Source organism: Nicotiana tomentosiformis, chromosome 2 (genome assembly GCF_000390325.3).
Source record: "Nicotiana tomentosiformis chromosome 2, ASM39032v3, whole genome shotgun sequence".
Taxonomy (NCBI): domain Eukaryota; kingdom Viridiplantae; phylum Streptophyta; class Magnoliopsida; order Solanales; family Solanaceae; genus Nicotiana; species Nicotiana tomentosiformis.
The window spans coordinates 183,201,876-183,273,964 of record NC_090813.1 but is presented as its reverse complement, the minus strand read 5'-3'; the positions used below and the strand labels follow the sequence as shown (position 1 = coordinate 183,273,964).

The 72,089-nt window shown below is 38.2% G+C and overlaps 3 protein-coding genes across 5 annotated transcripts; 2 read left to right on the top strand and 1 right to left on the bottom strand.

The window, feature by feature from the left end:
- The first annotated feature begins 29,939 nt into the window (after nt 1-29,939).
- Nucleotides 29,940-32,474, top strand: LOC104087379 (chaperone protein dnaJ 49). Its single transcript, XM_009591817.4, has 2 exons — nt 29,940-31,243; nt 32,069-32,474. The coding sequence occupies exon 1, from the start codon at nt 30,174-30,176 to the stop codon at nt 31,227-31,229; it is 1,056 nt and encodes a 351-aa protein (XP_009590112.1). The 5' UTR covers nt 29,940-30,173; the 3' UTR covers nt 31,230-31,243; nt 32,069-32,474.
- An 8,488-nt stretch (nt 32,475-40,962) lies between these two features.
- On the top strand, nt 40,963-48,431 carry LOC104087378 (LRR repeats and ubiquitin-like domain-containing protein At2g30105). The gene is made up of 11 exons (XM_009591814.4): nt 40,963-41,254; nt 41,494-41,588; nt 42,701-42,859; nt 43,962-44,072; nt 44,168-44,268; nt 46,487-46,624; nt 46,821-46,869; nt 47,029-47,094; nt 47,650-47,769; nt 47,841-47,960; nt 48,230-48,431. The coding sequence occupies exons 1-10, from the start codon at nt 41,056-41,058 to the stop codon at nt 47,949-47,951; spliced, it is 1,149 nt and encodes a 382-aa protein (XP_009590109.1). The 5' UTR covers nt 40,963-41,055; the 3' UTR covers nt 47,952-47,960; nt 48,230-48,431.
- Nucleotides 48,432-49,020: 589 nt separating this feature from the next.
- On the bottom strand, nt 49,021-58,024 carry LOC104087377 (ubiquitin-activating enzyme E1 1-like). 3 transcript variants are annotated; one of them, XM_009591813.4, is made up of 7 exons: nt 57,814-58,024; nt 56,276-56,655; nt 55,332-55,549; nt 51,467-52,261; nt 50,457-51,325; nt 49,927-50,359; nt 49,021-49,788 (listed from the first exon to the last, which is right to left on the bottom strand). In XM_009591813.4, the coding sequence occupies exons 2-7, from the start codon at nt 56,640-56,642 to the stop codon at nt 49,192-49,194; spliced, it is 3,279 nt and encodes a 1,092-aa protein (XP_009590108.1). In that variant the 5' UTR covers nt 56,643-56,655; nt 57,814-58,024; the 3' UTR covers nt 49,021-49,191. The 3 variants fall into 3 exon arrangements, with proteins under 3 accessions (XP_009590108.1, XP_009590107.1, XP_009590106.2); XM_009591812.4 differs by having other exon boundaries at nt 56,276-56,658; nt 57,814-57,980; XM_009591811.4 differs by lacking the exon at nt 57,814-58,024 and having other exon boundaries at nt 56,276-56,848.
- Between the last annotated feature and the right edge of the window lie 14,065 nt (nt 58,025-72,089).

The following is a 72,089-nucleotide window of genomic DNA, read 5'->3' as shown; positions in this document are numbered from 1 at the left end:
TGATGTGATTTGAAGGTTCGACTAAGTTCATATGATATTTTAGGATCTATTGGTATATTCGGACAGGACCCCAGGGGGCCCGGGCGTGATTCAGATTGAATCCGGAATAAATTTTGGATTTGTGCAAGTGGTGAAGCTCCGAGCTTCTGGTGTCATCGCACCTGCGGTGGGGTTGGTCGCAGTGCGGACTCGCAAAAGTGAGCAATTGGCCACAGGAGCGAAGCTGGCTTGGCCCAGATGGGATCGCAGGAGCAAGGAGAGAGCCACAGAAGTTGAAATTCTGGCCATAAGTGGAATCCGCACTTGCGATGGTTTTTCCGCAGGTGCGACATCGCATGTGCGACTGAGAGCCCGCAGATGCGAAATCGCTGGGCAGAAAAGGGCTAAGTTCGAGGGTTTAATTTCATTATCCATTTTTGGACCTATAGAGGTCGGATTGAGGCCATGAATCTATTGTTGTTTTCATCATTTAATTAGTGTTTTTAGTTGGTAATTTTGGGGGGAAATTGAGAAAACTTCTTAGGCTAAAAATTGGGGATTTGAAAGGCGATTTGAGGTCGGATTTGAGTAATTCTTGTATGGTTGGACTCGATATCGAATGGGTGTTCGATTTTTATAATTTTGGCCGGGTTCCGAGACGTGGGCCCGGGGGATTATTTGGAACGATTTTTCAATTCTTTGCTAAATTCCTAATTTCATTATATAAATTAGTTTCCTATAGTTATATTTATACTATGAAATTATTTTGGGTAGATTCGAGCCGATCGGAGTTGGAAAATTGAGGGAAAGGCCTTCTTATCGATTGATTGGGTGAGATTTGAGATAAGTGACTTGTCTAACCTTGTGTGAGGGAAATTTTCTTAGGATTTGGTATTGTTGTGAAAGTTTGTGATATATGAGGGCTGTGTGCGCAAGGTGACGAGTGCGTACACAGGCTAAAGGTTGAAATTCCAATTTTATTTAAGTAGTTTACATTCTATGCCTTAACTGAGTTACTTTATCATGTATAGTCATCATGTTTAGCTTAATTTCACATGCCTACTTGTCTTATCTCTTATTTGCAACTTGTACTATACGTTTAGTTGAATTACCTGCTTTCTTAATTTCATGTTCCTTGTTTAACTGTGGGATTCTTTTCTTGAAATTGCTATTCTTTAAATATCGTTGTTTCAGTTGTTTTGTTTGGTTTCTGTGATTTATTGTTGAGATGACTGTTTGGTTGTTGCACGAGGTTTCTGCTGTGCGGTTGTTATTGTTTGCACGAGGTTTCTGTCGTACCGTTGTGATTATCGATACGCATGCGGTGGTATAAGGTCTGGGTGTTAAAACGCATGTGGTGAGATACGATGGGCTTGATACGTGTGGCTAGTAAGAGAACTACTAGAAGTCATGCGGTGTGATAAGGTTGGCTAAAACGCGGGATGCGATTTCGAGAAAATATTTTCCTAAACAAACTATAAAGGCTCTCGCGATGATATAGGGAAAGATTGTGAGATATTTACTTTTGGGACTACGAGGCAGTACCTCGGGAGTGTCCCTGTTATATTCCTCTATTTGTTGTATTGTTGTTATTGTTGTTGTTCCTTAACTTGTAAGATTTGCCTTTCTTTTCATGTTGTACTTGTCTTCCTTGTTTTTGTGTTTTTACTTTCGGTAAATTCTCATTGTTTCACTTCTCTGTCATTTCATTATATTATTATATCTTCTGCATTGTTTCTTATTATTTCCAGTAGGGCATGCCCTGACCTCATCACTTCCCTACCGACGTTAGGCGTGGCACTTACTGGGTACCGTTGTGGTGTTCTCATACTACGCTTCTGCACATCTTTTGTGCAGATCCAAGTACTACCTACCAAATCAGGTACTAGTGAGCTGGTCCGTACATGGAGACTTCAAGGTACATATGCCAGTATCCGCAGACCTTGGAGTCCCCCTCTATCTTTATTATGTTGTTTCCTTATCTTCATTAGCCTCTGATGTATAAGTATATTTAGTGTTTCTCTTTAGATCTTGTGACTCATATCTACCGGGTTTTGGGAGTTGTTATACTGGAATTGTAGTTTTTGTTTATTACAGATGTTCATGTTTTGAAATTTGGCTTAATATTTTAGTTATTCCGCATACTTGATTTGGCTTACCTAGTTTTAGAGAGTAGGTGTCGTCACGATATCCAACGTAAGGAATTTGGGGTCGTGACAAGTTGGTATCAGAGCACTAGGTTCAAAGGTGTTATAAGTCACAAGCAGGTTTAGTAGAGTCTCACGAATCGGTACGGAGACGTATGTTCTTATCTTTGGGAGGCTATGGAACTGTTAGGAAACGCTTCACTTCTTTGATTCCTTATCGTGCGGAATTGTTGACTTCGGATTCTAAATTTTGTTTTTCTATTCTCGCACAGATGGTGAGGACAAGTACAATTGGATCAGATGACCAGACACCCGCGCCTCGTGCTAGAACTGCGAGAGACGGGGGTATGGGGTCAGGGTAGAGGTCGAGGACATCCACGTGGTGCAGCCAGAGCACCCTCCCGAGATGCTACAGAGGATCCACTTGTAGCTCCAGTTGGAGGGTAGGCACCTGAGACGCTTGTTACTGCACCAGCCCTCCAGGGGACTCTCGCCCAATTTCTGACCATGTTCAGCGCTTTGGCTCAGGTAGGGTTGATACCACTTACTCCTGCCACATCTTAGGCCGGGGGAGGAGCACAGACTCTCGCCGCCTGTATCCCAGAGTAGTGGGTCTAGGTCAACTAGGTTCCGGAGGTCATACCAATACAGTCGGTAGCCCTAGTTCAGCCTGAGGTTAGGGCATCAGTTTCTGAGGAAGAGGAGCTCAGGATCGAGAGGTACAAGAAGCACCACCCTCCTACTTTCCATGGCTAGGCGTCATCGGATGCTAGGGTTTTCTTGAGGAGTGCCACCGTATCCTCCGTACTATGGGTGTTGAAGAGTCTAGTGGGATTTCTTTCATTATGTTCTAGCTTAGAGGAGTGGTCTATCAGTGGTGGTGAGCATATGAGTTGGGTAGTCCTGCCGAGGAAGATTCACTCACTTGAACTCAGTTCTCAGATATGTTTTTGAGGGAGTATGTTCCCAGAGTCTCAGAGATGTATGGCGCACAGAGTTTGAGCAATTGCGCCAGGGTTCTATGACCATGTCAGAGTATGCAGTCCGGTTCAGTGATTTGGCTAGGCATGCAACAGCCTTGGTTGATACTGTTCGAGAGAGGGTTCGTTGATTTATCGAGGGGCTCAACCCCAACATCAGATTTAGCATGGCCCAAGAGTTGGAGATGGACATCGCATACCAGCAGATAGTGAGGATTGCTAGGAGATTAGAGGGTATGTTGACTCGAGATAGAGAGGAGAGGGAGGCCAATAGGTCTCGAGAGTCTGGAACATACAGTGATACCCGTGCCCCAGTTGCAGCTCGTCATGGTAGGAGCTATGTGAGTCTACAAAATTCAGCACTTCCAGCTTCCAATGGTGTTCCGACCACTCCTAGGCCTCAGTCTCTCTATTATGCACTGCCATTGTCTAGTGCATCTCCTGCACGGGGTGCTTTCAGCGGTCAGTCCAGTCGATCAGGCTCGAGCCAGCCACAATAGCCATGTCCTTCGAGAACTTGTTTTGAGTGTGGTGACACGCGTCATGTGGTGAGGGATTGTCCCAGACTCAGGAGGGGTGCACCTCCATAGATTACTCACGCACCGCGTACTCCACCGGGTCCTCAGGCTATGGTTACAGCACCAGCTACCACCCCACCTGCATAGCCAGCTTGAGGTGGAGGTCGAGCAGGTAGAGGTCGCCCTAGAGGAGGAGGCCAGGCCAGATATTATGCCATTCCTATTAGGACGGAGGCAGTTGCATCCGACTCTATCATCACAGGTATTGTTCCGATTTGTCATAGATATGCATTAGTCTTATTTGATCCAGGCTCCACGTATTCCTATGTGTTATCTTATTTTGCTCCTTATTTGGGTGTATCCCGTGATTCCTTGAGTTCTCCTGTCTATGTGTCTACACCCGTGGGAGATTCTGTTATTGTGGACAGTATGTATCGGTCATGTTTGGTTATTCTTAGTGGTTTTGAGACCAGAGCCGACTTATTGTTGCTCAGTATGGTGGATTTCGATGATATTTTGGGCATGGACTGGTTGTCGCCCTATCACGCTATCCCTGATTGTCATGCCAAGACGATGACGTTGGCTAGTAGGGTTGTTTCATATCTTAAGTCTGGTTGAGAAGGGGTGTGATGCGTATCTGGCATATGTGAGGGATGTTCGTGTTGATACTCCTATCGTCGAGTCAGTTCCGTTAGTGAAGGATTATCCAGATGTATTCCCGGTGGATCTTCCAGGCATGCCGCCCGACAGAGATATCGACTTTGGTATTGATTTGGTACCGGGCACTCAGCCCATTTCTATACCACCCTATCGTATGGCCCCAGCAAAGTTGAAAGAGTTAAAGGAACCACGCGTACAAGTCATAATACCTTAAGTGAAGCTGCTTAGTGTCTCAAACCGCCGAATGATGTGCTAAAGCTCAAAATGGCCGGTCGGGTCATTACATTCTCTCCCACTTAAACATATGTTCGTCCTCGAACGTGCTAAGAACTGCTCTGGAGTTGTCTGAATTCACCTTTTAACACCTCGCGCGCCTACCTGTGCTACCACAACCCAGCTGAGCACATTAGCTCAAGCAATTCTGAAGATCCTCCCCTTTATTTAGGCAAATAAGCCTTAGAGCCAAATTCCAACATCCGAAATTCACTACTAGGACTGCTTCCAACGTACGAACACCATTTCAATCATTACATGATGTACCAATACATAATTGTATATCCTTACTGAATTCTTATCATGTACCGCGTAACTCATTTGCCCAAAGCAATCATTCCAAAGCATAACAGCTAAAATTTCCATTGACCGGAGCCCGTAGTGTTCCTCACGACCAATCAAACCTTGCTTTAACTCTCGCAATACTGCCACGACAGAGAAGATGCGTAGAACGTATAGTCACCTGCCAAACACAATTCATGGAGTCTCTCCTCCTGACAAGAACCATTGCCTGATTATGAACCAAATAACGATATTGCTCTTTAATATGCCTCATATAAATCCGTTCGCATTGATCCCAGGTCCAAAAATCTCGTCTCACCCAGTACAAGCTGCTCAGGCAATAAGCCGCCTCAGACGCTGCCAAAAGTCTCATATGATGCTACAATGTGCCAACAAGCTACCAACTCGAATGTGATACATAAGGAAACGAACTCTAGAAAGATCAACTCAACCCACATAACTAATTTAAACAACCGAAAAGATGTTATGAATCTTCCTCAGGAAACGAGAAGCAAAACGAACAATAATAGCTATGGAAACTATACCCAACATCATATTGTTGCGGCGTGCAACCCGATCCACACATGATACCGTTGCGGCATGCAACCTGATACAACTATGATACTCGCGGGGGCGTACCACCCGATCTAAACAACATATCCGTGGCGGCGTGCCACCCGATCCAACCATAAGCATGCCAAGTGCATAATACAAATCCTAGGGAGAAGGGTAGAATCATAGGCTATAAAACTCAAGCACAACTAAGGTGCGATATATGATCTGCATCTCGAGAGCAATCCTGCTCACATAATACCACAAACTATACAGGATCTCAATACGAGTGCGAATAATCAAACCGTCTCACAAACCACATGGCACAATAGAGTATTACATGAAATAGCTGATGACATAAATAACATCCAAGGCCGGAAGGTTCCTCCATAAACAACGCTAAGCTGAAATGAACACATACGGTTTGATATAGATCCCACACTCACATTTAAATCCACCCACGGAAGGGCTTCATTCGGCCCAGTGTTTCGCCTTGGGGTGCTCCAGTCTTATTTGGAAAGAAGAAGGATAGTTCTATGCGAATGTGTATTTATTATTGCCAATTGAACAAGGTTACAGTGAAGAACATGTATCCATTGCCACGTATTGATGACCTATTTGATCAGATTCAGGGTGCTAGAGTGTTCTCTAAGATCGACTTGCGTTCAGGCTATCATCAGTTAAAGATTCGGGAGCCAGATATCTCGAAGACTGCTTTCAGGACTCGGTATGGTCATTACGAGTTCCTTGTGATGTCTTTTGAGCAGACCAACGCCCTAGCAGTATTCATGCACTTGATGAACATTGTATTTCAGCCCTATCTTGACTCTTTCGTCATTGTGTTTATTGACGACATTCTGGTGTACTCCCGGAGTCGGGAGGATCATGAGAAGCACATGAGGACTGTGCTTCAGACCTTGAGAGAAATGAAGTTATATGCAACATTTTCGAATTCACACTTCTGGCTAGATTCAGTGGCATTTTTGGGTCATGTAGTATCGAGTGAGGGGATCAAGGTAGATCCGAAGAAGATTGAAGCAGCACAGAGTTGGCCTGGACCGTCCTCAGCTATGGAGATCCGGATTTTTCTTGGATTGGCAGGGTATTACCGTCAATTTGTAGAGGATTTCTCATCTATTGCAGCACATATGACCAGATTGACCCAGAAGGGTGCTCCATTCAGGTGGACCGAGGTATGGCTGTCCAACGGGACGGGATGGGACGGGACGGGATGGGACGGAATGACATTTAGCCGAGACGGTGGCGGAACGGGACAAAACGGGACGGGACAAACGGGACGAAACGGTAGTCCCATCCCATCCCGCTAACAAACGGGATGGGACGGATGGTAGGCCCATCCCGTCCCGCTAACAAACGGGACGAGACGGGACGGAACGGGACGGGATGGGACGGGACGGGTTCGCGTGCCTTAAGTGTCGTTTTAAAAAAAAAAATTATTTAAGCATTGAGTTTGGAAACCGTTATTCTTTTGACAATTACTAAGTTTTTAAAGTCTGCAACAACTAGTTTTTTGAGTTATTTTATTGCAAAAGACTTGTAATGAAATATTCTAGCAATTATAAATTTATAATAAAGTTATAATTTATTTAATATAATTTTAAGCCACTAAGTAACTAAGTAAGAGTGTAAGACAATTCATAAAAACAATTCAACGCTTAGAGCCTTTTATTTTATTAATAGAACTTTCAAATCTCACATACAAATATAATTCTTTTGAAGAGCACCTAATCTATGGCTCTACGCAGCCACCTTCTAGGAAGGGTTCTATTTGAACTAGGCCTCTTAGTAGCCAATTACAAATTATCATACTAATATTTGTAAGCCCATATATAACTCCGTTGTAAGTTGTAACTTATCTATAATTTCTCTCGGACATTGTTCTTGAATTGGCAATATTGATTGATGTTCCATGAGTTCCATGCCGTCATAGCTCCCGGTGCTAAGTATCTCATTGTATTCTTCTTCTTCCCTAGTTTCACCACTTGGTGTTTCCATAGATTTATATTTATCAAACATTGATCTAACATAAGAATATATGTTAGCTTGACAGTCTTCGAGAGATGGTTGTTCATTTTGTTGAAATGTTAAATTCTCATAAATTTTACGAACAAGTCCATTTGCACCTCTTAATTTTAAAGATGGGTTAAGTATAGTAGAAATTAAATAAACTTGGGGAATAGGGAAAAAATACTTTTTAAATTTTGCAATCATTTCATTAATGGTCGATGCATAAGTTGGATTAATTTTGCAATAATTTCATTAAGCTAGTTGTTGTAGTTGTGTTAGCACTTAGCAGAAGCATTATCTAAGGTGATAGTTAAAACTTTATCAATGAGTCCATAAAAATAAACAATTTATAGAACAGTAGTTGCAATATATGCTCCATTGTATCTTGAATCAACAAATTTATAACCAATAATATGTTTTTATATGTTCTAGTGATGATCAACCCAATGACATGTAATAGTTAAATAATCACAACCATTAGGACTATGACCTATATCAAATGTGATAGGCACTATACAATCTAAGTGAAACAATACACAACGAATATACTGAAGATATTCGGTTTGAAATTTAAAAACATCATTTCTAACAGTGGTCTTAGGAAAACCTTCAAAAGCAGGATTATAAGTTTTTTGTATATAATGCACAAAAAATAGGACGCGGGACAGGCGGGACGGGACAGGATGGGACGAGATAGGACGGGACAGGCAGGACAGGCGAGACGGGACGGGACGAGACGGGATGAAATGGGACGGGACAAACGGGATGAAATGGCCATCCCGTCCCATCCCGTGTCCCGTTTAACTTGGGCCCATCCCGTTTAGAATTAAGCGGGACGGGACGGGACGGTACGGGATAGGATGGGATGGGACGCACGACGGGACCGGGACGGGACGTCCCATCCCGTTGGACAGCCTTAGACCGAGGAGTGTGAGGATAGCTTTCAAAACCTCAAGACTGCTTTGACGACAACCCAGTGTTGGTATTGCCTACTGGTTCGGGGTCCTATACAGTATATTGTGATGCGTCACGCATTGGTCTCGGCACAGTGTTGATGAAGGACGATAGGGAGATTGCCTACGTGTCTAGGAAACTGAAGGTGCATGAGAAGAACTATCTTGTCCACGATCTTGAGTTAGCAGCTATTGTTCATGCCTTGAAGATCTAACGGCACTATTTGTATGGAGTCTTTTGTGAGGTCTACACCGATCACCGGAGTCTAGAACATATGTTTAAACAGAACGATCTTAACTTGCGGCAGCGGAGATGGTTAGAGTTACTTAAGTACTTGTAATGCCCCAAAAAATTTCACCCAAAACTCGGGGGTTCGGACCTTTTGGGTTAAACAGTGCGTTGGGGAGTTGAAGAAATTTTTTGGAAGTGTAGGGCCTTTTTAGGGTCCATTCTGCGGTCACAGAACTGGTCTGCGAACCGCAGATCTTCCGCAGACTAAAGCAGAAATCTAGGCAAATTTTCGGACCATTATGCGGTCCAGTATGTGGCTGCATAATCATTTCGTGGGCCACACAACCCATCGCAGATCCAACATGAAAATTTCCAGAGGGGAGTTCTGCGGTGCATTATGCGACCGCAGACTGGTCGTAGAGTGAGGCATGCGTGCCCAGTTCCGGAGGGCCAGTATGTGGTCCATTTTACGAACCACAAAAGTGTCATGTGGTCGCATATACGACCACAGATCTGTGTCAGGGCTTCATTTTTCTAATTTTTTTTTACCCAACCCTATTTTGATTAAAAGCCCTTGGGGATCGTTTGGAAGGCAAAAACCTGTCATTTTAGAGAGAAGAGGGGAGTGTTCTATAGAGAGAAAAGTAAGCCCCAAGTTCTTTGTTCATCAATATCTTGTCCAAGATTTGAAATTTAACAAGAAATCTCACAAGATTTTCATCCAAGAGGTAAGGTTCTAACTCTAGTCTTCAATTTCGAGTTTAGGTAGAAGATGGGTAATTGGGAGTATGATTCTTGGGTATGAGAGTTGTTATTTATGCATGCATGTAGCTATGAGGATGGTGAGGAGGTAATTGAACTAGTATGATTAAACTCTTGGTATTGAAGTAGTTGTGGAGTGAATAAAATCTTGTGGAAAAACCTTGTAATTAAATTTACACACCTAGTGTTTGATAAAATGCTCAAATGAGCTGAAACCATGAATATCTTCCTAATTTGTGTTCTATTTTGCTATGTCTCTAAATAGATCGAAGTTGCTTGGATTTTCGAAATTGTGTAGTGAATTAAGGAAAGCTCAAAGCGAGGTATGAAGGCTAAACTCTTTTTCTGGTATTGGAATTCTCGTGTTCTTACAAAATTCCATCGTGTGAAGTTCGAATATGGAGCGCTATTGATGTGGGGTATTCAAACTAGTAGAATTGATTTTTGATTGGCATAACATGTCAGAACCCTTATGTGTTAGTGATTCTCTATTTTTAACTTAATTATATTATACCCCTTTGGGGAAGAAGATCTTGTATGAAATCAATGTGATTAAACCATTATTTCTCATATGATGAAACCTTATGAACCTACTCTTGCTAAGGCCAAAGGTGCCAAATGGTTGATTTGAAAGGAAAATCTTTTGTACCAACTATTATCATTTTAGAAATCTGAAGTGTGGCATTTTGAATACACATCCACCCGCATATATTGGGGTGAGGCGACAGAGCCTCTTTGTGTAGATTTTATGGTATTGTGAATACACCTCCACCCACATACATTGGGGTTAGGAGGCAAGGCCGCTTTATGTAGAGTTTCTGGTATTATAATTATACCTTCACCCGCATACACTGGAGTGAGGCGGCAGGGTCGCTTTGTGTAAGGTAGTTGTAGAGGATCCCCGACTTAAGAATTTATAAATGTTATTGAAAGTTCTTAATAAATTTGATATGGTTTTAACATCTAACTAAGCCTTTTATTGTTACCATGATTCATCATATTCATGTTGTATTTCCAAGTCCTTACATAGGCGTTTGGTTTTCATACTAGTACTATTCGACATGTACTAATCCCTATTTCCGATGGCGCTGCATCTTTAATGGATGCAGGTGGTTCCATAGCGGTGGGCATTGACCAATGATAGCGGTACACTCTCTTCCAAGTTGAATTGGTGAGCCCCACTTTATTTTGGGGTTGTGCATCTTTTGTTGTATGTGTATTATGTTTTGAGGTATAGTCAGAGCCTTGTTATCGGCACTATCATTGTACTCTTTTATATCTATCATAGGCTCCGTCGACATGGTGTGGTTTGTGTATTGGTATTGGGAAGGTCAAGATAGTAATGTCGTATATGTATTACATATTCCACTTTAACTATGAAAGTGTATGTATTTTTAGACTTTATAAATAAAGTAACAAATGTTGATGGAGTTAGTGTTGTTCATGAACCGTCTTGGTGTTAATTAATGAAGTTAACCTTCTTTTTATTTGTGGGTGAGTTGGGTAGAAGAAAATCTAGTAGGCTTGCTCAGACGAGTTATCTCGGTTGAGCGTCGGTCATGCTCCCCGAGGTCGGGGCATGATAGGATTATGACATTACCATTCTCTATCATCCCGGGAAGGCCAATGTGGTGGCCGATGCTTTGAATCGCAAGGCAGAGAGTTTGGGAAGCTTAGTATATCTACCGGTAGCAGAGAGGCCTCTAACCTTGGATATTCAGGCCTTGGCCAACCAGTTTGTTAGATTGGATATTTCTGAGCCGAGATGAGTTTTGGCTTGTGTGGTTTCTCAGTCTTCTTTTTTTGATCGTATCAGAGAGCGCCAGTATAATGACCCCTATCTGCTTGTCCTCAAGGACACGGTTCAACATGGTGATGCCAAAGAGGTCACTATTGGGGATGACGGTGTATTACGAATGCATGGTAGGCTATGTGTGCCCAATGTAGATGGTTTACATGAGTTGATTCTCCAGGAGGCTCAAAGTTCGCGGTACTCTATTCATCTGGGTGACGTGAAGATATATCAGGACTTGAGGCAACACGATTGGTGGAGGCAGATGAAGAAGGACATAATGGAGTATGTAGCTCAGTGCCTAAATTGTCAGTAGGTTAAGTATGAGCGTCATCGGCCAGGCGCACTGCTTCAGAAGCTAGAGATTCTGGAGTGGAAATGGGAGCGGAGCATTATAAATTTCGTTGTCGGGATCCCATGGACTCAGAGGAAGTTCGATGCAGTTTGGGTGATTGTAGATAGATTGACCAAGTCATCTCATTTCATTCCAATGGTTACAACTTACTCTTCGGAGCAGCTGGATCAGGTTTACATTCGCGATATTTTCAAGGTTCACGGCGTGCCGGTATCAATCATCTCCGACTGGGGCACACAATTTACATCGCGGTTTTGGAGAGCCGAACATCATGAGTTGGGTACTCGGGTGGAGTTGAGTACAACATTTCACCTCCAGACGGTTGAACAGTCCGAATGCACTATTCAGATATTGGAGGATATGATTCATGCGTGTGTGATGGATTTTGAGGGTTCTTCAGATCAGTTCTTGCCACTTCCAGAGTTTGCCTATAACAACAGTTATCAGTCGAGCATTCAAATGGCCCCGTATGAGGCTTTGTATGGTAGGCGGTGCCGGTCCCCGGTGGGTTGGTTTGAGCCGGGTGAGGCTAGGCTATTGGGTACAGACTTGGTTCAGGGTGCCTTGGAAAAGGTTAAATTAATTTAGGGTCGACGTCATGCAACCCAGTCTAGATAGAAGAGTTATACAGATCAGAAGGTTCGCGACTTTGCATTCATGGTTGAGGAGCGGGTCTTGCTTCGGGTTTTGCCCATGAAGGGCGTTATGAGTTTCGGAAAGAAGGGCAAGTTGAGCCCTAGGTATATCGGGCCTTTTGAGATTCTTGAGAGGGTTGGAGAAGTGGCTTACAGACTTGCACTACCACCTAGTCTCTCTGCAGTTCATCCAGTGTTCCATGTTTTCATGCTCCGGAAGTATCACGGTGATCCGTCTCATGTGTTAGACTTCAGATCAGTCCAGTTGGACAAGGATCTATCTTATGTTGAGGGACCAATGGCCATTTTGGACAGGCAGGTTCTAAAGTTGAGGTCAAAGAACATCGCTTCAGTGAAGGTTCAGTGGAGGGGTCATCCAGTCGAGGAAGCGACTTGGAAGACCGAGCATGATATGCGCAACCGTTATCCTCATGATATGCGCAACTGACCGAGAGTATTAGAGGGTAAGGATGTAATGACCCGGACTTTCTAAAAATTTGAGAGTATTAGACCCGATCCCCTATTTATTTTTTCCTGTATCTCATTTTATGGCTACTTGACTTGGTGAGGTGCTTGGCATCGGGTTCGGGAGAGTTTCAGAGTGAAAATATGACACATAGTCCCTAAATTGGAAGTTTAAGTCGTAGGAGTCGACCGTAGTTTGATTTGTGTGAAGACGACTCCGGAATAGAGTTTTGACTATTCCAATATCTCTCTGTATGGTGATTTTGGTGTTAGAAGCGTGTCCGAATGATAATTTGGAGGTCCGTTGGTCACTTCGGCAATAATTGACGAAAGTTGGAGAGTTGGATAATTTTTGGAAAGTTTGTCCGGGAGTGAAATTTTTTATATCAGGGTCGGATTCCGATTTCGGAAGTTGGAGTAGGTCCGTAATGTCAATTTTGACTTGTGTGCAAAATTTGAGGTCAATCGGACTTGATTTGATAGATTTCGGCATCAAATGTAGAAGTTTGAAGTTCTAAAGTTCATTAGGCTTGAATTGATGCGCAATTCGTGTTTTTAGCGTTGTTTGATGTGATTTGAAGGGCCGATTAAACTTGTATAATGTTTTAGAACTTTTTGGTATATTCGAACGGGGTGAATCCGGAACAAATTTTGGATTTGTGCAAGTGTTGAAGCTCCCAGCTTCTAGTGTCATCGCACCTGCGGTGAGGTTGGCCGCAAGTGCGGACTCGCAAAAGCAAGAATTTGGCCGGAGGAGCTAAGTTGGCTTGGCCCAGATAGGATCGCAGGTGCAAGGAGAGAGTCGCATCTGCCCGTCCGCAGATACGGAGGTGTGATCGCAGAAGCGGATGAGGCTGGCCTGGGCTATGGTCGCAGAAGCGGAAGGTTCTCCGCAGAAGCGGGCTCGCAGGTCCGAGCCTTGGTCCACATAAGAGGAAATCCTGGCCATAAGTGGAATCCGCACTTGCGATGGTTTTTCCGCAGGTGCGACTGAGAGCACGCAGATGCGAAATCGCTGGGCAGAAAAGGGCTAAGTTCGAGGGTTTGATTTCATTATCCATTTTTGGACTTAGAGAGCTCGGATTGAGGCCAAATTTTGAGGAATTTTCAGAGGAAATAGTTGGGTAAGTATTCTTGACTCGTTTTTTGATAAATTTCCATGAATCTATTGTTGTTTTCATCATTTAATTAGTGTTTTTAGCTGGAAATTGGGGGAAAATTGAGAAAACTTCTTAGGCTAAAAATTGGGAATTTGAAAGGCGATTTGAGGTCGGATTTGAGTAATTCTTGTATGGTTGGACTCGATATCGATTGAGTGTTAGATTTTTATAATTTTGGTCGGGTTCCGAGACATGGGCCCGGAGGATTTTTGGAACGATTTTTCAATTCTTTGCTAAAGTCATAATTTCATTATATAAATTAGTTTTCTATAGTTATATTTATAGTATTAAATTATTCTGGCTAGATTTGAGCCGATCGGAGTTGAAAAATCGAGAGAAAGGCCTTCTTATCGATTGATTGGGCAAGGTTTGAGGTAAGTGACTTGTCTAACCTTGTGTGGGAAAAATTCCCTTAGGATTTGGTATTGTTGTGACAATTTGTGAAATGCGAGAGCCGTGTACGCGAGGTGATGAGTGCGTACACAGGCTAAATATTAAAATTCTGGTTTTATTTAAGTAGTTTCCATTCTATGCCTTAACTGAGTTACTTTAGCATGTATAGTAATCATGTTTAGCCTAATTTCACCTGCATACTTGTATTATCTCTTATTTGCAACTTGTACTATATGTTTAGTTGAATTACCTGCTTTCTTGATTCCATGTTCCTTGTTTAACTCTGGGATTCTTTACTTGAAATTGCTATTCTTGAAATATCGATGTTTCAGTTGTTATGTTTGGTTTCCGTGATTTATTGTTGAGATGACTGTTTGGTTTTTGCACGAGATTTTTGTCGTGCGGTTGTTATTGTTTGCATGAAGTTTCTGTCGTGTCGTTGTGATTATTGATACGCATTCGGTAGTATAAGATCTGGGTGTTGAAATACATGCGGTGAGATAAGATGGGCTTGATACGCGTGGCTAGTAGGGGAACTACTAGAAGTCATGCGGTGTGATAAGGTTGGCTAAAACGCGGAATGCTATTTCGGAAAAATAATTTTCAAAACAAACTATAAAGGCTCCCGCAGTGATATAAGGAAAGATTGTGAGATATTTACTTTTGGGACTACGAGGCGGTACCTCGGGAGTGCCCTTGTGGATTTCCTCTATTTGTTGTATTGTTGTTGTTGTTGTTGTTGTTGTTGTTGTTGCTCCTTAACTTGTAAGATTTGCCTTTCCTTTCGTGTTGTACTTGTCTTCCTTGTTTCCGTGTTTTTACTTTCGGTAAATTCTCATTGTTTCACTTCTCTGTCATTTTATTATATTATTATATTTTCTGCCTTGTTTCTTGTTATTTCCAGTAAGGCCTGCCCTGCCCTCGTTAGTACTCTACCGAGGTTAGGCGTGACACTTATTGGGTATCGTTGTGGTGTACTCATACTACGCTTATGCATATCTTTTGTGCAGATCCAGGTACTGCCTACCAGACCAGGTACCAGTGAGCTAGTCCGTACGTGGAGATTTCAAGGTACATATGCCAACGTCCGCAGATCTCGGAGTCCCCCTCTATCTTTATTATGTTATTTCCTTATCTTCATTAGACTCTGATGTATATGGATATTTAATATTTCTCTTTAGAGCTTGTGACTCATATCTATCGAGTTTTGGGAGTTGTTATACTGGAATTGTAGTTTTTGTTTATTATAGATGTTAATGTTTTGAGATTTGGCTTAATATTTCAGTTATTCTGCATACTTGATTCTGCTTACCTAGTCTTAGAGATTATTTTGATCCATCCAAAATCCCCTCAACTCGCTGATTTGATACCCCTATCCAAAGTAATCCCTCATGAGCTCCCTCTTTTTTCAAATGGCCAAGTTCTAGGTCTGAAATTCATCATTACTCAAACTTATCCTAACAAATGCCTTTGCGCGATTGAGGTCGTTGTCATGGTAATTTGTCTACTGGCGCTATTATAGCCCACTACCAGCTTAGTGTAAATGCGCTCCCTTCAACATTATCGTCAACCCTTAGCACGAAAGCCCTATGTGAATCCCTCAATTGTATGACTGTGAGCAGGGGTGGGCATAAAATCCGAAAAATTAAATTTCGAACCGAACCGAACTGAATTAATTCAGTATTTCGGTATCGGTTTATTCGATATTTCGGTATAATTTGGTATTAATTTTTTGGTATAATTCTGTATTAATTTTTTGGTATTTCGATACGGTTTTCGGTATTGAGGTTTCGATACTTCGATATACCGAAATACCGAAAACTTTAAGTAAGGCTAGGTAGTAAAACTAAACCCAAATAAAACTAAGCCCAAGTCCAACCCTTAAGCCCTATCATTTTCATTGAAAGTTGATCCTGGAATTATTAGTCGGCTATCCTTGATGGACTTCTCTTCACTCTATCAGATTGGAGTGTAAAGATTCAATGATCTGCTTACACAACAAATCGAAGAACTTGGCTACAGTACTCTACGAACAAAATCAAAATTTATTAGCAAATCATTCACCATTTGAAGGTATTATTTCTTAACTGTTATTAGTAATAAAGGTATCGAAATCGTACCGAAACTATACCTAACCAAACAAGAAAATACCGAACCGTACTGAAATACTTTGATACGGTATTTGATATGCGCAATTGATATACCGAATACCGAAGTATCGAACCGTAATTCTTAAATACCGTACCGAAATATCGAATGCCCACCCCTAACTGCGAGTAGTGCTTCACAATCGCGGTGACACCAAATTTCAGATTTTCAGCTTTAGATTTTTAAGTTCCAACTTATCTGAAGTCATCCCCAACCACGTGGGTCAATATCTAAACCATCCCTACAAGTCACAAATAGTATAAACTACATATAAACATGCCCGTAATGCAAATTGGAATAGAAATAAATAAGGGGTTGAATTGTTACAAACGTTTTTTGCTTTATTCAAAATATAAACAATATCATTTTCTAATTGTTAAAGATTGAGGAAATTAACAGAAACTTACTTTCAACAAGCATATCTTGCTTGACAAAGATCACTAGTCCAATATGAAATACATTTTCAATTCAAGTTATCTTTCAAAATCATGAATTTTAATATAATTTCACTTTCAAAATTTTGGTCTAGTGATAAAAGCGTGGCACGTAATGTATAAATAAGCACGCGTCATGCGATCTAATTCTGTCACATATAAAGGGAAAAAAATGAAAAAATGGTCCCTTAAGAATCTTCTGGGCAGTTTTGCTCCTTTATGTTTGCCAAACATTAACATATTTCGTCTCGTTTAGACGTTTAACAAATACCGTCGGTTAGATATAAAGAGAATTATGAAAAAAAGTTTTAATGGGAACTTACATTTGGAGTTGTACTTATGTTATTCTTTTTGTCTATTTTTAGTGTTTGATGTATTTCTTTCTAATGAATTTTCTATTGTTTTGATCTGTTTTTTGTTGTCTAATGTGATTTTTGGTGCTACAATTTTGGTGATTTGATAAGACTTTCCTGATGTTACTAGTTATCTTTTCACAATTCTATTTAAATCTAACATGCAAAGTTTATTAAATACTAGTTTTAGGATACGCGCGATGCGCGCGACCTTCTATCGATGCGCATAAAATTATAAAAATGTAAGCCCTTGAAAATAAAATATTTTAAACGTATAAGCTCTTGAAAATGACAAATATTGAGCCTATTTAATTAAAAAAGAAGAGCGGATAGCCTAGCTAAGCATAAAAAAAACAACCAAGATAATTTTGAAAGTTTAGTGTTTTATTATGTATGCATACAGTCGAAATAGATTTCGGCCTTAGCACGGCCGATCGAGTTCGAATGGTGATCTATTGAAGTAAGATCCCGAAGGAGGAACGAACTAACCTCGAACCCGGGGAGGCCGATCCGTGTCGAGTTCAATATCATTATCGAGCTCGAATCAAAATCGAATCATGATGCAGAGTAGATCTATCGTTCCGATAATCCAGAGACCAACCAACTTTGACGTCAAATCAATTCGAGGGCTCGAGCCAGGATCGGGCTCGAACCAAGGTCACGAGTTCGAGCCGAGATCAAGCTCAAACCAAAATCAAGGGTTCTAAGCACGATCGAGCTCGCAGACAAAAGCCGTTGCAATCCCACTAGAGAGAATCTTGGCAGAAATTATGGAAAAGCTGACTTATTATGGGTCTCCCACTGAATTTTTATTTTATTATGCTTAGAGCCAAATCCCTCCACTATAAAAGGGCTTGGTTACCATTCCTGTAAAATAAGTTTTTTCAAGGCTTACATTGTAATAAAAGGGCTATATTCTTCTACAATAAAGAACTGTTCTTTCAGATTTCTTAGATTGATTCTATTTGTTGAATCCTGAGATTCATTGTTCCTGATAACCTTATCTATTTTAGCATTCTCCCCAATCTATATTTACACTTTTATTTATCCTTGCATTTTGTGTTAAGTTACGCCATATATCCTCGGAACTGCGTATAAATTCAACTCTATCTATTTTTCGGATAAACAGTTTGGCGCCCAACGTGGGGCCGAGGATAATAGTGGTCATTTGATACAAATCTGAAAAAAACACGCCATTGTGCTTTGCACTTATTTCCGAAAACACCTTGAATTTCGGATCAGCTACGAATAACCACCAATCAAATGGCTTCACCGATCGATTACGAAGACGGCTTTCAAGATGAAACCAACAACTTGGCACCCGAGGCTCGAATCGAAGTACCCGAAATTCGAGCTGGAATACCATTGGATGTCAATTCACAAATAGCTTTGGAGGAGTACCAGCGTTCCGAATCGGAAAGAAGCATTCAGGGCGGTACTCGATCCGTAGCCCGAGACACCCAAAATGCGGGAGAAATCGGGGTCAGCTTACGTATGATCTTCGAGATGCTATAAGCCAAACAAGTAGCGATAGCTCAGCTACAGATCCAAACTCGTGCACAAAGCATGCCGGATTCCAATCCACTTCGAGAAGTCACCCCCAGAACAGAGCCAGCCATAGTGAAATCTAACGAGCAAGAATCGGGGACTACTCCCGGAATTACTAAAATGCTCGAGGAACTCACAAAACGAGTCGAAGCCAACGACAAGAGGGTGGAAACGTACAATGCCAGGGTCGATCAAATCCGGGGGCTCCACCAGTGATAAAGGGGCTTGATTCGAAAAAATTCATACAAAAGCATTTTCCGTCGAGTGCGGCACCGAATCCAATCCCTAAAAAATTCCGTATATCCGAAATTACCAAATATAACGGTACGACCGATCCTAACGAACATGTCACCTCTTACACATGTGCTATAAAAGGCAACGATTTGGAGGACGATGAGATCGAATCCGTGTTGTTGAAAAAGTTCGGGAAGACCCTCTCGAAGGGAGCGATGATCTGGTACCACAATTTACCGCCGAATTCCATCGATTCTTTTGCCATATTAGCAGATTCGTTCGTAAAAGCACATGCTGGTGCCATAAAGGTTACAACAAGGAAATCAGACCTCTTCAAACTAAAGCAAAGGCAGGATGAAATGCTGAGGGAATTCGTATCCCAATTTTAAATGGAACGCATGGAATTACCCTCGGTCACGGACGATTGGGCCGTACAAGCTTTCACCCAAGGGTTGAACGAGCTAAGTTCGACAGCATCACATCGGCTGAAACAAAATTTGATCGAGTATCCAACGATAACTTGGGCAAACGTACACAACCGATATCAATCAAAAATTAGGGTCGAGGATGATCAGTTTGGAGCTCCGTACGGACCGGTTCATCAGAACAGGACAGTTACTAAAAACCAAAAGGAGATCGACAGAGAACGAAGGTCGAACAGAGACCGATATCGACCATACGTCGCATATCGGGTGAACAACGGTTCAGCACGCAATGCAGTTCGTAACAATCGAAGGATTGATCGAGGACAAAGTTCTCGGGCTTATGAGTAAGAGCGGCTTCGATAAATATGCCGATCCTATAGAAGCACCTGGATTATCGGAATATAACTTCAGCGTTGGTACATCTGCTCTCGTGTCAGCCATCGGACGCATCAAAGACACCAAATGGCCTCGACCCATGCAGACCGATCCTGCCCGAAGAAATCCCAATCAAACGTGCGAATACCATGGTACCCATGGCCACAGAACGGAAGATTGCAAGCAACTAAGAGAGGAAATAGCTCGTTTGTTTAACAAAGGGCACCTTCGGGAATTCTTGAGTGATAGGGCGAAGAACCATTTTAAAAGCAGGGATTTCAGCAAGCAAAACGAGCAAGAAGAACCGCAACACGTCATCCACATGATCATCGGCGACATCGATACCCCTCAGGGACCAGTACTTAAACACACTAAAACATCGATAGTAAGGGAAAAATGATCTCGGACTCAAGATTACACGCCTATGGGGACTTTGTCCTTTGATGATGAAGATGCAGAGGGGGTCATCCAACCTCATAACAATGTACTGGTAATATCCGTACTCATGAATAAAACTAAAATTAAGCGTATGTTAATCGATCCAGGTAGCTCGGCCAACATCATCCGATTGAAGGCAGTAGAGCAGCTCGGCCTACAGGATCAGATCATACCCGCAACTCTGGTCCTGAACGGGTTCAACATGGAATGCGAAACCACCAAGGGTGAGATAATCCTACCTATAAACATGGCTGGGACCATCCAGGAAACAAAGTTTCACGTGATTGAAGGCGATATGAGATATAACGCCCTTTTCGTAAGGCCATGGATCCACAACATGAGAGTTGTGCCTTCGACCCTACACCAGGCCCTCAAATTCCCGATATCGGGAGGTGTCAAAACGTTGTGCGGAGAACAGCCAGCCGTAAAGGAAATATTCACCGTCGACGAAGCTAAACCAATGTCCTCACTTTCACCGATAAAAGGATCGGGCCCGAAAGGAGAGCGGGACACCAAATAGCAATCACAGACATCGGCTTCGACCCAGCCAGACAACCAAAAAATCGAAGAGGATGATGATCAAAGGGTCCCTCGATCTTTCGTGATTCCCGATGACTCCGACGCCACCAAATCAACAATCGAGGAGCTAGAGCAAGTCATATTGATCGAGCATTGGCCCGAGCGAAAGGTATACTTGGGAACGGGGTTGAGCCCCAAACTCAGGAAGAAACTCATTCAATTTCTTATCGATAACATCGATTGTTTTGCATGGTCCCATTTAGATATAACATGGATCTCATCGGACATAACGACGCATCGGCTAAGTTTGGACCTCAGGTTCAGACCGGTGAAGCAAAAGAGAAGACCCCAGTCAGAGAGAAAGCACGCATTCATAAAGGACGAGGTAACCAAGCTTCTCAAAATAGGGTCCATTCGGGAGGTAAAATATCCCGAATGGCTAGCCAACATAGTTGTAGTCCCTAAAAAAGGGAACAAACTTAGAATGTGTGTGGACTATAAGGATTTGAACAAAGCATGCCCCAAAGATTCCTTTCCGCTGCCTAACATCGATTGCATGATTGATGCCACGACCGGCCACGAGACCCTCACTTTTCTCGATGCCTATTTCGAGTATAATCAAATCCAGATGAACCCGGAGGACCAGGAAAAGACTTCGTTTGTCACCAAATATGGAACGTATTGTTATAATGTGATGCCCTTCGGGATAAAAAATGTAGGGGCTACTTACCAACGCCTAGTATATAAAATGTTCGAAGAACAAATAGGAAAATCAATGGAAGTTTATATTGATGATATGTTAGTTAAATCCCTGCATGCAGAGGACCATTTGACCCATTTGCAGGAAACGTTCGAGATTTTAAGGAAATACAACATGAAGCTCAACCCCGAGAAATGTGCTTTCGAGGTCGGTTCGGGCAAGTTCCTCGGCTTCATGGTATCACATCGGGGAATAGAGATTAACCCCGATAAAATCAAGGTCATCGAAGACATCGTCGTTGTGGATAGCGTGAAGGCCGTACAAAGGCTAACAGGTCGGATTGCAGCCTTAAGCTGGTTCATCTTAAGATCATCTGACCGAAGTCATAAATTTTTCTCTCTACTCAAAAAAAGAATGATTTTGCTTGGACCCCGGAGTGCCAACAAGCATTAGAGGAACTAAAGCAATATCTATCAAGCCCACCACTTCTTCACACTCCAAAAACAGACGAAAAACTTTTTTTGTACTTGGCAGTATCGGAAGTCGCCGTAAGCGGTGTCCTAGTTCGGGAAGAGCAAGGTACACAATTCCCCGTTTATTATACGAGTCAAACCTTAGGAGAAGCGGAAACTAGATATCCGCTCTTAAAAATATTGGCGCTTGCACTGATAAGCGCCTCAAGAAAGTTAAGGTCGTACTTTCAATATCATCCCATATGTGTGTTAACCACTTACCCGCTTCGTAATATTTTGCACAAACCCGAGTTATTAGGACGACTGGCCAAATGGGTCGTCGAACTCAGTGGGTACGATATCGAATATCAACCCCGCACGGCCAATAAGTCTCAAATTTTAGCAGACTTCGTGGCCGATTTTACGCCAACACTCGTACCCGAAGTAGAAAAAGAACTGTTGAAATCAGGTACATCATCGGGGGTATGGATCCTTTTTACGGACGGGGCTTCGAACGTAAAAGGGTTCGGGCCGGGCATAGTTTTGAAACCACCCACGGGTAGCACTATTAGGCAATCTATTAAAACTGTCAGGTTGACTAACAACGAGGCCGAGTATGAAGCCATGATTGCAGGTCTCGAGCTAGCTAGAAACTTAGGAGCAGAAGTCATTGAAGCCAATTGCGACTCCTTGCTGGTGGTGAGTCAAGTAAACAAAACCTTCGAAGTTCGAGAAGGTAGAATGCAAAGGTATTTAGATAAACTGCTTGTCAGTTTGCACCATTTCAAACAATGGACTTTACGGCATGTACCATGGGAACAGAATAATGAGGCCGATGCGCTTGCGAATTTGGGGTCGTCGGTCGAGGTAGATGATTCGGGGAACGTTGTTCAACTTTCGAGATCAATAATCGAAGAAGGTCACGCCGAAATAAATTCTACAAGCTTAACCTAGGATTGGAGAAATAAGTATATTGAATACTTGGAGAGCGGAAAACTCCCATCGGACCCTAAGGATTCCAGAACCCTACGGACTAAAGCTGCCCGATTCACATTGGTTCCGGACGGAACGATGTACCGAAGAACGTTTGATGGACCGTTGGCAGTGTGCTTGGGTCCGGGAGATACCGATTATATCCTACGGGAAGTGCAGGAGGGTACTTGCGGGAATCACTCTGGAGCTGATACGTTAGTTCGAAAAATAATCAGAGCAGGGTATTATTGGGTCGATATGGGCAAAGATGCGAAGGAATTTGTTCGTAAATGTGACAAATGTCAAAGGTTCGCACCGATGATCCACCAACCCGGAGAACAACTCCACTCGGTCCTATCCCAATGGCCATTCATAAAATGGGGAATGGATATCGTCGGCCCTCTGCCATCGACCCCGGGTAAAGCCAAATTTATTTTATTTATAACTGACTATTTTTCTAAATGGGTTGAAGCACAGGCGTTCGAGAAAATTAGAGAGAAAGAAGTTATAGACTTTATTTGGGATCATATCATATGCCGATTCGGGATTCCTGCCGAAATAGTGTGTGACAATGGAAAATAATTCGTTGGCAGCAAAGTAACAAGATTCCTCGAAGACCACAAGATAAGAAGGATACTATCGACGCCATACCACCCCAGTGGGAATGTGCAGGCCAAATCAACAAACCAAACAATCATTCAAAACTTAAAGAAGAGGTTGGACGACGCTAAAGGGAGATGGAGAGAAATCCTGCCCGAAGTCCTTTGGGCATATCGGACAACGTCAAAATCCAGTACGGGGGCGACCCCATTCTCCTTAGTATATGGGTCCGAAGCATTGATACCAGTCGAAGTGGGTGAACCCAGTGCCAGATTTTGATTCGCGAATGAAGAATCAAATAACGAGGCTATGAATGCAAGCCTCGAACTATCAGACGAAAGACGAGAAACTTCTCTCGTCCAATTGGCCGCCAAAAAGCAGCGAATCGAAAGATATTATAATCGAAGAACCAAGCTGCCATTTCAAGCTTGGGGACTTAGTGTTGAGAAAAATTACCATTAGTAGCCAAAATTCGAACGAAGGCAAACTAGGACCGAATTGGGAAGAACCATATCAGGTGCTCAAGAACATCGGAAAGGGATCGTACATGCTCGGCATTATAAACGGCAAACAGCTATCAAGCAGCTGGAATATATCACATCTAAAACGGTACTACTGCTAAGGTACAACCTTTCCATATCCATTTATATCTCAAAATTGACCCCTGCAGAAGTTCGAATAAGGGCTAAGACGGGTCTCTCGCTTGGAAGCATGCGTTGCACTCTTTTTCCCTTAGACCGATTTTATCCCAAATGGGTTTTTCAGCAAGGTTTTTAATGAGGCAACCATTGATCGTGCAGCATTTACAACAATATCTAAGGTCTCGCAAGAAAGTTATTTCACAACAACAGGGTTCCAATAGGAAAAATTGTAAGAGCCAAATGGTCGAAACGAACCATGCTCATATAGATTGGCCCGAACCCAGGCGTGTAATAACGTGCGAAGAAAGTTCTCTTCTTTATCGACGTCTTATATCCAAGGAAAATTCCTCTATTTTGAGATTTATTATGCAATCAGAATTAAGATAAACTCGACGACTAAGCCTACGGGCTATTTTTATTTCGAGTTCGAGCAAACACTCACTCGATCATTACGCCTACGGGCTAGATTACTTTGAGTTCGAATCATTCACTTGACTAAGCCTACGGGCTATTTTTGTTTCGAGTTCGAGCAAACACTCACTCGACCATTAAGCCTACGGGCTATATTGCTTCGAGTTCGAATCATTCACTCGACTAAGCCTACGGGCTATTTTTATTTCGAGTTCGAGCAAACACTCACTCGACCACTAAGCCTACGGGCTACATTACTTCGAGTTCGAATCATTCACTCGACTAAGCCTACGGGCTATTTTTATTTCGAGTTCGAGCAAACACTTACTCGATCATTACGCCTACGGGCTACATTACTTCGAGTCCGAATCATTCACTCGACTAAGCCTACGGGCTATTTTTATTTCGAGTTCGAGCAAACACTCACTCGACCATTAAGCCTACGGGCTACATTACTTCGAGTTCGAATCATTCACTCGACTAAGCCTACGGGCTATTTTTATTTCGAGTTCGAGCAAATACTCACTTGACCATTGCGCCTACGGGATACATTACTTCGAGTTCGAGCTGACACTCACTCGACCATTGTGCCTACGGGCTATATTTCTTCAAGATCGAATCCTTGACAACTAATAAGCCTAAAAGGGCTACATTGCCCCAAGTTTTGAGTAAGCGCTTGCTCGGTTACAGAAGCTACGAAGTCCAAATTTGATTAAGTTATTTAAATCATTATGAAAACATTCACAAGGCATGAATAAAGTCCTCGCCAGACGGGAAACAAAAACAGAAGCAAGTCGGCAAAAAGGGAGATATGTCTATATACAAATTTATCTGCATGGGAGATTACAACGTAAAAACTAAGAACTAAACTTCTCGACCAGGAGTGGTCTCTTCTTTATCAGGCTCCCCCCATTTTCGGATCCGCTTTTGCTCTCATCGTCATCGTCATCGTCATCGTCATCGCCATCTGAAACCAGAGCTTCAGCATCGGCTTCGAGTTCTTTGGCCCTTTTTATCTCTTCAGCGAGATCGAAGCCACAGACATGGATCTCCTCGAGAGTTTCCCTTCTGGATCGGCACTTAGCAAGTTCGGCGACCCAATGCGCTCGAATATTGGCGAACTCGGCTGCCTCTCTTGTCTGGACTTGGGCAGCTTCAGCATCGGCCCGATAGACGGCCATGAGCGCATCCGCATCGGCCTTTGCCTTTTCGGCATCGAATTCGGCCTTGGCAAGTACAAAGGCCAACCGAGCCTCAAGCTCCTCAATTCTTCTTGCTTGAACCAGGCATTTTTCCTTCATCTTCTGAAGTTGGGTTTCGGACGATGATAACTGGGCTCGAGCAATCTCTTTTTCTGCAGCAAAGCGATCCATACCTTCTTTCCACCGCAAAGACTCCGTTCTTATCACGTCGAACCTCCTCACGAAGCTTCCCGATCATCTCGATTTTTTGCTGCAACTGTGAGACCAAAATGTTAGCTATCGTTCCGGTATCAAGCCCATAGGCCTTCAAAAACATCATTACCTGCTCAGGCAAATTGGCCTGATCTCAGTAAGCCTTAGCCAGCTCAGCACGGAGGTCTTTTATTTCCTCCTCTCTCTGCCCTAAGGAAAGTCCAAGGGAGTTCCTCTCGTCAGTAGCCCATTATAGGTCGGTCGTGTAATCGATGCAGCTCGTTCTGGGACCGAGAACATTATTCTCGATGAACTGCCACTGCCTACAAAGAAATAAGAAGCGAAGTTAACGAAAAACGAACATGAAGATACTACTGACAAAATAGTTTTAAAAGCTCACCTGATTCAAAGCCTGCCGCAATCCGTGAAAAAGATCCGATTCATCACCAGCACCGGCAACGTTCTCAATGCCGGTAAACAGGTCACGAAAGGGATCTTCTCCATCGTGAGGCCTGTCTAGATCGAGGGCTCCCAGAGCTTGAGCTTCCCGAATCACCCCTGCGAAAAAGCGGGAAAGGTAGGTAAATCCTCGATTGTTGCTGCCCCGAATGGCTCGCCTGGAGCGTTCCCCTCGGTTCGAAGGGGTTCGAGGGGCTCTTCGATCATATCCCCTGCCGGTTGACTCCGATGAGATGCGTCTTCGATATCCGATAGTTTGGGGACTCTACCCGAATCTTTCTCTGGTATATCTTCAGCTCGAGACGGAGCCTCATAGAGCATCATCGATCCAGTCGGCGATGAGGCATCGGTGGCTCTCTTCGTTCGGACCGCCGGAGCGCACTCATTGTTCTCTTCTTCTTCTTCATCTTCATCTCTTAGACGCAGAATGGATTCCACGGTCAAAAGAATGACATTCTTGTTTGGCTTACGAGTCGTCCTCTTCTTCGGTTTTGGATATTCGGGAACCGAGGCTCTCTTCCTTTTATTTTTCTTCACCGGCTTTGGGACAGAGGCCGAAATTCCCTCTTCATTGGGCAAAGGCCTCAAAACCGCGTCTTTACCCAAACTTGCATATGGGAAACCTTAATAAAATATTTTGAAAATCGCCTCATTCGGATCATCAAAAAGTCCGAGAAATGAGCTTACCATGATTTTTGGCCTCCCACCGACCCTATGACAAATCACGGCATGAGTGCTCGACGTATGTGGAGGTCGAAACAAGGGCTCGTACCCAGTTCTTGAGATTGGAAACTGCTCCGGGCATCCAGGAAACCACTACATCACAAAAAAAAAAGGAGTATCGATGAGAGAATAAATGAAAGAACAAAATAGAAGTAACAGCAAGATCATACTTACGTTTCATATTCCACTCCTCGGGAAAGGGCATCTTTTCAATCGGAATCAAGTCCGAAGTCCTTACTCGAACGAACCTGCCCATCCAACCCCCGTCCATGTCCTCGTCAATACTAGAGAACAGAGCCTTGGTAGCCTGACGCTGGAGTTTTATTAACCCTCCTCGAAAAAGTCGAGGACGATACAATCGGATAAGATGATCGAGGGTGAACGGCATCCCCTCGATTTTGCTCATAAAATATCGGATCAAGATAACGATCCGCCACAAAGAAGGATGGACCTGGCCTAGGGTTACCTGATATTGTCGACAGAAGTCAATAATGACTGAATCGAGGGGACCCAAAGTGAAAGGGTAAGTATACACATTCAAAAACCCTTTCAAGTAAGAAGTGATATCTTCGTCAGGGGTAGGAATTATTATTTCTTTTTCACCCTAATTGCAATCCTTCTTTAGCTGATCGAGGTGCTTCTCGGTTATCGAACACATGTACCTCGATACCGGCTCATACCGGCCAGGGGCCGATGAACCTTTATCGACCTTAAAATTTGAAGTAAGGACACACGTCCCGAGAACACACTCCTCAGGCCATGGTTCTGCCGGTGTCTCCTCGGCGGCACACTGTGAAGATGAAGCCTTCTCTTTCTGAGGAATAGTTTGTGATGTTTTCGCCATTTTCGAATTCAAAGGTGAGGAATAGAAGAAAGTGATAAAGATTTGGTAGAATTGAAGAGGGGTTTTTCGCGGAAAGAAATCACAGATTTACTAGTAAGTTGGAGAGTACGAAGAAGAACTTGGAAAATTTGGAAGATAGAAGATGTAATAGTGGTAAAAGATAAAAGAAAGGGTTATTTATAGGTTCAAGCGATGGCGGTTCAGTATCAGCAGTGGCCGACCACCGCCTGACATGCATTAAATGCCTTGAAAGACTAAACCGACGGGACAGCTACCAGATGCGTCATGATCGAACTCGATGGAAACGACATAGTATAATCAAAAGACCGCATAGCGTAGTGGATTAACGCGTTTGACTAAAATCATATCGTTTATCGCCACATTCTTTCTGAGAAACGAGGGGACTATCTGTATACGGTCGAAATAGATTTCGGCCTTAGCATGTCCGATCGAGTTCGAACGGTGATCTATCGAAGTAAGATCCCGAAGGAGGAACGAACTAACCTCGAACCCGGAGAGGCCGATCCGTGTCGAGTTCAATATCATTATCGAGCTCGAATCAAAATCGAACCATGATGCAGAGTAGATCTATCGTTCTGATAATCCAGAGACCAACCAACTTTGACCTCGAATCAATTCGAGGGCTCGAGCCAGGATCGGGCTCGAACCAAGGTCACGAGTTCGAGCCGAGATCAAGCTCAAACTAAAATCAAGGGTTCTAAGTAAGATCGAGCTCGCAGACAAAAGCTGTTGCAATCCCACTAGAGAGAATCTTGGCAGAAATTATGAAAAAGCTGACTTATCATGGGTCTCCCACTGAATTTTTATTTTATTATGCTTAGAGCCAAATCCCTCCACTATAAAAGGGCTTGGTTACCATTCCTGTAAAACAAGTTTTTTCAAGGCTTACATTGTAATAAAAGGGTTATATTCTTCTACAATAAAGAACTGTTCTTTCAGATTTCTTAGATTGATTCTATTTGTTGAATCCTGAGATTCATTGTTCCTGATAACCTTATCTATTTTAGCATTCTCCTCAATCTATATTTACACTTTTATTTATCCTTGCATTTTGTGTTAAGTTACACTACATATCCTCGGAACTGCGTATAAATTCAACTCTATCCATTTTTCGGGTAAACAATGTAACCCCTCCTTTTATATTAATTCGTATCAAAATAATCGTCTATGTACCATGTATTCTAGATAAGTCAACTACAAAAAGAAGAAAAATTAGCGATGAACAAATTATGTAGTCAAATAACAAAAAATTATCACTAATCATATTCAGTGATAGAATTAGTAACATATAATTAAAAAAATCATATCAGCCACAAGATGAATTTCGTAAGTAATTTCTATTTTGTAAATTTATATTATGTAATAAACTTTCTTAGTAATAATATTAGTTTCTTTTTTACCAAAAAATAAAAGTCCTTTCTCATCTATTTAACATGAATATGCATTGAGGTAATTTAGGTATTTTCTATAAACTAAATTACAGTAATTATTTTTTTTATCACAAATTAATAATTACTATTTTTTCCAAAAACAATTACTATTTCAAAACCTAATGCCGTATTAATTTTTTAGAATAGAATAAACGAATTTAATCAAGCTTCTTAAAAAGCACTTATGATTTAAATTTTAAAAACAACAAATAAATCGTATGAAATGAAAATAAAGAGGCTCAATTGGTCTTTATGATTAAACAATGACAAGGAACAAAAATATTAAACAAAATCGTGAAGTTTCCTTGTTGGAAACCAACAAGAAACTTTCCTCATATTTTTCTTGTATTCTTTTGCTGTCCATATTAGGGGATGATATTTAGAACTCCTAAATATTAAGAAAGTTTTTTTATTTTACTGTTTTATTCTGTGTGAAATTTGTTTTTAAGTCGAATGACATTTCGTTAAGGGTCTTCGTGCTTTTAATATAGTATAGATATAAATTTAACGAAGACCAAAGGGCAACCTAATGCACGAGACTTGAAGACAACTTTACCGTTGCTCCAAAAAATTTAACTTTTGGAAAACGTAATTGACTAAAATTGCTTAAAAGATATTTAAGGGACTAGTTTAAACCTACCCCAAAACTTAAGTTACCATATTTATCATTGGGGGTTCTCTATGATATATAGCGACTTTTCTTTCCTCAAGATGGGGTTTGTTAGGAGAACCTAATTGGAAAACCCCAATCGTGACCGATCTGCGGCAAGGGTCCTCAAAATTCAACTGTAAGAACCAATTTCTTCTACTTTTTCGTTATACTGATAGTTTTAGATCTGAATTAGATTTATTCTGTTTAGTATTTTTGAGTTTTGTTTGAATAAATATGGATGGAAACAAAGATGAAGCGAAAAAATGCTTGAAAATAGCAGAAGATTCGATCCAATCTGGGAATCGAGAACGTGCCTTAAAATTCTTGAATAAAGCCCGTCGTTTAGACCCTTCACTTGAAATTGATCATCTTTTATCCCAAACTGATGCGACATCCCAATCTGAAAACCCTAGTTCTAATATACCCACACATGATTTTTCATCTGAAAATGGGGCCCGCCGTAGGGTTTCGGGTAGTGGCGGGTCATCAGTAGCATATAGTGAGGAGCAAGTGACAATTGTGAAAGAAATTAAGAGGAAGAAGGATTACTATGAGATTCTTGGGTTGGAGAAAAGTAGTTGTAGTGTTGAGGATGTACGTAAGGCGTATAGGAAATTGTCGTTGAAAGTCCATCCTGATAAGAATAAAGCACCTGGAGCTGAGGATGCATTTAAGATGGTGTCTAAGGCGTTTCAATGCTTGAGCGACGAGGAGAGTCGAAGAAGGTATGATCTTGTTGGCTCTGAGGAGGAGGCTATTTACGAAAGACGTCCTCATAGGCATGCCGGTGGTGCTAGAATGAATACATTTAACGGGTTCTATGATGACGGTAATGTTGACGCGGAAGAGATTTTCAGGAATTTCTTCTTTGGTGGAATGCGTCCTGCAACGACTACTACCCATTTTAGCTTTGGCCCTAGAGTGGATGTGAGATATCAAGGACCGACTGGGTGGCTGAGGACTTTGATTCAATTGTTGCCTGTGATATTGATTTTGTTGTTGAACTTTCTGCCTTCTTCGGACCCGGTTTACTCCTTTTCGAAGTCTTATCCGTATGATCATAGGTTGACTACACAAAGAGGTGTAAATTACTATGTGAAGACTGGGAAATTTGAGCAGGAGTATCCTATTAATAGCCCAAAGCATGCGGCACTTGAAGAAAAGGTTGAGAATGATTATTACTCGATCCTTTCTCACAATTGCAGGCTTGAAATGCAGCAATTTCATTGGGGTTACCGAAGAGAAACTCCAAATTGTGACTCTCTGAAGCAGTTCCAAACAGCGGCTTGATTGATTGGTACAAGGTCCAGTTTTCTCCTTATACCTTAAAATTTTAGGCTTTCTAGTTGTAACTACTTATATTCATTTTGTTCCTTTTACTGAATTTTTGAACTTGCCCATCTTGTTAATGTGACAATGTTTGTGTCACTACTTTTAGAACAGGTATGCTCACATTTTGTTTTGATTCCATTGACGGTGATGTAAAGTCTAGAATAACTAATGTTTTGGTGGAATATATCTGGTTGTTGTTGGTTGTGACAAAAAGCATAATATTTAAGTAAAGAAGAATAAAGGAGTGGTCACATTATCCACTTGATATTTTGGTTCATGATTCAGCTTCTTACACTGGATGATATTCAACCAGATGTTTTCCAGGTCAATCTTCAGAATTGCGCCAATTATCTTTTGTCACATTATAGTAACTGAACTATGTGTGAATTTGCTCAAAAAACATAAATGATCGGAAGGTTAGTTTTTTCGCATTCCGGTTATATGACATGCCAATCAGTCTAACTGTCCAATTCTGTGTGGAGCGCAGTTGGATGTATATTAATTCCAGTTTCCTAACTTGATTTCTTGTATTAAGTTATGAGATTTTTACCTTCAAAAGGGAGATCTATAAATGATAGTTTAAGGGATGCATCAACTTTTAGTAAGAGAAGAAAAATGTAATGTTTGAGTACGATGGATTCAGAATTAAAACATTGTGGGCTTTGAGTCAGGAAGTGAGTTTTGAAATGTACATCTAATTCTATCTATACTTATTTTTTGGCACACATATATATAAATATGATTAGACCGGAAGCATTGGGAGATGTCTCTGACTATGATTTCTCCATCTCCTGCAGGTTCATCCCGTTCAGAGTTATGTTGATATGCTTGACAATTTTAAGGCCAAGAAACTCTAACCTTCTTAGCAAGTAATGGTACTTAAATATAGTGAGTACCAAATGTGAGCTGTTCGATTCTGGAGCTGGAAGCCTCAATGCACCAAATAGATTACAACAATACATAAATACTCAGGAGTGGAACTATTTGAATGATTCTGAATCATAATTCCTTGTTTTGACTGAAACAAATTGATACCCTTTTGCCGGAAAATTTTCGTATGTAGCTAGGTAAATTTTTTCTTATATGTATAAATACTATTATGCTGAATTCCCTTTGGCTTTTTCGTTTGGTTACTTGTTTATAGTTGACTCCTTACTGAAAATCCTGGTTTTGCTACTGCAGTGATCAAATGTCCTTTTTGAATCGTTCTTCTTCCTTATTTTTTATTTTGGTGCACTTGTATTCGCCTTTTATGGTTAAGAAATGCGCAGACACCTGATTAAGGTTTAAATCATACATGAGATTAAAGCCTGTCACATCACAATTTTTGCACAATAGGGATGCTCATTTTTGGAAAGAAAGAAAATATGGATAGTTGATGTATTTCTTTTTTTTATTATATAATAAGGTAGTTGATGGAAGTTTATCATCCCCTCTTGTGAGAGTTAATGATTTGAACTTAATAGGTTCTGAGGTCGAAATCTTAGCACAATTTATTTGATTTACTTTGTTCAAAATTAATTATTATACTTATTTAGTGGATCTTTTATACATATATGGGGTCGTTTGGTAGGGTGTATAAGAATAGTGCAGAATACAGTGTATTAGTAATGCAGGGATTAGTAATGCATGTGTTAGTAATGCAAGCATTAGTTATACAGATATTATTTCTTATAAACTGCTTGGTGTGGTGTATTAAAAATTATAATGCATTGCATAATTTTTAAGAAAAATAGTTGTTTATAAAATTGTCATCCATATTCTCTAGCTTTAAGGGACTTCAAGGACAATTTTGTCTTTAACCATACTAATGCATGCATTAGTAGCCTTGGTATTACTAATGTCATGATTTTTTATGCATTACTTATACATAAGCTAATACCAAGTATGATGTATAACTAATGCAAATATTAGTTATACATAGGTTGAAAAAATGTACCAAATAAGTTATTAGTAATGCATAAACTTAATGATTGCATTATTTTTTTTAATACCTCATACCAAACGATCCCATAGAGTCCAAGCTAAAACTACTAAATTCGAATGAGCTAAAAGTCTCAGTGTCTGCTTGTCAATATAGTCACTTTTCTACTATTATAAACATCATAATGCATCAGTTTTCTAAAGTACTAGAATTTTGAATTTTGAACTATTCATATATATCATTAATTAATCTTAATAGTTACCTTTGTGATTCTCCTGCTCACAATTAAACTTTATGCAAACTTCTCGATCTCTAAACTCTAATGCAAATTGAATAAATAAATAAAGTAGAAAGTATTTTCTTTGGATTAAATGTGTTGGACAAAAATGGTGGTTACCTCTTTTGCGTTCTTCATTGAAAAAGCTTTTGAGGATTTGTTGTAAAAAAAATTCAAGATAATACTAAAATAAACACGTTAAATTGAGAAAAGAGTTTTACAAAATTTTAAGAACCTTTTACCAAACACACTCTTTAACTGAAATTTACTATCACAAGAAACATTCACTTTGACATGATCATATACATAATTAGTCCGATATTAGCCATTCTCAAATTATCTTACCAGAACTGACCTAATACTTTTTTTAAGACTAACTGTGATGTTATCGAAAAAAAATTGGTTTTCATGACACCAAGTCACCAACTGTGATTCCTAAGCTATTTCTAGAGATTATATGCAGTTTATGTTAAGGTTTTATTTTTTAAGATGTAATATTCTTAAAATGAGGGTGAATGGGAAATGGAGGGAAAATGAAATTTTGAGTAAAATTTTAAGTTTCCCCCTCTTAACAATGAGACATTGTCCCATATTGGAAGTGGAAGACATTTTTGGTAGGTATATATATAATTGCTCTTCTTGTAGCTCTTAAAGAGTTAAGAAGAAAGCAAGCCTCGCGCCGTCGTCGTCGTCGCTCGCTCGGCTTGATCGATTGATTGATTAATTTTTTGGACCAAATTTATTTGTTAATAGTAAATATTAACGTAAGATTATCCGTATTTGTAAACGGATATTTTCCAATCCGTGTATTGATAATTTGGCAGCCGGATAATGGTCTTCCCACCATGAAGTGCTTGCTCCACAAACATGAAGTGCTTGCTCCACAAACATGTAATGCTTGCTCCACCATGAAGGGTGGACGTTTGGTCTTGCACTCCTTCTTGGCTGCTATATATATGAGCAGCAAATGTTGAAGAGCTCAACATACAATTGGCTATACATTGCATTCCTTCCTCTCAGAACTTCCATACGTTTTTCTGAGTATATACTCCTTCGTTCTGCATTGTTTTTAACTTCAAACAAAGCAACTGTAAGTGTGATTTGCTACCGAACTTTGTGTTCGCCGAAACACTGGGGTTTGAAGTACCGCTACACCAGTGTGTTATTCGTTCTATCCTGGGAGGAAATAATCCATTACCTTGGGTACTAGGAGGGGATTAAATTCCTTAAGGAAACACTGTGAATTCAGTGGGCTCGAATTTATTATTATTGTTTCATTACGTTAACTTATATTTTGCAGAATTAATATTTACAAATACAGGAATATTGACGGGAATAACAATCTTAAGGAATTTAATATTTATTTCTGTACTTGTGTTATTCTTATTATTCTGCAAACTAAAACCTTTGTGGTTTGTGTACTCCCGTTTTGGAGAGTTAAGCCTTCGTGGCGTTTTGTTGGATATTAAAATCTACGTGATTTTTACTCCAGTTTGAAAACGTGTATTAAACGTTTGTTTGTGTCATTCTTTTCTGAAAAAGATGATGACTGAAAACGAAAACCAAGCTGTTCCGATGGCGACTGCCAACGCAACGACAAGCCGAACACCGGCGTTGGCACCGGCAGAAAAATCCGGAAAATTTTTCGGGATTGATTTCAAACGCTGGCAGCAGAAGATGTTCTTCTACTTAACTACGTTATGTCTACAGAAGTTCATCAAGGAAGATGTTCCTGATCTGCCGGATAAAACTCCAGATAATGAACGCTTTCTCGTGATTGAAGCGTGGAAGCATTCTGATTTTTTATGCAAGAATTATATTCTTAGCGGACTGGATGATAATCTGTATAATGTATACAGTAGCATGGAGACATCCAAAGAATTGTGGAATGCGCTTGAAAAGAAATATAAGACTGAAGATGCCGGGATGAAGAAATTCGTTGCCGCAAAATTTCTGGACTACAAAATGATAGATAGCAAGTCTGTTATTACTCAAGTCCAGGAATTGCAAGTGATTATTCATGATCTACTTGCTGAAGGTCTTGTAATCAACGAAGCATTCCAAGTAGCAGCAATGATTGAGAAGTTGCCTCCGTTGTGGAAGGACTTCAAAAATTATTTGAAACACAAACGAAAGGAAATGTCCCTTGAAGATCTCATTGTTCGGTTGAGAATCGAAGAGGACAATAAAGCTGCTGAAAGGAGAGGCCGTGGAAATTCAACAATAATGAGAGCAAATATTGTTGAAGCTAACAAAAAGAGGAAGAAGGCTTCTGGTCCGAAATACAACCCAAGCAAGAAGCGGTTCAGTGGAAACTGCTACAACTGTGGGAAAACCGGACACAAATCTACGGAGTGTCGTGCTCCGAAGAAAGACAAGAAAAGGGGTCAAGCAAACATGGTAGTAAACCATGATGATGTTGATAACTTGTGTGTCATGCTCTCTGAATGTAACTTGGTGGGAAATCCTAAACTGTGGTGGTTTGATTCAGGAGCCACTCGCCATGTTTGTGCAGTTAGAGAGGCTTTTGCTACCTATGCTCTTGCTGAACCCGGAGAGACAGTTTATATGGGAAATGCTTCAACAGCAAAAGTTGAAGGATATGGGAAGGTATTTCTAAAAATGACTTCTGGCAAGGTCATGACTTTGAACAATGTCCTTCATGTTCCCGAAATGAGAAAGAATTTAGTCTCTACTGGACTTCTTGTTAAGCACGGTTTTAAGTACGTTTTTGTATCCAACAAGGTTGTAATTAGTAAGAATGAAATATTTGTGGGAAAAGGTTACCTCACCGAGGGCCTTTTCAACCTAAATATAATGGTTGTTGAAAATAATAATAATATTTCAGCTTCTTCTTACTTACTTGAGTCAAATGATTTATGGCATGTACGTTTGGGTCATGTCAATTATAAAACCTTGCGGAAAATGATTAACTTGGAAGTACTGCCCAAGTTTGAATGCGAAAAATCAAAATGTCAAATATGTGTGGAATCTAAGTATGTTAAACATCCTTATAAGTCAGTTGAAAGGAATTCAAATCCTTTAGACTTAATTCACACAGATATTTGTGACATGAAGTCAATACCATCTCGCGGTGGAAAGAAGTATTTCATAACTTTTATTGACGATGGTACTCGATATTGCTATGTTTACTTACTGAATAGTAAAGATGAAGCAATAGACGCATTCAGGCAATACAAAAATGAAGTTGAAACGCAACTTAACAAGAAAGTAAAAATGATAAGAAGTGATAGGGGTGGTGAATATGAATCTCCTTTTGAAGAAATATGTTTAGAATATGGAATTATTCATCAAACAACAGCCCCTTACACGCCCCAATCTAATGGGATTGCGGAAAGAAAGAATCGCACATTAAAGGAGATGATGAATGCGTTGTTGATAAGTTCTGGTTTGCCACAGAACTTGTGGGGGGAAGCCATTCTTACGGCTAATCGAATATTAAATCGAGTGCCCCATAGCAAAACACAATCCATTCCTTATGAACAATGGAAAGGAAGGAAGCCCAACTTGAATTATTTTAAAGTGTGGGGGTGTTTGGCAAAAGTGCAAGTTCCTAAACCCAAAAGGGTAAAGATAGGACCGAAAACCGTTGATTGTGTTTTCATAGGATATGCGACAAATAGTAAAGCATATCGATTTCTGGTTCATAAATCAGAAAATCCCGACATTCATAATAATACGGTTATAGAATCAGATAATGCTGAGTTTTTTGAAAATATATATCCGTATAAAAAGGAATGTGAGTCGTTTGGTGAAGGATCTAAACGACCTCGGGAAGAAACAAAAGAAAGTACATGTAATCAGGAGAATCCAAGACGTAGTAAACGTCAAAGAACGTCTACTTCATTTGGACCAGATTTTGTGACTTTCTTATTGGAGAATGAGCCTCAAACATTTAAAGAAGCTATGACTTCTTCGGAATCATTGTTTTGGAAAGAGGCAGTCAATAGTAAAATAGAATCCATATTGAACAACCATACATGGGAATTGGTTGATCTTCCTCCTGGAAATAAACCTTTGGGTTCTAAATGGATTTTTAAGAGAAAAATCAAAGATGATGGCACTATTGATAAATTCAAGGCAAGGCTCGTAGTCAAAGGGTATAGACAACGAGAAGGTCTAGACTACTTTGATACATACTCTCCAGTTACAAGAATTACGTCCATACGGATGTTAGTAGCATTAGCTGCAGTGTATGGTCTTGAAATTCATCAAATGGATGTTAAGACGGCCTTCTTAAATGGAGAGTTGGAGGAAGAAATTTACATGGAACAACCTGAAGGGTTTGTGGTTCCAGGTAAAGAAAAGAAGGTATGTAGACTTGTTAAGTCTCTTTACGGACTAAAACAAGCACCCAAACAATGGCATGCGAAATTTGACCAAACAATGTTGTCAAATGGTTTTAAGATAAATGAATGTGATAAATGCGTGTACATTAAAAATGTTCCAAATCACATAGTCATTGTTTGCCTATATGTGGATGATATGTTGATAATGAGTAATGACATTGCCAACATAAATGCTACTAAGCGTATGCTCAATAGCAAGTTTGATATGAAAGACTTGGGAGTTGCTGATTTAATTCTGGGAATTAAGATCAATAAGACTCCTCAAGGTCTGGCATTGTCACAATCTCATTATATTAAGACAGTACTTGAAAAATTCAAGCACTTGGGCTTTAAAGTTGCAAAGACTCCAATTGACGTGAATCTTGCATTAGCAAAGAACAAAGGCCAAAGCATATCACAATTGGATTATGCTCGTGTATTGGGATGCTTAATGTATATCATGAATTGTACACGACCAGACATAGCTTGTGCTATAAGTAAACTGAGTCGATATACGAGCAATCCAGGCCAATCTCATTGGATGGCAATGAAACGAGTTTTGGGATATTTAGAACATACCCAGAACTTTGAATTGCACTACAGTAATTTCCCTGCGGTGATTGAGGGATACTGTGATGCAAATTGGATCACCGGTTCAACTGATTCTAAGTCCACGAGTGGATATGTATTCACTATTGGTGGAGGAGCGGTATCTTGGAAGTCGTCCAAACAAACATGTATTGCCCGCTCTACAATGGAGGCTGAATTCATAGCCTTAGATAAAGCCGGTGAAGAAGCTGAATGGCTCCGAAATTTCTTGGAAGACATTCCATTTTGGCCCAAACCGTTGGCACCAATATGCATACATTGTGATAGTCAAGCGGCAATTGGAAGGGCTGGGAGCGTCATGTATAACGGTAAATCTCGTCATATACGACGAAGACATAAAACCGTTAGGCAATTACTCTCTAGAGGAATTATCACAATTGACTATGTAAAGTCAAGTGATAATGTGTCGGATCCACTTACAAAAGGCCTAACTAGAGAGGTAGTTGAGAAATCATCAAGGGGAATGGGGCTATGGCCGAGAACAAGTCATTGTGGCGGTAACTCTACCTAGAAGACTGGAGATCCCAAGATCTAGGTTCAAAGAGATCAAACAAAGTCATTAATGACGGTTCAACATTGTCAAATAAAATTTTAGTCCATTCTCGTGATGAGATAATGTTCAGTACCAAGGATAAAGCATTAAGGCTTTTTAATGATTTCTAAATTTGATACGGGGTATATCAAATAGTGTATCTACAGGATGACACGTTTAGGAATCACCTATTTAAGTGTGAAGTGTGAGCCGCTTCAAGGAGAACTTTGTAAGGCCAGTTTTCTACGCACTTATGAAACCAGGCGGTGTTCATGGCTGAAACGAACACAACAATGAGAACCAAAGACGGTTAAGGGTTGATTGTGTGACTTATGGTTGTCTAGGTATACACCAAAGATCGACGGTTCAAAGATATCAAATCTACCGATTGACCGAGTATATCCGACATAAGTTTACTACGGAAAGTTCAAAGGGAAACCTACTTATCCAGATGCAATTAATCCTTGCTTGTAAATCACACAATTTTTTCATGCATACTTCCGTGATATAGCCATTCCCCATTCATGTGGGGGATTGTTGAGGTTTTATTTTTTAAGATGTAATATTCTTAAAATGAGGGTGAATGGGAAATGGAGGGAAAATGAAATTTTGAGTAAAATTTTAAGTTTTTCCCTCTTAACAATGAGACATTGTCCCATATTGGAAGTGGAAGACATTTTTGGTGGGTATATATATAATTGCTCTTCTTGTAGCTCTTAAAGAGTTAAGAAGAAAGCAAGCCTCGCGCCGTCGTCGTCGTCGCTCGCTCGGCTCGGCTTCGGCTACGGCTTCGGCTTCGGCTTCGGCTTCGGATTTGGATTTGGATTTGGTCAAATGATCGATTGATTGATTAATTTTTTGGACCAAATTTATTTGTTAATAGTAAATATTAACGTAAGATTATCCGTATTTGTAAACGGATATTTTCCAATCCGTGTATTGATAATTTGGCAGCCGGATAATGGTCTTCCCACCATGAAGTGCTTGCTCCACAAACATGAAGTGCTTGCTCCACAAACATGTAATGCTTGCTCCACCATGAAGGGTGGACGTTTGGTCTTGCACTCCTTCTTGGCTGCTATATATATGAGCAGCAAATGTTGAAGAAATACTCAACTCAACATACAATTCGCTCAACAAACAAATTGGCTATACATTGCATTCCTTCCTCTCAGAACTTCCATACGTTTTTCTGAGTATATACTCCTTCGTTCTGCATTGTTTTTAACTTCAAACAAAGCAACTGTAAGTGTGATTTGCTACCGAACTTTGTGTTCGCCGAAACACTGGGGTTTGAAGTACCGCTACACCAGTGTGTTATTCGTTCTATCCTGGGAGGAAATAATCCATTACCTTGGGTACTAGGAGGGGATTAAATTCCTTAAGGAAACACTGTGAATTCAGTGGGCTCGAATTTATTATTATTGTTTCATTACGTTAACTTATATTTTGCAGAATTAATATTTACAAATACAGGAATATTGACGGGAATAACAATCTTAAGGAATTTAATATTTATTTCTGTACTTGTGTTATTCTTATTATTCTGCAAACTAAAACCTTTGTGGTTTGTGTACTCCCGTTTTGGAGAGTTAAGCCTTCGTGGCGTTTTGTTGGATATTAAAATCTACGTGATTTTTACTCCAGTTTGAAAACGTGTAAGGCTATAGATAGCATGACGATCACCCCGATAAAAAAGAATCATTTTAAATCACTTCGTATCAGGGCCTTCAAGCATCTGAAATACGCAATGATTGAAAATGATATAGCATTCCTGATAGATAATGACGATTCCTTCCGATAAATAAACTTATTCAATTTTTTTTTTAACCCAAATAAGTTCCGCTCCCACCGAGACCTATAATTTCATATCCCTTTTTCATAATACAGAAAAATAATCTTACAAAAAATTTTTAGTGTTTTATTTTAAAACTTTCGGGAAAATTTGATATTAAAATAAAATAAAATAATGAATTCACAAAATCAATTCACGAGGGCTGATGAGCTTGCTGCTTTCAGTTGAGGTGGAAAATTCAAAATAGCAGTGGCTAGTAATATTGTCCTTACATCAATATATATTTTCAATTCAAGAAATGGAGAAACAAAATAAAGAAATGGAGAAACAAGGAAAAAGCGATACCGATAACGGGAGCACAATAACGGTGACCGTTAAGTTCAGTGGCCGATCGTTGCCGGTGGAAATCTCCGACGAGTCCACCGTCAAAGACCTCAAGTCTCTACTTCAACCTCTCACAAATGTCCTCCCTCGCGGCCAAAAACTCATCTTCAAAGGTTACATTCTCTCAATATAACCCTATCAATTTGTGGTATAAAAATAAGCCAAGACATTTCTGTGGTTATAAATCCTGTAAAATGAGAAATTTAAAGTTAAAAATTGTTTTTAACTAAGGAGGTATGATATTCTTTTTAGACAGACCAAAAAGGAAAGTAATGCCACACAAATTAGAATTGTAGATAAGTATCATTTGAATTTGATAGTTGACAAAATTTGTGTGTTTTTTCATTGACAGGGAAAGTTTTGGTGGATGAAATGACATTGAAGTCATCGGAGGTTTTAAATGGTGCTAAGATCATGCTTATGGCTACCCAAGGTTTACACCAAGGGGTAATTCTTGATTTTTCTATACACTACTTTTGTGATTTATCTAAGGGATGGATGTAGAGTTCAACTTATGGGTTCATCAGAACCCAATAGTTTTGGCTCGGACCTTGTTTATATTCACTAAATAAGTACAGATAATTGATTTCGAACTCAGTAAATTAGATGAGTTGTGGTAGGATCCTGAACTTGAACCCATGAACTTCAAATCCTGGATCCACCTCTGATTTTTCTCCGTTCTTTTCCTTCAATTTTGCTAAAAACTTTTTTTGATGGCTTACGAACTATTAGGGATTGGGGCTTAGTTGTGTTGGTACCCTTAGTTTGTTTACATATGTTTATATCATTAGCAAATGTAGAGAACCTCTAGTATTAGAAATCCTTTGATTTGTCTTAAAAGACAAATTATTGATTGCTAGAATGAAGTGGGTCTACGTGGAGCAGAATGTATATTGGAATATAGGAGACTGCAACTAGTTTGAGATTGAGGTGTAATTGATTGTTTGTCATTTGATCCAATGGCGTTTTGTTAGTTAGGAATAGAATTGATAAATACTGATAACTCTCGGATAGAGTATTAGAATGGAAAGATCCATTAGATAATGATTATAAGCCTTAATCGATAGCTCAAAGTGCTTTTCTCGATAAACCAACATTTATATATAGATGTAGGAGGATTTGTTTGGGAAGTAAGAAGCCCTTTGACATCTCTTCATCTGCAAATAATTCTCGATGTTAAAACACAAAGCTAGGGGAGTGATCTTTGAATAGGAAAAAGAGTGGATCTGCCGGGCTTATTCGAAAAAAGCCTTGTTGTTTGGAAGATCTATCTCGTGTCTAGTATGGATTGATTCTACTCTGCAAGAAATCTGAATCATTCTCTTGTTTTCTGTGGGCTTAAATAGACATGTGCTTGTGTTGCTGGATTTTTTTATAAACTTGAAAAACCAGAATTTTCGAGTAATTAATCCATAAAAATAAATTAAAAAACCTGTGTAATTCAACCTAGTTAGATCCTGAACTTTTTGTTTTCTATATCAGAAAGTGAATTAATCCACAAATGGCAGCTTTTGAATCTGATGTCTTGAGTCATTTACCTGTTTGTGTATATCGAATAGGATGGACCGATAAGAAAGGAAGCTTTCACATTGCCCTCAATGAGGATGCCTGAAGCTACGAGACCTAAAAGAGACGTTCCTCAGGCTCCCATTTTGAAGAGCCAACTTGAACGGTGGAAGGCTACTGGCGTCATTGCATTATCAGAATGCAATCTGAAGGTAAGATGAGAAGTAACTGGCTTTGCTTTGTCCAATGACTTTGAACATTCTTGCCATGACCGATCTTTATTGTGATGGGACTAGAGATACAATGGTTGAACTAGATGTCACTTTGATTCAATCGTACATATTGGAGTCAACCTAAAATTAGTAGTATTGTTTTCTCTATTTTTTTCCCTTTTCTCCTTTCAATTCATTTCATCTAAATTATATTTATTATATTTTTCTGGCTTGACTAGGTAGATAGCCGGGCTATGCCCTTTTCTTTCGTAATCGTAATGCAAAACTGATCCCTGGAATAGATATCCCTAGTATCTTTAGAAAGCTCTTAGGTGCGACTCCACCAGTACTACAGTCTAACCTTCTATGAAACAAAAAACAAAATTCTACTTCCCTCCACTATGAATAAAAGTGCAAAAACAGATGGAGTAATATGTCGTGTAGATTTCATACATTTGCTTAGAATAAAGCAAAATGACTCCATGTCGTATTTTGTCCCAATTAAAATTTTTTGGCTGATAGATGGATTGAATATAATTCATTTGTTGGGAGCTTGGAGGATTAAAAGCATAATTTTCCTAATATTTGGAAACCAAAATTTTCTCTTTCCAGTTGGTATGTCTAACTCTTTCATCTGTTCAACTTATTTGTTGCAAACCCAAAACCAAAATAACCACCCAATATTTCTCAGTTGCAAGACAATAATTTTACTTTTTATCCCCAAAAGATGCAAGCCAACCAGAGAAAACCAAAAGAGGAAAATCAGGTGGTTCAAACTTATGAATAAATGTTGGATTAGTACCGGAGAGAATATTTGGCCCGCGCTGATCAGATGAAATCCCATTATATATCACTTATGTGTGTACATATTGTGTATCAAGAATGAGAAAATAACAACTGTCAAATGGTAAATGTTCTCTTAGCCAAGTAGTGGAACCGGGTTTGATTCTCTTTGTTCGGCCAAGATAATTTATCTGTTTTCCATTAATTTTATAATAGCATTACATATATCCTTTAACTACATTACCAGCCGGTTTTATTTTTTATTTTATTTTTATTCTTCTTGAAGATATTATTCTCATTACTCACTGGAACTTGATAGGCCCTGCCTGATGAAGTGTTGACTTGCGGACCTTCTGCAAGAGTTCTTGATCTCAGCCACAACTTGATACAACATATTCCAGCCGGGATTAATAGCTTGAGTTCTCTTCAGGTATGTTGAGCTGCCTACTTTACATTTCTTTGAAATTGCTATTAATTTACTACTTTGTGCTAGAAATTTATTTTGGTATTCGATCTGCTTCTCAGAAATTGATCCTCAATGGAAATGAAATTATGGATAATTCCTTAAGCTGGGAAGGGCTAGCTTCTTTAAAAAGTCTTATGGTTCTTTCTTTGAACCAAAACAAGTAAGTCCCACCTGTTCCTCATAAATTCCCTCCATTGAATGAATAACAATGAAAACTGCTACCCCTTTGGATGAGACGACATAAAAGATAACTTTGACATCTACTTTTTGTTTATCAACTTTTAATATCCTTGCTATACAATCGTTACTGACTTCCAATTCTCTTCTCACTTGATTATAAAGAGGCTACTTACTGACTACATCTTTCTCTAACCCTCTTATCAGCATTATGTACTTATGTTAGCCCGTTCGTTGCTTGATACGTGAAACCTTTCATCTTGTTGTTGTGAAAGTAGTGATAGTTTGCTTTGTCAATCTCTTGAATTAAAAACATATAAAAGAAGGGGGATGAGAAAATTATAAATTGTCTACTTTAACATTAAAAAAAGGATAAAATTATAAAATCTCTTTGATCATTATTAAAAGAAGTATAGATTTTCCTTCCATGTATAGTTCAAAACTAAAAAAGGAAAATTTGTTCATGTTTTGCTGTCGATTATACTTGTTTTCTTTGGATTTGTATGAGTATTTATTGATAGCAATTTACTTTTGGAGAACATATGAAAACATATCTCGAGATTGTCAACGATCATGGTCAGTCAAATATTTAAGTAGGTTTGCTTTTACATATTAATTTATACTAACAACAACAACAACAATCACCCAGTGAGTTCCCACAAGTGGGGTCTGGGGAGGCTAGAGTGTACGCAGAACTTACCCCTACCCGAGAGTAGGGAGGATGTTTCTGAAAGACCCTCGGAACACGAAAAGAGACAATATATTAGTACCATCAATAGAACCATAGGAATAATAGCAACATAATAAGAACCAGAAAATAGATGAAAAATAATAACAAAAACCAGTGAATAAGGCCCGGTACTACGAAAACGGAAGAATAGCGTGGACACAACAATAATCGCTAGCAGCCTAGGACAAAACCTTATCAGACCAGCCTCCCACCCGGAACGAAGTAGAAAAATGCTCAGCTACCTCCTAACCTATCACCCTAATGCTCGACCTCCAAACCTTCCTGTCAAGGGCCACGTCATCGAAATCTGAAGCAACGCCATGTCCTACCTTATCACCTCTCCCCAATACTTCTTAGGCTGCCCTCTCCCTCTTCTCGAACCCACCAAAGCCAACCATCTAAGCCTCGCTTCCCTCATCTTGTCATCCACAGGGGTCACACCCACCTTCTCCCGAATATCTTCATTCCTAATCTTATCCATCCTAGTGTGCCCGCACATCCACCTCAACATCCTCATCTCTGCTATTTTCATCTTCTGGATATGTGAGTTCTTAACTGGCCAACACTTTGCCCTATACAACATGGCCGGTCTGACCACTGCTCTATAAAACTTACATTTGAGTATCGGTGGCACTTTCTTGTCACACAGGACTCCAGATGCTAACCTTCATTTCATCCACCCCACCCCTATACGGTGTGTGACATCCTTGTCGATCTCCCCATCCCCTTGGATAACCGGCCCAAGGTACTTGAAACTGCCTTTTTTGGGGATGACCTGTGATCCAAGCCTCACGTCTAAGCCCGCTTAGTATATTAATTTATTCTAAGTTTATTTGAAATGTGTCATATGTCATGCAATGATTGGCTGTGTTCTATTTCAATGATAAATTGTTTTCAAAAAGAAATTATGGAGCTTTTTAATTGGGACTTAAGGTATTTTGCTTCAAGTGCCGAATCTGGTCATCAGACATCCCCTTAGGTAAAGTAAAAAAACATTCTACTGTGTTCTTGATCAAATATACATTCTAATGTGTAATATTCATCACTTTTACTTACTAGCAGTTCATGATCAGATATGTTGGAATGGAAGAGATGTTCTTAGTGGTAAACATTTTGAAGGTTTGCACAGATAACTGAAGGCAGTTAAACTATGGATATGAGTCCAAATACTGCTTTTTGGCAGAATTGTTTCAAGGCAAAATATAATCATAAAACTGCATTATTTATTGACTTGGACTCAAATGTGGATGAGAACTGAATAAAGCTGTCAATCGTTGATACACAAAAGTCATGGTATTGATTTTGTTTGGTCAGTGATATTCAGATGCTGTTTCGTGTTACATTTGTGTTTTCAGATACGGCATACTCTGTTTACCAATTTCAACCATTTGACATGTGCATTATTTTCCGTTTAAAGGACTCTTGTATCATTATGTCAACTAGTCTTTTCTTTTTGGAATGATTTATGCAGCATTGCAACACTGCCTCCTGAGATTGGGGCTTTGGCCAGTTTGAGACAGCTTTATGTTGCACATAACAAGTTAACATGTCTCCCATCTGAAATAGGTCTGTTGACTGGCCTTGAGGTTTTGAAAGTTAACAACAACAGGTAATATAAGTGCTTGAAAATTTGATTTTTCACAAGTTTACTTATCATAATTTTTAGTGTTAAGCTTTTTGTCTTAACCTTTTCCTGTGGACATGGATGTTTAGAGAATCAGTTTTTCTTTTTGTAATCTTTTATTTTTCTTAGCAATGATAAGAGCCAGCATTCTAGATTTGTAAGCTTAAACTTCCAATTGCAGGATACACACTATTCCGGAAAGTATAGGGGGTTGTGCTTCTCTGATTGAGGTAACAAAAAAGGAGGGGTTTTCCCTTTACTCATTTGTCTACTTTTCTTGCATTAATTGGAATCATGAAATTCAAAATATCGGCTAAAACAAGATCCAGCATTTAATGGTTTATACGATGTTACCTTATGTACATATAACCTGATTCATCATGGTGTAGGTTGATTTTTCATCTAATCTTTTGGTGGAGTTGCCAGAAACAATTGACAAACTAAAGGACTTAAAGGTCTGTCTGCATCTATTTGTTTTTGCATTTTTCTTTTTGTCTTGTTATGCAACATTTTCTTTTGAAGTGTGTTTTGAAGATAGCACTTCAGTTTAGAGTTACTTTGGTGCAGTTTAGAAAATAACTTGCTAACGGCTGACAAATTAGCTACTAGCTAGATGTGCTCAAGTACTGGTTGATAGAGTAACCACTAAGTATCGGTGAATAATGTAACATACGAGGAGCTATCTAAAATAGATCATGACATGCATTGACATGTATATACTAGAAGATTCAACTATGACATTTTAAACCAAACTGAGTGATCTACTGCCATAATCTGCTGTTTTTATTAGTAATACACTGTTTTCTGCACTAAGAGCACAACACGTGATGTGTGGGTTAGGCGCAAGTCACAAGTTTGAACCCTTCCACATACAAAAGTCTATTTAAGTGGAGAAGGGAGAGACACTACCGAGTTTCAAACCGTGTCTTTTTGGCAAGACGGCCTCTTTTACCTGCACAGTGTGCTTCTGCCGAATTATTTGCGTGGTTCATGTTCTGATTACTGTGCAGGCACTTTATCTTAAAAACAACGGGCTCAAATCGCTCCCGAGCAGCATATTCAAACTGTGCACAGAACTCTCAATACTGGATCTCCATGGCACTGAAATAACCATGGATGTTCTTCGCCAGGTATTCAATTTTTTACTACATCATGTTGTGACCTATATCGGTTTGCTTCTCACAATTTCCAAACCTCACAGCTTGAAGGATGGGAGAATTTTGATGAGAGAAGACGCTCGAAGCATCAGAAGCAATTGGAGTTCAGAGTGATCAGCTCAGCCAAATTTGATGAAGGAGCTGATAAAAGCTGATAGGCCAGACAAATTGCTCGGTTTATATAGACCCTGACATGCATTTGCATAGTTAATCCTGGCAAACCATACAATAGAATCATTTAGCATCTATTGAGATACTAAAAGGAATTTTGAAGCTAAAAACCAAAGTAGATCAAGAAAATGTAATGATTTCGATGCTTTATGTTTTAGACTCTTGAGAAAGAGCGAAAGCTTCGGGAGTAAAGTTTGTCGAATAGTAGAAAGGAAGAGACTAGACTGGAGTGCCTAAAGTACACCTTGAGTCTCTACAAAGAACATTGAAGACTAGTGAATGAGATGAATTCCAGTTCAATATACCAAAAGTTTGCAATTCTAGCGTGATACAGTGAAAATGTTTGGCGCAGTTCCAACAAAACGATGATGAAATTGTAGCCTTTTAGTTTTATGTTAAATTTCTGAAGAGATTTTTATTTTTACACGTAAAATAAATTAAACACAAGAGATCTTAAATTTAAATGCCAGAGTTTATTGTCAAATCTCCAAAAGTAAACCATGCCAAGTTCATCAATCTAAGGGTGTGATTTAGTGATAAATGAAGTGGACGCAAACGCTTAAATTTCTCTTTTATCCTTAATAAGATGATTTACACAAATTTCAAATGGTTATTTTAGACCACTAGTTCTAAAGATTTTCTTTTGTTAAACTACATGCCTAATCAAATGGTGCCATATAAATTGGGAAAAAGGGAATCGCAAACTTCAACGGGCAGATATACCCAACACTTGTTCTAATGAGACATAGCAGCTATCTTGTGAAAAAGTCAAATGTGCACAAACTAGCTGGAATACCACTGGTAACAAAAAACCAACTTTTAATTTATAGCACATAAGTCAGAGAACTAATTTCTCTAACCGAAAATAAGTCAAACTATGCTTATATATTATATAAAATCAAAAAACACCGAAAAATGCTTAATCCTAGCTGCCACATGTATAAAATATCATGTAAGTTATAGACACGTCAACAATCAATTGTTTAAACCGGAGTCAAAGACAGCAGCACAATAACTGAACTAACATAAAGCATACTATATTCAACAGGAAAGTAGGTTCAAAATATTGGGCACCATCAAGTAATATATGAGGATCAGAGTTGCTATGAAAAGAAATATCTCCGTGTATCTTACATTATTAGAACATCGGGACAGGAGTATAGTGCATACAAGTTGTATGAACCTAAACTTTGAACAAATAGGGGAATCGATAACCAAGAAAATTTAACGGAAATATACGGACACCAGAGGAATATCAACGTCGTTATCTTCATCATCTTCACAGGCAACAACAACATCCAAGTGACGGCGATATGGTGGTAGCTCCACCTTGGCCACGTCCCTCGCCAAATCTACTACCTTCTTGTCCATTCGTTCCTTGTGCCGGGGGAACATGCTGTTAAAGAGCAGGCAGCTTCCACATGAAATGCTGTAAGCATTCAGTCCCTTGTCTGCAAGCCATTGGATTAGTTCTCTCAATGTAGGATTGTCCTTGATGACCCACCTATCCCAAACAGTCCAGCTCATATCTTGATGTTTGACAACCTTGGGCGGTACCGGCTCAGCCATTGAAAAAAGAGGTAGAGCAAGGTTGGCAAACGTGTTCCGGTAGTCCTCCAGTTTGTGGCCCCCATCTAGAACCTTATACAGCTCAAGGCAAACCAAACCCGTTGCCATCGCAGTAGTAGTCGCGATTGCAGGAATGATCCTCCCCGCGATAAACTTAGCTTTCAGCTTGTCAACTTCAGGGATACTGTAGTTTCTCGCTCTCATGTTAGCAAGTGCAGCTATAAGATCCATGTGATAATTAGTGTCATCGTCCTGCTCAACATCAACAAAAACATCAGTAGCCGAAGTAATCTAGCTGAAACTCATGCAATTTATACGCTACACTATTAGGAGGAATTTCATGCAAAAAGAATACACAATATTCAAGTTGGAATATATCGAAATTGAGACCTTCTCAAATTGAATAGGTTTCATCCTGAAGCCTGGTGTTAGATTCTTCCTATAGTGCTCCAACTTTGATATAAGTTCATCGATGACAGCAGCATCATCTATAGAAGCTGTAGAGAGACTAGTCGCCTTCTCATCAGTCACAATTTTCGCATCTTTTTTCGGTTGAAAATCTGGGACCATAACCTTGTCCACTGCTTCACTCAGTTTCTTTGGGTGCTTAGCCCAATCGGGAATAGGTATACCAAATGTCTCAGCACGTAAAATGGATGCAGCCATGATAAAATGGAGATGACTAGGGTCGGTAGAAGAGAACTGCAAGGGATGAGGGAAGCGCTTAGGAGCAGACCAAAAGGGGGCTCCAGAACTGGTCATAGCATCCTCAGGGAAAGTGAAAATCAGTTGTTTTACTCTGTTTGCAAAATAATCTTCAAACCTGGAAAAAGAACAAAGGTCAGAAACTGCAGAGATAAAGGCACCACTATGATAGTTAAACACAAAAAGGACGAAAGCAAAATGGTATCACGAATTACTTGAGGCGTGCCCATGCAATGCAATCTTCAAAGGTTTCACAGCTTTCTAGATCAAGGCACTCCAGAACACGCTCCAAATTGTCTCTGGCTTGAGCATCACCAGCATTTGTTTGTGCAGATGTATATTCACTTGGATTAGAAAGATAAGCATTAACTTCGGCTGGTATTTTCTCAAGCAGACCCTCAAATTCGGACCGTGCCCATGTCAAACAATGATCAATATTATGTGGGAAGGAGTGCAAAGTGCACATTGGTGCTTGTTTCTCTGGAGGATCTCTTGATGCACCATAATTCTCAGTCAGATGGGGAATCACCATCTGAGTGTTACATTTGGCACCAAGGGTTCCTGATTCAAGCAGTGGCTTCTGAAAGTACAAGCATCTCTGATCGACATAAAGTCTTGCATTGATATTGTCAAGTGCATTTATAACCACACTAAGATTCTCCCAGAAAGTGTCATCAAACACATTTTCAGTTTCAGGACCCACACGGTTCTGCAAAGCTTCAACTTGAAGCTGGGAATTTATCGATGCTGCAGCTGTAGCAGCAACAGTGGATTTTGCCTGGCCAATGTTCCAATCACGGAAGAGAAATTGTCTACTAAGGTTACTCTTCTCAATCACATCATCATCAGTGACTGTCAGTTTCCCTTGTTTGTTGCATGAAACTCCCATTAAAGCCAAGTTCTTCAGGAACTCACAGCCCAGGGCACCTGATCCCACCAAGAACACCTTCGCATCTTCTAGTTTCTTCTGGAATTTATGCCCAAACACTGAGATTTGGGCATCATAACGTGTATTTAATGGCTTGAGATCACTAGGATCCAGTGGCTCAGTTGGAAGTGATTCCACGGAGTCAAAGTAGAAGAACTGTTAACAAATTAAAGAGAAAAAAAAAAAGAGAATTGGTGAAAATGGTGCAGGGGGAGAAGGGAAGGATTAAAAAAGAATCTCCAAAAAATCCAGGAACTATGATAACAATGCAATGGACAGAATAACAGCAATTGTCACCTGAAAAAGTGGATGAAACTTCCCAGAGCAAGCCTTAACAACCTCCTGCCCAACAATACCCCCAAACATTGCAGCCATGGGATTAAGTTCAGCACCTGCACCAGAAGAAAATTGCTGTAAAAGTTTAGGGTTTATATCTTCCAATTTCCCCTCTCCCCTGCTTTCATTTAAATCAGTCGCAATAGTTATCAGCCTCTGAGCATCATCTTCTGAACCAGCAAGAGGAAACCGTGCCAATTCAGATCTGAACTTGTCTAATGCTTGGAATGCCAAATGCAGCAGAGGCGGTCGGTCAAACTTCGAGAAATCACTAAGAAGAAAATCGCCAGGATCCCTGATAGCCTCTCTCAATGTCTTAAACTTCAAAAGTTTGGGCTGCTTCACCTGAGTGACAATACCACCTCTCTCATAGGGACCGAAGTTTGTTGTGTCCTCGTCGAGGGTAAAGGAATAAGGTCTTGCACTTCTAATTTTTCTTGGCTTCCCATCATTAAGTTCTGTCATGCCCCGAACTTCTGAGAACACAACTAGGTCCCCATCCTGAAACTCAAGCCTTTCATCATCCACACACGAAACAAGGGCAGGGTTATCATTACTAATTGATGCAATAATGCCCGTATGAGGTTCTTCACCATCTACATCAAAAACTGTGAATTCTGGGCCAAAATCACAGAAGACATAACCAAATAGACCTCTCACTTCAGTTCTGATAAATGCTATAGGGGGTTGATGATTGTGGCAGTAACCGCTGAACTCCAGTGCATCCTCTAAGCTGGTGTTAGTAAATACCACAGCCTGCATTGAAATAATATAGGGAGTGTCGGCAGGAAATTATGATGTCAGTCATAGTAGAACTTTTACCAGCCCAACATCCAAATGAAAAGCAAAAGGAGATGAAAGATTTAGCAAATTGATATCCCTCAACAGGAACAAACTGCAAGAATCTGGCATGATTTAAGGCAGCAAGTGCACACTACATTCCCAAAAGTCCCAAAGCTTATAAAAATTCTCTGGTTGAACAAATTTGTTTCAATGGGCTAAGTCATGTCTCCTTATACAGAAATACTACCACAAAACGCACAAGTCAATTTGGATACTCAGGCAGCACCAGCCAAAAGTCATAGTAGCAGTTGTAGTACACATCGACATGAAAATATGCAAATGAATGCAGCATCACAAGATGTGAGCGAATCCACTTTTACAATTACAATTATAAACTATGCCTCAGTCCCGAGCAAGTTACGGTCGCTATACAAATCCTCACTTACCATGTTTCTCCATTTTAAATTCATTTCAAGCCAGCATAAGGATACAAACATGCTTCTAAAATTGTGCCATATTGTATCCTAACTTCAACTTGAATCTTTAGGGTAAGATTTCTTGTACGAGTTCATCCCTTCTTCCTCCTGTTTCATTCTTTCTTTGGATTGATTATATCTGTCTTCCTTTGAATCAAATCTTGTTGGGACTATTAATTAGTAGGTTCTTGCATATTTGTTTGGAATTTGACTAATTATATTTGTTATCTCATTCATTCTTTAATTCTATCGATATTGTCCTGGGGTTTGAATGATCGTTGGTGATAACAACAATTCAAGTTATGTTAAATACTTGCGTTTTTAATTATTCTAATCTATAAAATTCCTTTATTCTTTCTTAGTGGCATATTTGTTATGTTCTGCTAATTTGTGGTATCAGTCTACAGACATCAATCATGTACAATTTCCACCTTTCAGAAAAGTTCGAAGAATCAACCTGAGTTTGATCAGTAACCAAAATCCATAAAACCGAGGGATCTCTACCAAGAAAAATGTGTGAGCATGATTCAGATAACTATTATTAATTCAAAGAAGGATCCACAATAATACTATGTCAAGAGGTGAATAATAGTCTAGTTGGACAATTTGACTGTATTACCTCACAAGATAAACATTCCTACAACAACAACAACCCAGTATAATCCCACTAGTGGGGTCTGGGGAGGGTAATGTGTACGCAGACCTTACCCCTACCCTGAGGTAGAGAGGCTGTTTCCGATAGACCCTCGGCTCCCTCCCTCCAAGAACTACCCACCTTGCTCTTGGGGTGACTCGAACTCACAACCTCTTGGTTGGAAGTGGAGGGTGCTCACCACTAGAGCAACCCCTCTTGTCATAAGATAAACATTCCTCCGATCCCAAATTGCATCACTTGGATGACTTTCACGAGGAGACCAAGATGAAAGGTTGAATGTCATTCATTCTAATCTGGTAACTATATGCTAAAATAGTTGTTGCAAGATGCGTAATGCATGTCAAATTAAACAAATCATATGCACTAGTAGCATTAGTGGTTAATTAGACTGTATGAAGATGGTAGAATTCACAGAGGCCATTCTTCGCGGATGGACGTAAGCAGAAAGTAGGTCAATGAGAATCAGGTGGAGTATTAGTTGATAAAGGTGATTGTAAATTTCAACACATAGGTCTACCTTTTTATCTTCTAGCATCTCAGAAATGCAATAGCATCCACCTTTGTTTGTGTGTGTGCATGGGTGCTTTTTTTTTTTTTTTTGGGGGGGGGGGGGGGGGGGGTTGTTAAGTCATAAGTGACGGCCACCTTTTGCACGAAGATAAATACATATTACACAACCCCTTAAACTTGTCAAGATATCCCATTTAAGCACCTTATCTCAGGATGTGACCAAACTGAACACCTAATGTTACTTCAAACTGTGTCTATTAAACATACACTGCTGACATGGTAGTGTGGGTGATCTACACCGCTCTTAAGAAGCGTGAAATGACTTCAAATTGTGTTAAAATGGGCCCAATGAAACGTGTCAGCACAAGAAAAAATATATAGCTATTTTCCTTTTAATTACTTTCTTCTCCATCTTCTTCTCTCTTACTGGAAAATCATCAAAGGCAAAGCTCACCTTCTTCACTAAAACAAGAAGCTGCAGAACAACATCGCCTAAAATTTCATGGTACTACCAGGCATCCCCTGCTCACTCATCCTCTTACAGTGATTTTCCAGAATCTCTAGCCAAAACTATCACTTCTAAATCAGAATCCATGTCGACCCAGTCAAATTCCGCTGACCGCCAACAAAATGCAAACACGACTACACCACTCTCCACCGGTCAATACAAGCCCCGCCTTCTTAAAAAAAAAAAGAATTTCCAATACTGATTACCTTCAACTGGACATATCCATTTTTCTTCAACCACCCCTAACACCTAAGATCGCTTGCAGATTTGAGCCTCGAATCTTTGTTGATATAATCTGTAGTGGACCAATTCGTTTTGTTTCAATTTTCAGCTTTGAGCTGCTTGAAATGGGAAGAAGGTGCTGAATTTTTTTAAAACACATATGTGGTGGTGCCACTGCCATGGAGTAAAAGAACCAAAAATGGAGAAAAGAGCCAGCAGACGAAGGAAGGGAGGAGGGAGAAACATTGGCATGCAAAAAGTGTAATTTTCTTTTTTGAAAAAGTAACAAAATGCAAAAAGTGTAATTTTAAGCCACGTGTTTTTGTTTTATTGGTTACTCTGCCAGGGCTCCCCGTGTAAATTGCACGCATCTAATTTTTTTTGGCCAGCTGCTATGAAAGGGTTTAATAGACACAGTTTTAAGTGACATCAAGTGTTCAATAGGTCACACCCTGACATAAGATGTCTAAATGGAATATCTTGACAAGTTTAAGCGTCCGTCTGTGTATTTGGCCTACTTTTAATTTGAACCATGAGCTTCCAAAAAGTCTATATCACATATTTTAGATAAAAATCTACATAACAAGCTAGTGCATCAGTAATAACAAATAGTTTTCCATGAACAACCAAACTTCTCATGAAAAAAGCTAAAAACCAAAGCAGGCACCTCACCTGGAAATCAGAAAGCTTTTCCTTGTTCAATTTTGTAGTCAAAGTTGAGACAGCTACAGCATTGTTGAGCTCCTGTAGCTTTTGAACAGAAGCAAGTGCTCTGTTCTTACCAACATCACTCTCCGAGAAAATAAAATTGCTCGACAGATCCCACAACCGCACTTCTCCTTCATCATGCAGAGTCACAGACTTTACACCAGCAAGTATAAGATTCTTTGCTGCAATCATGTGGAAATACAGAATCACACAAAGGCAAAGAGACACTAAAATACCAAATATACCTATTGACATGACTCCACCAAAAAAAAGTTCAGAATTCGATCATATATAACCTACACTTATTGCTATTGCGATGTTAATAATTACAGGTATATCCAACTTATGCAACATCCTTTTTTTGCATTACATGTACTTTTTAATGCTTCTTCTTCATTTGTGCTTATCATCACTAAAACGTGTTCTTTAATTGGGCTTTATGCTTACAGCTCATAACTTATGAAACACCTGATAAACACATCCAAGACTAAGCTCCATGTTAGTAGAAAAGTCAACAAAACAGAACTTCCTGATTCAGAACTCAAAATCTAAGTCTACATTCCAAGATGTTAAAAAAACACAAATGAACACAGGATTAAGAAAAAGGGCAGCCCGGTGCACAAAGCATCAAGCGTTCATGCAAAGGGTCGCACCCTAATGAGTGTGATGTAGACAGTCTACCCCGATGCAAGCATTAATGGCTGATCCCACGGCTCGAACCTGTGACCTATAGATCACACGGGAACAACTTTACTGTTGCTCCAAGACTCCCTTTCGAACACGGGATTTTAAAAAAAAAAAAAAAAAAAAAGGTAACATAATTATGGAATCAACAACCTATAGAACACAGGATAAATTCGGAAACCTTAAAAAATCGACAAAAATCATTAAGGAACAATAGTCCATACCTGTTTCAGCACCAAGCCCTTGGATCCCGGAGACAAGAACATTAGAAGCAAAAAGCCGCCGCATAGTTTCACGACCATACACAGCAAGCTGTCGGCTGTGGAGATCCTCATCAATATCATGCGGATTTCCATCATCAAATGCCATTTCTGTTACCGACTGTTCACCGGCACTACTGCTGCTAGCGTTACCCTTAAAATTATTGCCTACAATCTTGTTAGTACTGCAACCGCTGGTATTCTCTTTGGCACCGGAAGAGATCACGCAACTAATTCTATGCTTTTTGAGAACTCTCTCTGGATCACAGCTGCTACTGTTACCGTCACCGTCAACTACCACGCCTTCTGCAGATCTCTTTCTAGGAAGCATATAGTGCAATAAACTGCTAAAAACTCGGCGAAAACCCATAAAGACAACCAAAATCAGAAAACAATTCAATAAATCAAGATCAGGAGACGTAACGTGCAAAAACTCAACGACGATGATAGGAATTATCAGATCAACAAAGATACCTAACCCTAACGCAGTAAATAGTTTCATTTGTAATTTATTCCAAACATAGTATATCAAGCAAAGAAGCTTATATCCCAACAAGAAAAGGCATACCATATCTTTTCATCTTTTATATCCTAACAGCAATAAAGGGAAACAGTGTCATCTGCAATTGATTCCAAATACAGTATATGAAGCAAAGAAGCTTGCACCACAGAGCAAAAGCATAATTTGTATTTGTTCTCTCAATCACAAAGATAAAATAGTGTATAAAATAATGTCACTTGCAATTGATCCAAACACAATATATTAAGCAAATAAGCTTGCATCGCAAAGACAAAAGCATCATTTTTTTTTCTATCAGCATAATTTGTTTTCTATCTTTTTTTTTACCTGAATAACAATGGACTGAACCTCAGTAGATTGTGACAGCAAGAAAGATAAAATAGTGTCATTTGCAATTGATTCCAAACACAGTATGTCAAGCAAATAAGCTCGCACCACAGAGTACAAGCATGATTTGTATTTTTTAGCTAAATCTCAGTGGATCCTAACAGAGCGTCAAAAATATATAGTATATTTTTTTTAAAAGGTCATTTGCAATTGATTGAAAACACAATATATCAAGCAAATAAACTTGCACTGCAAAGACAAAGGCATAATTTGTTTCCTATTCTCACTTTTAACACAAATGAAGAGCTTAATCTCAGTAGATCTTCACAGCAACAAAGATAGATAGTGTCATTTGCAATTGATTCCAAACACAGTATAAAGAAGCTTCCACCGCAAGGACGGAAGCATTATTTGTTTTCTATTTTTCTTTGTTTATACTACTAACACAAATAACAAATAGATGACATAATATAGTATAATTTGCAATTGATTCCAAAAATACAGTATATAAAGCAAAGAAGCTTCCACCGCAAACACAAAAGCTCGATCCGTTTTCTATTTTTTTTTTATTTTTTATTTTAACTACGAACAGCAAACAGTCTCGGATCGTGAAAGCAAATTTAATAAAAAAAATATGATTAGATAGAGAAATTACCGATCGCAGCGGTTGAGAAGAAATGAATGGAATATGTGCGGAGATCAGTGTGGAGAAGAATTTTCATTCGTGTGGAGAAAAAAGAAGCTTCGAGAGGAAGGGGTTGAGAGGTATTTATAGATTTACAGGTGCCTAAGCGGCTAACTATGGCGAAATGGGTGGCGTTTCCATTACGTGCATCGAGAAAGGAAAGAGAAAAGGTTGACTGCTGTTTTCGTTCTAGAAAGTACCAATTTGGAGAAAATGGTGACAATCCGAAGCACCACGCATTCACAAGTTTATCAAATCCAAATTTATTTTATTTTCAGAATAAGAATGAACAAATGTCAAGAGCATGTACTAGTATCATTTTATATGGCACTATTTAATTTGAAAAAACTTTATTACTTAATTTTTTTACTTTAATGTGTACATTTGTATCTATCTATCTATCTATATTATTATAAAAGTACGAATACAATATCGGTTTACAAAAATAATCTTATAATATTAAGTATAATAACTTATAATAAAAGGACATAATCGAAATTTTAAATATTAGCCTTATAATTCTATTAGTTTTAGGACATAATACTACACGTTAGAAATCTTACATGATTACCTTTAGGAATTCTATTACTATAATTACTTTTGGGCATAGACATATAATACTACATGTTAGCATGTATACCTAATACATTTAGGAACACATTATGTTTCCTTTTTAATATATTTACTTTCGGGGTAGAGACATATTATTAGTCATGTAATCCTATTACTTTTAGGATATATTTCTTAAAAATTCTTATTACTAATTTAATTTGAGAATGCATTATATTGTCCAAATTCATTAGAAAAAGGAGAGCATATATTATTATAAAAGCACAAATACAATATTAATAGACCAAAATAGCCCTAAAATATTAAACGAAAGAACTCGTAGATTTTGGGTGTGTTTGAATTCAGCCTCTCGTTACAAGAATTTGATCGACGGGTCATGCCAATTCCATACGAATCAGTACTGAGAAGCATGTGCCCAAAAGAAATATAAAAATAAAAAATAAAAGTCGTGAAAGGACATGACTGCAATAACCTATTTTTTGGACTACAATACCTTCTATGCTAATTTTTAATATTTAAAATTTTAAAATTAATAAATTTTTGTCTATTAAATTCTTATTAAAAATATGTAGGAAGGTTTAATGAAATCAATTTCATAAGAATCCTTCGTATTGGCAATTCATTACCACTCCATAATGTTCAATACCAAAAAAAATAAAAGTAATATTAAATAAATTGCATAAAGAGTTGAAATTGAGAAGAAAAAAAATACCTCCACTATAATATATTTTTATATTATATGTGAACTATTTTTTAACTCAAGTAATATTTTTTATCAATTTTTCGTGTAATATTAAAAAATACTCAATTATTAAACAACAACTAAGAAAATATTTAAGAATATAAATATATAAGAAAGAGAAAAAAAATGGTCGGTAAGAGTCAATACCACTAATGATTCTACGAACATAAAGATCTAAAAGTGAAATCTCATATCAATCTTTTACTCTTTGAAAATAAAATTTATGATGGATAAAATTATAATTAAAATTAAATATTTAAAATAAGAGATGAACTAATATTAAGATCTGAATCAACATAGAATAAATTATTTTTATGTTAAAATTAAATAATTAAATCTTTTAAATAATTATTTAGCAAGAAAATCCAATTCAATTATTTTTAAAATCCATCATATGAGTAAAATTCTTATTCAAGTTAAAAAAAATCTTAGGGTACATAAATGTATACCTAAGAGCGTTAGAATACAAAGTAAAAAGGTTAGTATATTATTAAGAATCGAAATATTATACAAGTGTATGAGAAAGCACAATCAAAGCTAAATCCTAAACAAGAACAAGTTTTCAAGACTATATTATAAAGAGTCGACTATAGTATAACGAGATTATTCGTTGTAGATGCCTCCGGCGGAATCAAAATAATATTTCTATGTCATGCATTACTTGCAAATATCATATCAAGAGGCATGACATTATTAGCAATAATAGCAAGTAGTATACCAACAACGATTTTATTGTGAGGCCACCCACTTTAGATTTGATAACCTCATCAAACAACTTAATTAACCATCACAAATATATCAAAGCAGAGCAATGATGCTAAATTTACAAGGAACGCAAAATTAATAATATGGGATGAAGCACTTATGGCTAAGTGTCAAAAGATTAAAATAATTGTTCGGAGTTCTACAGATATATTGGATATTAATGAACCGTTTGGTGAAAAATTAATGATGGTTTGGGAGGTGATTTCTGTCAAGTACTACCAGTAGTTTCAAAATCGATAAAAGCATAGACTGTAAAAGCTAGCTTGCCAAAGTTATACTTTTGGCCTCAAATAAAAAAGATTCAACTGACAAGAAATATAAAGTAAGAACAGATCCATTATTTAGTATCTTCTTGCTTCGTATCGGAAACGAATAAGAGCATCCAATAAAAGATGATTTGGTTCTTCCCTGAACACTTGGTTATCAACCCCAATGGTAATAGTAGTGCATTTAATAAGAGAAATATTTCTATCATTAGATTAAAACGTAATTTGTACAAGTCGCATAATAGAATTAAAAAGATATCTTAGCTAGCAGAAATGAATATCTTGATCAGCTAAATAAAATATGGATTGAACAATTTTATAGTAAAAACAAAATATTTTTCAGTTTTTAACTCAACAGAAAATGATGCCAATAATTACTACCAAGAAGAATACTTAAATACTTTAATACCTAATGGCATTCTACTATACATGTTTGTTGTCAAGTTTATTATTTCTTACGTATGTTAGAGTCATCGTATATATAATAGAATAAGTTAAAATTGATCTTCCATTGTATATATGTTGATTTTGAAGAACAATATGCCCGTCATGCTACTGAAAAATTTAGATACGCCGAATAGCTTATGTAATAGCACACTGATGATATATAGAAATTTTGATAATAACGTTATACATGCAAAAATTATGATATTGGTCAATGTGCTTCTAAGTATATTCTTATCCCTGAATTCAACTTTCGTCTTCCGAAACTAAGGAATATCCTTTTAAATTTGTGTGAAAAATAATTTGTAGAATGTTTATGTTTTGCAAATATAGTAAATAAAGCATAAGGACAAACATCCTAAATATTGGACTATATTTACTGCAATATATTTTCTTGCACGAACAACTGTATGTGTCACGGCCCAACTTCCCATATAGGCTGTGATGGCGCCCAACATCGCCGCTAGGCAAGCCAACGGTGAACTAGCCATGTATTTATTTTTTTTAACAATTTTGAAATAGTTAATTTTTATTTATTAAGTAAGTAAAAGATAAAAAAATTAATAAAATAAAGCGTAAATGAATATGAGAGTAAGTGTGGTGTAATAAATACTCACAAATCATCAAATGCCTACTAGCATATTTTCAAGACCTGGTGTCACAAGTGTATGAGTTACTAGTAGTATATACAAAACACTAAACTATTGTCTGTAATAGAGTAGACAGAAAGTTAATGCAAAAGAGAGACTCCGGGTGCTGCAGAACGGACTCGAAAGCAACTCACCACTAAGCCTCAGGGTATCGGGGGTGCGCGCCGGAATGACTGCCATATGCACCTGCCCAGATCCTGCACGATTAGTGCAGAAGTGTAGCATGAGTACATAAATAACATATACCCAGTAAGTATCCAGTCTAACCTCGAATAAGTACTGACGAGGGGTCGACATTGACACTTACTATGGGCCAATAATAAAATGCAGAAACTCTAAACATTTATGAAATATGAAAATAATAATAATAATAACACAATAACAAGCAGTGAATAAATAATTTTTTAACTGATAATAAATTTTAAAATCTTCATCTAACACATACTAGTTCCAAATCACTTCCGGTTATTAAATAAATTATACTTTTCAAGCCATAACATAATATCAAGTGTAATCGGATTTCGAGAATTGTCACGCACGATTTATGTCGAGGTCGTACGGCCCGATCCAAAATAATATGTACACTGCCGAGGGTCAAACGGCACGAACCATAGATGCATCTATTATACTGCCGAGGCGAACGACCCGCTCCCATGAGAATAGAGAAGTTTAGCTCGCTTGCGGAAGTGCTTGTGACACGAGAGGACATGGATTTCTTAGAGTTATTAAGTATTCCTCGATTCTTTCCCCAAATAAGAAATCTAACTTGGAAGTTTTCAACTTTAAAATCTCTAGTCTCAATTATATTTAAGATAATTAATATGCACAACAAGTATGACAGTACAATTAAAGCATGATGTAAATCTAAGACTACCCATCTCATGGAATATAGCTACGCACGGACTCTCGTCACCTAGTGCGTACGTAGATCCCCACACAAGTATTTCACAACAAAAAATACACCTAAGGGGATGAGTTCTCTCTTACAAGGTTAGGCAAGAGACTTACCTCTTTCTCAATCTCACTTCCGGCCCACAAATACGCTCTAAATCCTCAACTTGGTGCCAAACAACCTGAAACTAGCCAAATATTATATAAATAAATCAATATATATACTCAAAAATTCATAATTTAACTAATTACCCACCCCTAATTGGAAGATTCCTAAAATTAACCCCGGACCCATATACCCGAATTTCGAAAATATTCAAAGATAATTATTACCCATAACCTCACGAACTCAAATATATCTTTTCACCCAATTCCATAATCATTTTCGTGGTTAAATTCCATTTTTATCAAAACCTATATTTTTTACCAAACCCATAATTTTTATAATTTTACATGTTAAAATCTACCCATAATCTATGTATTTAACTTACATTGGATAGAAATTACTTACCTTCAATAGTTAGGTAAAAACCCCTATCCAAGAAGCTCCAAAATCGCCCAAGAGAGGAAAGAAATGAGTCAAAAATAGCTTAAGTCCCGACTTAAATGAACCTCACTGCCCAGCAATTTTCGCATCTACAGACAAAACCTCGCAGGTGCGGACCAAGCCCAGGTCTGCCTCCTTCGCTTTTGCGGCATACGCGTCGCACCTGCAACCTTCCCCGCTTCTGCGGTCTCCTGCCTCGCACCTGTACCTTCGTAGGTGTGGTCCCTACCTCGCTTCTGCGATCACTGGGCAGTCCACGCCAGGCCGCTTTTGCGGTCAAAAGCTCGTACCTGTGGTCAAAATTTCGCAGGTGTGGACGCACTATAACTGGTGCACCAGCAGTTCTATTGAGTCCAAACTTGGTCCGCGCATCGAATCAACTTATGAACTTCAAGTTCTTACAACTTGCTCTGAACGCACCGAATCATACTTAAACTACTCAGAATGACACCAAATTTTGTGTGCAAGTCTTAAATCACCATACGAAACTATTCCCAGGCTCAGAATCCCAAATGGACCCCGATAACACCAAAACTAACTTCAAACCAAATTTAAAGAAGTTGAAAAATCTTCAATGTGCCAACTTTCAATATTAAGCGTCGAAACGCTCTCGGGTCATCCAAAAATCGATCCGAACATATGCCCAAGTTCAAAATCATCATACGAACCTATTGGGACCGTCAAATCTCGGTTCTGAGTTCGTTTACTATAAATGTTGACCCAAGTCAAACTTAACTATTTTAAGCCAATAATAAGGAACTAAGTATTCTGATTTCAACCCGAACCCTTCTAAATTCTGAACTAACCATTTTCGCAAGTCATAAAACAGTAAAAGCACATACGGGGAGTCTTATTTAGGGGAACGTGGATTTAGAAAGCAAAATAACCGGTAGGGTCGTTATAGTATGTTGCACTTTCAAGAGGGATATCAAGATCGACAACAAAAGTTCTAGTTAAGAGAGAGCAATTAAAGCATTAGAAAGAAACATACACACACAAAAATATTGTCCACAAAAAAGTGTTCGTTAAGATACCATCACATTAAATAATTTTAAACTATAATACATAATTATCTAACTAACATGACAAAATTGATCATTTGTGTAAGCTTTGATGATGTCCTTATTTCAAATTCATGTATTATGCTAATGTAATAATATTTTTCTATATTTAGATGATTGTTATATTATTATATATAAAATTTCTCTCATTAATTAAATTTTATTATTCCTTCATATAAATAAATGTTTAAACTATCACGTGGCATTATTAACGTACAACGCACGTTCATAGATACTATATTAAAAGCACGAAAACTCTAAGCGAAATGTTATTTTTCTTTTTTATCCTTTAATAACAGCTTTTACAACGGACAAATTTGTAATTTAAGTTACTTTTCTAATATTTAGGACTTTAAAATTAATTAAAATTTTACATATTAAATCTTTCCTTATTAAACTAGGTAAGAAGTCCTAATATTTAGCAATTTAAAATCAATAAATCTTTTACCTTTTATAAATTGTTCTAATTGAAAATAACTCCTTTGTGCAATCTTGTAGAATCAAGATAAGAACTTATACGTTCACTTCAATGATTTCTAATTAAGTTATAATACGGGGATATAAAATTGCATATAATATTAAAATCATTTAATACAATATCATCTAAATTAAAATTATTCCAATATGTATTTTTAAAATTCTCATTTTAATCAACAACAACAAATCATGTGGAATACCACAAATGAGGTTTAGGGAGGATAAAGTGTATGCAGACCTTACTCATATCTGGTGAAGTAAAGAGGTTTTTTTCCGATAGACCTCCAGCTCAAAATTCTCATTTTAATCATACAAAATAATTAATCCAGTTAAATTAAGAGTCTCACTACTCAATGGCTTTCGATCTTCTTTCCCCCATATAGATATTGAATAGAACGAGTTCGCTTCATGATTTCGTGACATACCAAATAAGGGATTGTTAGAAGAAAGCTCCTATAGTGGACAGCTATAGCCAAAATAATTGTTTGATACCATATATAATTATACTAAATCATACGAGCCTGAATCTATATTATAAAAGCACGAAATCTCTATACGAAATATTGATTGGCTTTTTAACATTATAAAAGTAAATTTCACATTGAATAAAAATATAAGATAAATATTTTACTGATTTTTGAGACTTTAAATTAAATTAAAATTTTATTTATTAAATTATTTCTTATTTGAACTATATCAAAAGTCAAAATATTTAGGACTTTAAAGTGAATAATATATAAAAACTATCTAACTTAATATAGAAGCACACACTCAGTGAATTCAATAACTTTTCATAGTAATTTGTTCGTCCTATTGATTTTTCATGTTTTAGTAATGATTTCTTCGCCCATGCACGTTTTGACAAAGTTATGTAAATTATAAATTTATTTTTCTTTTTATTTCAACTACTAAAACCTCACTAAATGGATAACATTGAAACCTTTAAAGGGAGATAAATTGAGAAAATTCTTAATTTTTTAATTTATGTTATTTGATGAGTCTTTAAACAATATAAAAGTCTATACCTTATTTATCTCTTTCGAATAAACTTGAGAATAGCTTTTGAAGAAAATTTCAGAAAATATCTTAAATCTTTAAGGCCTATGTATTGTTAATGAAACTAAAAAGGAAGCACAATAACTTTTAAAATTGAACTGATAAATTATAAAAGTGGGACATAATTTAAGGTGAATAACAGAGGACTTTTATGAACAAAGTTTTTTTTCTTTATTCAATTAGTTATATTTGATCAGTATTCATCAATTTTATAAGCTTACATTTTATTTTATAACCCAAACATAATTTTAAAAAAAATTATATGTAATATTTTTTCAAAACAATTACTCAATGAGAAGGGGAACACACGCAACGCGCGTATACTAAGAGCCCGTTTGGATTGACTTAAAAAATATGACTTTTAAGCACAAGTGTTTAAAAGCACTTTTTAAGTGCTGGGTTTTATAAATAAGCAGTTACGTGTTTGGATAAAAGTGCTGAAGCTGAAAAAAGGTTGTTGGAATGTTTGGTAAACAAATGCTAGTAAGCACTTTTTTCTGTTAAAATGACTGAAATATCCTTAAAGCTGTTAACACTATAAAGAAGATGTTACTATAATATTTTATTCTAAATTAACGCATATACAAATAATTTATAATTAAATCACTTCTTATTTTAATTAATTATCTAACATATAAATTATTTTTAAAAATAATATCCAATAATTAATTATTTGACCCAAAAAATGGTTTTTTCGTTCATAACTTCAAATTTTGGGGTAACACGTAAACTCATTGAAATATTTGATTTAGAATATAGTTTTAGCAATTAAACAAAGGACGGATTCAATGAAAAACAAATCAACTGTTATGGAGCCATAAAAAGAAGCTAAAGAATAATATTTATAAAATATTAGAATATATCAAATATTTATTTAAACAGCTACCGTTGGCTTCCCTTTTAGCACTTCAAAAAAGTTAACTAATTTTGGTGAACATAGCAGCAGCGATAAAATGGAAAATGGTGATGAGAATTGACACTTTAATTAGTAAGGGAAGGGTAGTTTTGGGGTTTAGAAAAAGTGAAAGGGGGAGTAAGGTAAATCACTTGGTCAAATATAAGGAGCTTATAAGCCAAAACCCAACCCCAACTTATTGTTTTTGGCTTGTTTTGAGTATTTTAACTTAAAAGTATTTGGCTTAAAAATACTTTTATAGAGCCCGTTTGGATTTGCTTTAAAAAGTAGCTTTTAAGCACAAGTGCTTAAAAAGCACTTTTTAAGTGTTGGAACTTGTTTTTATAAATAAGCAATTACGTATTTGGATAAAAGTGTTGAAACTGAAAAAAAGTTGTTAAAGTGTTTGATAAACAAGTGATAGTAAGCACTTTTTTCTGTCAAAATGACTGAAATATTTTTAAAACCGGTAACACTAAAAAGAAGCTAATTCTTACAAGTTTTTAATGCTAAATTGATTCCTATACAAATTGATTTATGTCTAGTTCTCGTTAAGTTCTCAAAGATTAGATAAAATTATTTTTAATATATAAAAATTATTTATTTAAATAACATATAATAATAATTTGACTAAAATTGCCTGTCAAATGCGTCAATTGCATGTCAAATAACATATAATAACAATCTTTTTCTTGCGTCAATTGCCTGTCAAATTTGACATTAAAAGGAGTGTGGCGGGGAAGGGAGCAGCACTGGGAAGAAAGAAAGGAAAAGAAAAAGAGGAGAAAATAATGAACGAAAGAGTAAAGAAAGAAATGAAAGGAAAAGAGAGGAAAGTTATGGAAGAAGAGGAAGAAGAAAGCAGAGGCTCCAACAAGAATGGAGAAAAGAAAAAGATAATATGTTTTAGGGTTTTCTAATGATGGGTAATTTTGGGATTAAGAAAAATTATAAGGGATAAGAATGTAATATCTTTGGTCAAAGCAATACTTTTAAGCCAATTTCGAAAAAATTGAACTTACCCAACTTATTGATTTTGGCTTTTTTAAAGCAAATTTTAACTTTTTTATAAATTTTTTTTGGTTGTCAAACACTACCATAAATTAAAAAATGCTTAAAAGTTGGTTTATCCAAAGAGGCTCATAGTCTATCCAAACTAGGGATGACAATTAGGTCGGGTAGGGCAGGGCAGGGCGGGGCAGGAAAAACTCTTAATGGGGCAGGGCAGGGCAAAATCTAAATGGACGGGACAGGACAGGGCAGGGCAAAATTTTATTTTAAAAAATTCTTAATAGGGCAGGGCAGGGCAAATTTCAAGTTAATAAGTGGGTCAACTTATTTTTGTTCTTTTTCCCCAATTCCTACTTTGAATATACGCATTATAATGCGTTTCATGTATAAGTTCTTTTTTTTTTTTGGTAAGCCATGTATAAGTTCACCTGCAGTAGAGTTCACCTTTCCAATTGTTTTCCACTAATTATTATAAAAATATTTCCTTTCTAATTATCTCCAAGAAAGAAGTTAAATGACTGATGTTTATAATTAAAAAATTTTCCAGAAAAAATGACTAGAATGAATTCCTGAAATGCCACAATCGTTGATGTGCTCCAAACTGAAAGGAAAATTTTCATTATTTGATTGTCTTCGAATACAAATTATTTCATTAATTTATTGATTTGTAATCTCCAATATATATTTCATCAAAATGTGCATTGTTTTACTCACGAATGTTTTAATTTTTCCACTCTCACCTTGTTTCAAATATATCATAATAACGATATGACAAAATTTTCTTTTGATTTTCTTTTGCTCTAATAATCCCACATTTTCTGTAAAATCATATGTTTAGATCTTAAGAGGAAAATTAAGAGTCTATTGGGTAAATACCAAAGAAAATAATCTCCTATAGATTACACTCTTACACCCCCATAATAAGGCGATTTGGAATTGATTAATAGCTAATTAAATATTACAACTAACAAATATATTTTATGTCTTCATCTTACAATGTATTTAGTCGTTCAATTCAACAAATAAATTTGACCACATTACATATGCCTGATTTTCCTCGCAATACTTTTTAATTCTATGTAGCTTCCACTTATTCTAGCATCATTCACTAATAAGTAATATCACTAATAACATTGATATAAGATATTTTGTTCGAGCAATATATATAACAACAATAACAACAACCCAATATAATCCCACTAGTGGGGTCTGGGGAGGGTAGTGTGTACGCAGACCTTACCCCTACCATGAGGTAGAGAGGCTGTTTCCAATAGACCCTCGGCATCCTTCCCTCCAAGAACTCCCCACCTTACTCTTGGGGTGACTCGAACTCACAACCTCTTGGTTGGAAGTGAAACTCTTATTCACATGTTAATTTTAAATATTTCATTAAAAGGGTCAACAAAGTTAAAAAAATTTAAATAGAATATTACAAAATAAAAAAAATGAAGAATCTAAACGGGGCTGGGCAGGGCAGGGATTTATAGGGCAGGGCGGGTAGGGCAAATTCTGAAAAAATGCTAAATAGGGCAGGGCGGGTTAAAAACTTACCAGGCCAAAGCTTGCCCTGCCATACCCCAATTGCTAAATAGGGTAGAGCGGGTTAAAAACTTAAAAGTATTTGACTTAAAAACACTTTTGTAGTTTATCCAAACACTCAAATAAGCCTAAAAGTGCTTTTAAACTGATTTGACCAGCTTTTAAACCAATTCAAACACCCTCTAAAACTAGTTCTTTAAAATGTCATGAAGTACTCTCATAAATTACTTTGATTTAGTACACTAATTTTGATTAAAAAAAAATTATATATAACTTTTATATTGAAATTTTTTAAGAACTTATATTTGTATTTACCCTGAAAATTAAGTGTTTTGACCTCTATATTCCAAAGTTCTACACATTAAATTGGACTTCAGAGGGATGAATAATGTTTCAATAATATTTAAAAGCATGAAAAATGCTACTCCCTCCGTTCCATTTTATGTGGTACGATTTGGAGTATAGAGAGTCAAAATTCTTAATTTTAATCGTGAAATTAGACATAAATTCTTCAAACTTTTGAAAATAAAACTAACATATTCGAAAACGACATAAAAAGAGCATTAGTATAAGTCATAACAATTTATAATTTAAAATATTTATAAAATATTTAAGAAAAATGACCAAATAACAACCTTGTAAACTACGCAAATAGTAGTGTTGCCACATAAATTGAAACTGAGGAGTAATTTTTAACTTTTTAGAATATTCTTAACTATAAAAATGTGATTCGTAGTATCCTTATGTAATCTTCATTTAAAATCTTTTATTCTTAAAATATTAAAAATTAATGATCATATTCACACAAAAAACAAAAAACAAAAAAGCAGACGATAAACCTGGGCTGAAAGGAATTACACCATGGCTATTCAAATTGAAGCTGTAAATTATTTAAAACAAAATTTAGGTGTGCTTTCGTGAAAGCCAAGAAATTTACTTGGGTCATATTTATATTATAAAACAATAGCTCCAAGAGTCGAAGTTGAATGCCATTCCAACCCATGTCATTCAGTTAGTCAAAATTCCGGCAACCATTGTCAAAAAATTAGAACAATATGAAAGAAACTTCCTTTGGGGCTCCACAACTAGTTGCAGGAAACTTCAACTTATTAATTGGAAGCAAATTACTACTTCTAAATGTGAGGGAGGTCTAGGTATCCAAGATTAAAGGAAAAGAACCAAGCCCTCCTAGCGTACTGCCTGGCGCTTATTCCAATCCCCAAACTCTTTCTGGGCCTAAATTCTCATTTTCAAATATGCCCACCCATTAAAACCAGCAGCCAAACATTCTATCACTTGGGCTAACATCCAATAGGGCTGGAGCCATTGCCAAAAAGGCCTTCTTTGGAAGCAACTACAGGAAGGCATATCAATTTTTGGACTGACTCTTGGTTTAGACCAAACATCTCTATTAGGCAAATGATCCACGGACCATTAACTGCACATGAAATGAATGCCTCATTGGCCTCCTATCATCCTAACCATGCTTGGGATATCTCCACCCTTTCCTTTGAACTGTCGGAGACCATTATAAATCAATTCTTAGGTGTGTATTTTCCTTACAACTTGCATGCACATGATCGCATTATATGGGCAATGGACGTTTTTCAGTAAAATCTCTTTATGAAGTTCTCCACCAGTCCCACATTACTGCCTCCTTTCTCTGGCTTTGGATGTTGAAATTACCCCAAAAAATTAGCCACTTTATTTGGTTACTTGAGCATAATCGCCTTCCTACAACTTCCTATCTCCACCACCTCAACATAGTTCACTCCCCTACCTACGCTCTTTGCCATAGTGGAGATGAAACAATTCCACACCTTTTCTTCAATTGCCAGGCAGCCCGAGTTCTATGGACTCAGTTAAAAATTAGTCCTCCTCTTATTCCTCTCATGCAAAATTACTCGGACCCCAATCCATGGCTACGCAAATTTATCTTGGATACACATGACGCACCCTCACAGGCTTTGCCATCGCCCGTTCTCATTCCTTTCTGTCTCTGGCATATCTGGAAGACAAGAAACAACATCTTTGAAAAAACTAATATGTCAGCCTTAATTCAGTTTTGCATACTGCTCAAGAATTTTTCTACCTTGGCAAAAAACGTGGAGTCAAACCCCAAAAAAAAATTCCCCTGTATGTTAAACGGCAACCTCCCAATTTAGACATTTTTAAATTAAATACAGATGGGGCGAATAGCTCCTCCAACCACTTCTCCAGTTATGGGGGTGTCATTCGTGACTCTCTAGGCAATTGGAAACTAGGCTTCTCGGGGTGCACATTCAAGGCAAATAGCTTACACATGGAACTACTTGCTCTACTGAAAAGACTCCAGATGGCTCTAAGCCACAACTTACTCCCTTTGGAAGTCAAAACGGATTCCACAGAGGTAATAGAATTTCTTAAAAACGACAACCTTGCTTACTCACGTCTGTTAAATGATTGCAGATCCGTCATCCACCAACTAGTCCCATGAGCAAGCATACATATCGGGAGAAAAATATGGTTGCAGATTGCTTAACGAAAAAAGTTTTTGATACATCACCAGATGTCACCACCAACACATACTATGAGGCGCCCTCTTTTGTCGTAGATCTACTACATGCAGATACTCATGGCCCGCATTATGTTTGACTTGTACCTCCAGCTTCAATCGGAGACCCTACTGCAACTCAAACTATTTTGCACTCATCATCGTCAATAGCTGCTCCAACATCCTCTAGTAACATAGCTTCTTTTTTGTCATTGGTTCCTACTTTAGAACCACCTAGGGATGGACATCTTCTCATGTATAATGTTACTGTTGGACCACCATGAATAGCTCCCCTTATGTAATATGATTTTGTTGAATGAAATCTAGTCGTTTATTACCAAAAAAAAAAAAATTGAACTTGAAAACTTCAAATTCTATATGCATTTGCCTTTGGTACTTGATAGGGATGAAACTTTTGGCTAATAGTGTTATAGTGAAGCTTTTCCCTATATATCACATATAAACACACTATCCTACATAGAACTAATGATTTGACTTGTGCAATAACATTGGCCTTTTTAGATCGGAAAAATAACATGGAAATGCTATTTTTCCTCATGCATTAGAAATAATACTAGAAGGTACGGAGGTCGAGGATTAGGGTAGTAGAGTAGGTAGTCTAGAGTGTTCATAACAGTAGTATTGACACGCAGTCTCGCTTTCTGTTGGTAGTAGGTTTTTATGCCTAACCGTTGTTTTCTTTCATTATTGATCACCTTACTGTCTTGTTGTTTTTATTCTGCTTTTGTATGACTTTTTGGTACTGTCTCTTCTTGTCTATATTTTCATTATTGTGGTG

Coding starts and splice junctions, on each gene's coding strand:
- LOC104087377 (XM_009591811.4), bottom strand. CDS start 56,813: ATGAAACTATTTACTGCGTTAGGGTTAGGTATCTTTGTTGATCTGATA. Junction 55,550..56,275: donor AGGGCTTGGTGCTGAAACAG/GTATGGACTATT, acceptor ACATGATTGCAG/CAAAGAATCTTATACTTGCT. Junction 49,789..49,926: donor AACCTATTCAATTTGAGAAG/GTCTCAATTTCG, acceptor GATGTTGAGCAG/GACGATGACACTAATTATCA.
- LOC104087379 (XM_009591817.4), top strand. CDS start 30,174: ATGGATGGAAACAAAGATGAAGCGAAAAAATGCTTGAAAATAGCAGAA.
- LOC104087378 (XM_009591814.4), top strand. CDS start 41,056: ATGGAGAAACAAAATAAAGAAATGGAGAAACAAGGAAAAAGCGATACC. Junction 46,870..47,028: donor GTTGTGCTTCTCTGATTGAG/GTAACAAAAAAG, acceptor ATCATGGTGTAG/GTTGATTTTTCATCTAATCT. Junction 47,770..47,840: donor CCATGGATGTTCTTCGCCAG/GTATTCAATTTT, acceptor CAAACCTCACAG/CTTGAAGGATGGGAGAATTT.